General features: G+C 42.9%; 1 protein-coding gene and 1 non-coding gene across 2 annotated transcripts; both read left to right on the top strand.

Annotated features, from left to right (window-relative positions):
* Positions 1-2607: 2607 nt before the first annotated feature.
* Positions 2608-21095, top strand: LOC115145224 (U1 small nuclear ribonucleoprotein 70 kDa-like). Its single transcript, XM_029686628.2, has 10 exons — positions 2608-2799; positions 8200-8353; positions 8479-8541; positions 8742-8796; positions 8884-8948; positions 9216-9278; positions 9410-9491; positions 18053-18154; positions 18329-18431; positions 18714-21095. The coding sequence occupies exons 2-10, from the start codon at positions 8207-8209 to the stop codon at positions 19528-19530; spliced, it is 1497 nt and encodes a 498-aa protein (XP_029542488.1). The 5' UTR covers positions 2608-2799; positions 8200-8206; the 3' UTR covers positions 19531-21095.
* On the top strand, positions 7705-7783 carry LOC115145548 (small nucleolar RNA SNORD35). The gene has a single exon (XR_003865995.1). It is a non-coding gene; the product is annotated as a small nucleolar RNA SNORD35 (small nucleolar RNA).
* Positions 21096-60948: the final 39853 nt, after the last annotated feature.

Raw genomic sequence — 60948 nt, 5'->3', positions numbered from 1 at the left:
GGGATACATACACACACACACGTACTCGTACACACTCGACCCCTCTCCCCCACAAACAACCACAAGCTCAGATGTTCAACAGTTGTTCCATCTCTGAGCCCAACTCAAGAAAGGCCTTGATGTGTGAATAGAGTTGCAGTTGTTTGAGAAGGCATGCAGAATTTAGCAAAAAAAATGGCAAAAATATGTCAATTGTATTAATCAATGTCAAGTCCTAGCTGTTGGAGATCAGGTACACCCCGTTCCCCTGAAACACACACACGCTGGTCCCCTGTTGTGATCATTTTCCCAAGTATCTCTGTGCAGTCAGACCTTTGATTATTCCGTGTCACCAGGGCCACAGTAATTTATCCCCTCTCTGATTGTCTGAGTGTGACCCCCTCCCCATGGGTTACTGCAGCTAGTGTTGCCAGCACTGCCACTACCTGGGTGGGGGCACCCCACCCAAATCCCCACCGGCTAGGTAGAAGGTTGTCAAGGTTCTCATTAACAGCTTTGAGAAATTCCTTGTATATTATGCTCACCCATCAGGGGACTTTGGCTTTGTAGGCCCAACACTGCCAGGCAGGCTCAGAATCTTGAGGGGGCGGTGCTGCTTTAGTTGGTCTCTGACCGCATTTATCTTCCTGTTTTGGCTGCGTATAGGCTACTTATGGTAGACCCATAAAACAGATAAAGACTTCTCCTTAGTGTACGGGTCACTCAGGTGGGTGTCTAGTTTTATAGGGTTGGGGACCGTTCCATCATGATAGGACAATAAATAACTAAACTATATTTATAATTCATTTTAAAATGTATATCCCATATCTGCACAAAATTGAAAGCTCTCTCTCACAACCCCTGCTCAGATACACATGGGATCTGGTATTCGCATCCATTCTTTTTTCAAACCTTAACTCCACACTTTTCCAAACACAAAAACACACACCCCACCTTCCATCACAATACACATGTACATACCCACATATTGTGCCTTCTAAGTCCTCTGTTTGCTGTGTTTTTATCCCTACCATGTTGATTCTGAGTAACTTTGTTGTTCCAGTTCCTTATATTTGAAGATGTATTATTTCGATAATGATCCTTTTACTATCTTATCTATTTATACAATTTTATAAATTGAAAGTTGAATACTAATCATTTTACAACATTCCCTGTCTTGATTGTTATAGTGTACTATTTTATTGTTTTCATATATATATATTTATTTAAAAAAAAAAAATTCTTCTTCGATACCAGTAAGTACCAGATTTGATCTCATAGATCTAGTCTGCATGTCAAGTAAAGGCTTCTCTCGAAAATATGTTTTCCTTTTTAAGTTCATTAATGTCCGTTTCCATCCATGAATCAAATGGCAACCCAGACTTTTTGCAATTGTTTATTTTCTATGCATAGTCACTTTACCCGAACCTACATCTTCTCAATTACCCCGACTAACCTGCACATAACCCCTGTATATAGCCTCGTTATTGTTATTTTATTGTGCCAACAATGCCAAGAGTGTGCAAAGCTGTCATCAAGGTAAAGGGTGGCTGTTTGAAGAATCTGAAATATAAAATACATTTTGATTTGTTTAACACTTTTTTTTAATACTATATGATTCCATATGTGTTATTTATTAGCTTTGATGTCTTCACTATTATTCTACAATGTGGAAAATAGTAAAAATAAAGAAAAACCCTTGAATGAGTATGTGTTCTAAAACGTTTGACCGGTAGTGTACATGTTGGTAGAGTTAAAGTAGATAATAAACAGAGAGTAGCAACAGGAGGTAGCCATTTGATTAGCTGTTCAGGAGTCTTGTGGCTCAAGGGTAGAAGCTGTTAAGAAGCCTTTTAGACCTAGACTTGGCGCTCCGGTACCTCTTGCCGTGCGCAAGCAGAGAGAACGGTATATGATTAGGGTGGCTGGAGTCTTTTAACATTTTTCGGGCCTTCTTCTGACACCGCCAGGTATAGAGATCCTGGATGGCAGGAAGCTTGGTCCCCGTGATGTACTGGGCCGTACGCACTACCCTCTGTAGAGCCTTGCGGTCAGAGGCCGAGCAGTTGCCATACCAGGCAGTGATGCAACTAGTCAGGATGCTCTCGATGGTGCTGCTGTACAACTTTTTGAGGATCTGAGGACACATATGCCAAATCTTTTCAGTCTCCTGATACATCTCATTATTGTAATCTTTTTTGAATAATCACTGAGGGTTTTTGATATCAACGACCTGTATTTAATGGAGAGAGATGCTATGCTACTAGCCTCATACCATGAATATGCATATCCATCTCGAGAACATTCCGATTTTTCACAAAGTTTCCGGGATGTTACGTGTCCTATTTATATCAGTACATTCGTAACAACGTAAACAGTATGAAACATCTATTCAATCAAATAAACATCACGTAGCAAATAAGCCATATTTCAACACTTTCATTGACCTCCATACAGAAAGTCTTTGCTTGATCGGCGAAACAACGAAAAATCGCCATCTGCTGGAGGGAGACAGATTTTCCGCGGAGTTGGGCCTCTCTCTTCCCCATCCTCTCTGTGGAAACCAGGTCTCTCGTAAATTAGCCCGAAGCTTCGTGAAACATTAGAGGAACTGTCGCGACAGTGTTGTCGCTTTACGTCATCCCGCCATTTTAAGTTGAGGACAAATATTTTTCCTGGCAAGAAGCTAATCAAGCTGAAGCTCAAGTATATTCAACTGTGGGGAAACATCTTGCGTGGAACAATTAGAGTGCACGCTCTTATTCCACGTTGCCTGATTCGGGCTCTCTGAGTTTTAAAGGGATTGAATGAAGAGTTAAGGTGAGTGGGCCAGAAATGTGTAGTGTCCCTGAGTGGAGGCACGAGGCCTACACTGGACAGTGGTTAGCGTTTTGGTAGATAACGTTACATATTCCAGTTTAGTTAACCGAACTAGACCTATTAAAATGTATCACATTTGCACCATATTTTATTTTAGGTACAGGTCTTTCTGTAATTAACTAGCTTAAAGCTTTGGTGGATTGGCTAAGGTCCATTGTTTGACTGCGTTGTTAGCCTCAGTTAGCCCACTGAGGTGTCTCGTCGGAAGCCAGACTAATGTAATCAAATTGTATTGGTCACACACTCGCAATAACATTTGCTAACCATGTGTAACGAAATGCTTGTTCTAAAGGCGTCCTTATCCGGAACAGTTGGTGCATATATTACGGAATTTTGTGAAATTTTTGTTCGTTTTTGTCTTGAAGGTGTAATTCGAAGGACTCTCCCCGCCTCCCTGGGGGGGGGGGGGGGTTAAAATTATTTAATTTTTTAGGCTGTTCGTGCGAACATTTGTTTGTCACAATTACAAGCCGAAGTTCGGTGCCAAAGTCAACGCCCCTTCGTTGCTCATTGGTCAACAGTAGGGATTCTAAAATTAACTGTTTGTGCAATAGCGGGTTCTCATTGTGTGGTTTTCCAGCAGAAGTAGACGGTTGTCTGCTTTCACAGGTCAGTGTGGATTGTACATTTGTCACCGAGAAAATATAATAAAAAGCGAATGGAACTTCAATTGCACCACTGTTTAGCCTTACCTTACACTTAAAAAACTATCCCCCAAAACCGACCAACCCATCCCACTACTTTGACCCTAAATTATCCTACACTAGGCCTGGGAGAATGGAACTCCTTCTCTCAACGTCCTGCAGATCTTCTGTGTTAAAATCTTACACCCAAATATTTATCTGCTGCTGCAACTACCATGTATCTTTGGCTCCATCAGAGATTTCTGCTCCATCAGTATTAGAGGTTGACCGATTAATCGGAATGGCTGATTTAATTAGGGCCTATTATAACAATCGGTAATCTGCATTTTTGGACACCGATCATGGCCGATTACATTGCGGAGACTGCGTGGCAGGCTTGACTACCTGTTATGCGAGTGCAGCAAGGAGCCAAGATAAGGTGCTAGCTAGGCATTAAATGTATCTTATAAAAAAACAACCAATCTTAACATAATCACTAGTTAACTATACATGGTTGATATTACTAGTTTATCTAGCTTGTCCTGTCTGGCATATAAATTAACAGGCACCGCATTGATTATCATTGAATCACAGTCTACTTCTCCAAAAGGGTGATTTAAGAAGCGCATTTGCGAAAAAAGCACTCGTTGCACCATTGTGTACATCAATGCCATTCTTAAAATCAATACACAAGTAAAACATTTTAAACATGCATATTTAGTTAATATTTATTTGCTAACATTAATTTATTTTAACTAGGGAAATTGTCACTTCTCTTGCGTTCTGTGCAACAGAGTCAGGATATATGTGGCACTTTACTGCGTTTGCCAGTAGCTCTTCTCAATGCTTCAAACATTTGTGCTGTTTATGACTTCTGTTTATGACTTCAAGACTATCAACTCCCGAGATTCGACTGGCCATACTGAAGTGCCTATAAGAACATCCAATAGTCAAAGGTATATGAAATACAAATGGTATAGAGAGAAATGGTCCTATAATAACTACAACCTAAAACTTCTTACCTGGGAATATTGGACTCATGTTAAAAGGAACCACCAGCTTTCTCATGTTCTGAGCAAGGAACTTAAACGTTAGCATTTTTACATGGCACATAATTGCACTTTTACTTTCTTCTCCAACACTTAGCTTTTGCATTATTTAAACCAAATTGAATGTGTTTCATTATTTATTTGACACTAAATTGATTTTATTGATGTATTATATTTAGTTCAAATAAGTGTTCATTCAGTATTGTTGTAATTGTCATTATTGTGTATGTACTGTGGGGCAAAAAGTATTTAGTCAGCCACCAATTGTGCAAGTTCTCCCTCTTAAAAAGATGAGAGGCCTGTAGTTTTCATCATAGGTACACTTCAACTATGACAGACAAAATGAGAAATCCAGAAAATTACATTGTATGATTTTTTAAAATGAATTTATTTGCAAATTATGGTGGAAAATAAGTATTTGGTCACCTACAAACAAGCAAGATTTCTGGCTCTCACAGACCTGTAACTTCATTAAGAGGCTCCTCTGTCCTCCACTTGTTATCAGTATAAAAGACAACCTCAAACAGTCACACTCAACTCCACTATGGCCAAGACCAAAGAGCTGTCAAAGGACACCAGAAACGAAATTGTAGACCTGCACAAGGCTGGGAAGACTGAATCTGCAATAGGTAAGCAGCATGGTTTGAAGAAATCAACTGTGGGAGCAATTATTAGGAAATGGAAGACATACAAGACCACTGATAATCTCCCTCGATCTGGGGCTCCACGCAAGATCTCACCCCGTGGGGTCAAAATGATCACAAGAACGGTGAGCAAAATCCCAGAACCACACAGGGGGACCTAGTGAATGACCTGCAGAGAGCTGGGACCAAAGTAACAAAGCCTACCATCAGTAACACATTACGCCGCCAGGGACTCAAATCCTGCAGTGCCAGGCGTGTCCCCCTGCTTAAGGCAGTACATGTCCAGGCCCGTCTGAAGTTTGCTAGAGAGCTTTTGGATGATCCAGAAGAAGATTGGGAGTATGTCATATGGTCAGATGAAACCAAAATATAACTTTTTGGTAAAAACTCAACTCGTCGTGTTTGGAGGACAAAGAATGCTGAGTTTCATCCAAAGAACACCATACCTACTGTGAAGCATGGGGGTGGAAACATGCTTTGGGGCTGTTTTTCTGCAAAGGGACCAGGACAACTGATCCGTGTAAAGGAACGAATGAATGGGGCCATGCATCGTGAGATTTTGAGTGAAAACCTCCTTCCATCAGCAAGGGCATTGGAGATGAAACGGGTCTTTCAGCATGACAATGATCCCAAACACACCGCCCGGGCAACGAAGGAGTGGCTTCGTAAGAAGCATTTCAATGTCCTGGAGTGGCCTAGCCAGTCTCCAGATCTCAACCCCATAGAAAATCTTTGGAGGGAGTTGAAAGTCTGTGTTGCCCAGCAACAGCCCCAAAACATCACTGCTCTAGAGGAGATCATGGAGGAATGGGCCAAAATACCAGCAACAGTGTGTGAAAACCTTGTGAAGACTTACAGAGAACGTTTGACCTCTGTCATTGCCAACAAAGGGTATATAACAAAGTATTGAGATAAACCTTTGTTATTGACCAAATACTTATTTTCCACCATAATTTGCAAATAGATTCATTAAAAATCCAACAATGTGATTTTCTGGATTTTTTTCCCCCCCTCATTTTGTTGTTCATCGTTGAAGTGTACCTACTTGCACAATTGGTGTCTGACTAAATACTTTTTTTTGCCACACTTATGTATGTGTGTGTATATATAAATAAAATTGGCAGATTAATCGATATCTGCTTTTTTTGTTCTTCCAATAATAGGTATCGGCATTGAAAAATCATAATCGGTTGACCTCTAATCAGTGTAGTTGATGACCATGGCTCTAAATGCAAGAAATCCTACTCACTCGGGCTCCCTGTCGACTCTCTCACCCTCGGGCTATTCTCTGCTCTATTCGCTGCCTCAACATAGGCTGCTTTTTTCACCACTCGAACTCTGGCAATCTCAACCTGTCTCTCGGGCACTTTTGATCCCCAAGTGCATGGGCACCCTCACAGTGCTTTCTTTATCCTAACTGTACACTCCCTCTGACTATGCCCTCCTGTACATTTCTGATATTGTGCGATCTCCATTTTATTCACTGCTGCAACATGTCCAAATTGTAACTGACTTCAGTGGGCAAATGCACCCTTTCGATGGCCACTGGCATGCTGGAGAAGTGTGCTCTTCATGGATTAATCCCTGTTTCAACTGTAATGGGCAGATTGCAGACAGCATGTGTGGGTGAGCGGTTCGTCAACGTTGTGAATAGGGTGCCCCATGATAGCGGTGGGTTTATGGTACCAGCTGGCATTCGCTACGGACAACTAACACAATTGCATTTTATCGATGGCAATTTGAATGCACAGAGATACAGTGATGAGATGCTGAGTCCCATTGTCGAAACATGAAGTGATGGATGAATGGCACGACATGATAATGCACGGCCCCATGTCGCAAGGATCTGTACACAATTCCAGGAAGCTGAACATGTCGCAGTTTTTCCATGGCCTGCATACTCACCAGACATGTCACCCATTGATCATGTTCGGGATGCTCTGGATCGATGTGTACGACAGCGTGTTCCAGTTCCCGCCAATATCCAGCAACTTCGCACAGCCATTGAGGAGTGGGACAATATTCCACAGGCCACAATCAACTGCACTGCATGAGGCAAATGGTCATGCGAGATACTGACTGGTTTTCTGATCCACGCCCTTTTTTGTGTGGTATCGCTAACAGCTACATCTGTATTTCCAGTTGTGAAATCCAAAGATTACGTCCTAATGCTTTTTAAAATTTCAATTGACTGATTTCCTTAATATGAACTGTAACTGAGTAAAATCTTAAGTTGTTGCGATTTTATTTTTGTGGTGTATCAGCCTAAAGCATTCACTATTTCTGCTAGCTAGCTAGCTATCCGTGTAAATGTTTTTGGGGGAGAAATCTCGTTGGCGAGTTAACGTTAACCTGTGTCTTAGCGGCCTTCATTTTCCTTGAAAATGGGAAGATTTGAGCATTGTTTGGCAACATTGATCAGTGTTCGACACTAGCTTCGAAGCTAGTTCCACACATCAAAATAAGATGTTGCCTTACTTTGCTAGCTACATGGAAATAATTTAGCTAGCTTTGCAGAAGAAATTGAGCTGCACATGGTTATCGCAATGGTCTTCCAAGCCTTTGTGGCTCTGTCCACACTGCCTAATGACAACACTGATGCAACCAACTCCATGTCTGCATATTAAAATCAAATCAAATTTTATTTGTCAGACACACATGGTTAGCAGATGTTAATGCGAGTGTAGCGAAATGCTTGTGCTTCTAGTTCCGACAATGCAGTAATAACCAACAAGTAATCTAGCTAACAATTCCAAAACTACTACCTTATAGACACAAGTGTAAGGGGATAAAGAATATGTACATAAAGATATATGAATGAGTGATGGTACAGAGCGGCATATGCAAGATACAGTAGATGGTATTGAGTGCAGTATATACATATGAGATGAGTATGTAAACAAAGTGGCATAGTTAAAGTGGTATATATGAGATAAATAATGTAGGGTATGTAAACATTATATTAGGTAGCATTATTAGTTACTATGTAGTTTGTAAACTAAACATGTATTTTTCTCGCTCCAGGTGAAAGATGACCCAGTTTTTACCCCCCAATCTGCTGGCCCTATTTGCGCCGCGGGACCCCATACCATTTCTGACCCAGTTGGAGAAGCTTCCACATGAGAAACACCACAACCAGCCATACTGTGGCATCGCTCCCTTCATCAGGCACTTTGAGGTAAGGCAAACCTACCTAGTTCTTGTGCAATTACTCTTCATGAATGAGATGGATAGTTGGCTATTTGATTGAATGCCTTTGGCCCTCTAGCTTTTCTTAGCCTAACTTTTGGACTGTTTTGATAGGATCCCAGAGATGCCCCTCCCCCTACTAGGGCAGAAACTCGTGATGAGAGGTTGGAGAGAAAGGTGAGACAATTGGAAGAGGGCTTACTTTGTTTTAGACATTTTCTTTCACTTTTAGTCTCTAAAACCTCAATGCGTATCTGAATGAGATTGGATAACGAATCTTCAGTAGGTTGTACAAGTACATGGCTTTAATGTACATGTACAGTACCCATTTGGGATTTGCGTCTGAGTGGCCTAGCTAACCTGTTTCTGTTTTACAGAGGAGGGAGAAGATCGAGAGGAGGCAGACAGTTGTGGAGACAGAACTGAAACTCTGTAAGTTGACATGATGAGCTTGTGACATTCATAGGATTTACTGAAAGTTGATGAAGTCATGTTGTAATATTGGCTTCTGCCTTCTAGGGGATCCACACAATGACCCCAATGCTCAGGGGGATGCCTTCAAGACCCTGTTTGTGGCTCGTGTTGTAAGTGTGCATTATACAGGCTCTTCCATGGCATCTTTACCTTCCATCCTGTTTTGGCCATTGATACTTAAACCGGGTAGTGATTAATAACAAATGAAGCACACATACACCACAATATAATGAAATAAAATGCAGATGCTTTGTTATCGAATGGTATGAAAGACAGAAGTGTGTTCTAAGGACAATTCTAAGACCAGGCTGCCAGTGAAGTTTACACCTTTTGTATTTGGCACATGTGATCGATGTTAACTGTTATCATTGCTGCAGAATTATGACACAACGGAATCCAAGCTTCGCCGTGAGTTTGAAGTCTATGGACCCATCAAAAGGGTAAGTTTTGTCTCCCAAACCACTCATTAATTTTACAATACAACTTATTGGCCATTTGTTAGTGGCAGTTGGTCCTCTTGCACCCCCCCAGCTTGTTCAGCTAGATTTATTATAGTCGCTCTCTCTTCCAGATCTACATAGTCTACAACAAGCGGTCAGGGAAGCCCAGAGGCTACGCCTTCATAGAGTACGAGCACGAGAGAGACATGCACTGTGAGTATCACGAGAGACCAACCCCCTTATAACCCACCTCATCTCAAATGGGAGTCTGAATGCTGGGAGGGTACGTAGGTGGGATAGTATTTGTTGAAGGACTTGTGTAAGTGAGAAATGACGAAGGCACCAGATTGTGGCAGCTTACAAATGGTTGTAATTTCACTATAGCTTTAGAAGTTATAGCAGTTGGTGTTGCTGACTATTAGTTAACATCAGCACCTTATACTCTTGCCCAGTGTACGAGGAAGCCTCTTGACTGAGTAGCACCTTTTTTATGGTGCAAACTGACTAGGCTCAGTTTTTTAAAATGTTTTTTTTCTTTCTGTACTGCACTAGCAGCTTATGCTGTCCCTGGTGTGATTTCCCATTGACGGGCCAGGATGGGTGTTGGTTTTACATTTATCCATAGGTCTAGGCCCACTCTTAATATCTGCCAAATATAATTTTAAAAAAATGTTCACACTGCTGAGGCACACTGAGCTGTTCTGTGCTGGTCTGATTATGCTGCAAGGACATGTTGAATGGAAAGTATCCAGAGTATGGTTTGGAACAATGGTATGAAAAGAGTCAGACAAGAACTAACTGGCAAGTAGGCTTGGGCGGTATCCAGATTGTCATGCTTTCATACCGACCTTGTCATACTGGGATATTCGGTAATACTGGCACTGAACCCAAGCGGTGCTGTTTTCAAAACCCACTGATACTCTAATCTGAAGGTTAGCATTGCTAACAAGTACATGTACAATTCCATAGAATGCTAAACGCATTGTGAACATTTTGTACAGTTTCTGACCTAAACTATACAAGTAACTCAAATGCTACACAGTTTGCTGCATGCACAAAACCAATATTTGCCAACAAGGCTCTTGATCCAGGAGGGGATTATCTGCTGTTACCAAGCGAATGCTTGATTTTTGGAAGAAGCTAACCACTTAGCTAGATGGCTAACTAGCTACTAAATTAGCTAACCAAAAATAGAGGAGAACTTTTAGACTTACTGTAATTAGATCACCTGGCTCATGCGGCACAACAGTGAATGACTCCCAAGGCTCCGGTCTCTCGTAGTTGTGTGCTTGTAAACAAACACCACATGACAGGGGATGACAGTAAGCTTCATTATAATGTGTGAAATTAAGAACTCAATGTTTATCTCCTAACGTATTGTACAAGTTGACTGCAGGTATTTACTTAAGTAGCTACAAATGTTAAAATGTATCAAATTTCAAAGAAATTGTTTCAACAGTATGGAAAAACCATCCTTGTCTTTTTCCAAATACCCCGGTATACGGTATAACGCCCAAGCCTACTGGCAAGGGGGTTACAAATATGGATCCACAGTCCATACAAGTTGAAGGTATAACTCTGAACACAAGGGTCACCAAAATCCATCCATCCTTTTTATTTTCAGAACTTTGAGTTTAGAATGGCTATGTCATTAATTAGGGGAAACAAGGTGCTGAGTGAGGTTTGTGTGACGTCTGTCTTGTGTTTGTGGAGCATGATGACCTCTTGACTAACTCAAGAAAGGGTTTCTGTACTGCACTTGTCTGAGTGAGTGCAGTTAGTCCAGCCATGGCACTTCTATGTGGCGGTGCCATTCGGTGGGAAGATTTGGCCTATGTCTTGTATGTATAAACAACTTCTAAGCCTTGTTCTTCTGGTCACCTTGAATGCCTTTGCTTGCATTAGGTTAGGCCTGTAATGGTTAGTGTTAAGTCCTCTGTGGAACGGGTGGGTTCCCTGCTTGGACCACCAACGGTAAGCTACAGGCCACCAACGGACTAGTACCCCCCCCCTCCCAACTTGTCTGGTTAACTTGGGTACCCTCCTCTCTGTGCTTTTGTGTGACACTAGGCCATTTCTATCAGCTCATATCAGTGGTCCTCCACCCTGGTCCTGGCGAGCTACCATGCCTGCTGGTATTATTGTAATTTATCATTTTTAAATTATCGTATTTAAATTATCAGGCAGACTGGTGTTCCCGGTCTAAATCTGGCCTCTAAGATTTCTACTTACTGGCTACCTTCCAGGCCGGCTACATTGCAGTCACTTGCCAGATATCACATCACCTGGGTAGGTGTTTTACATATCAGCTAATCATATAAAATAAGAATCTGATGCCTGACTGCTAGTCGGTGATGAGGCAAGTATCCACACAGAGCGACTGCAATTTAGCTGGCCTGAATTGCCACTGATTAATTGCTGGAGCACTTAGGTTCATGCACCCATGGTGCGATGAACAGGCAGGGAGTAGTGTTCCCCGGGACCAGGGTCGCCCACCCTTGGTATGATGTGACTCAGGTGAGGGTTGACTTGAGGGGATGTCTATGCTGGCTCTGCAGTGTATTAATTGTTTGTTGTTCTCATTGCCACTGCAGCCGCCTATCTGTGATGGCTATTGGCCAGAGCTGGCTTGCAGATGATGATGATGATGATGATGATTATGATACATCTACACCCTACTACCACAGCTCAGTATATGGTTGGTATGATGGGTTTGTATGATGGGTAAGCTTTCTTTCCACCCTCCATCCTATTTAGGGAAGAGGAGCTACGTTCAATGGGCAAAGCACATTTTTGTTTGAAGCTGCTTAGGTTGCTTGAACAATATTGACATTGATAAGATGGCGCTGGTGCTTTGACCATTGAATGCACCCCCCAGGCCATTAGTCAGTTAATGGGTGCCCTATGAGTTTTCCTTTTGTGTTAAAGCCACCTCAGATGTATCCATTTTAGCACCTTTTTTTTATTTTTACAAATAGACCGAAGTGCTTTTACTATTTGAGTATTTTAGTTGTCTGAAACGGCATTATCAAGTTATCTCTTGCATAATCATTAAGAAAAGGGCAATATTTTGCATAACATTGCATCAAAAAGACCACACGTCCAAAACAAAATCCCCTAGCATTGTAAGTTAAGGTCCTTTCTTGTGTGCGTTGAGCTGGCTTTAATGGAATAGGGTTACGAAGGGACTCTCACTTTTACAGCAAGGCACATACTTATGCGCACATGTAGCTTTGTCCCTACTATATAACTAGGCAAGAGCAGATGCCAACAAGAGCATAGCGGTAGCTCATTCAGACATGGCAGTCATCTCACCCCCAGATCTCTTTAGCACAGCTGATAGCAAGGATCCGGTGTATACAGCTAATAGAACCAGTCTAGTGCGGAAACATGTCACCACTGTTACTAGCCTACATTTATTCTAGCCTACACCAAACACATCCAATTTTCTCTAGATACATACCTTTCTGTTTCTTATTTTTTTTTGTGTTGATATGCACCGTATGTGTGCTTGTATAGTAAGATTATATTTAGACCATGTTTTCGAGTCGTTTTTGGGGTCGAGGTAAGGCAACCCCCCTTTCAGTAAAGTTCTGTCTGATTGGTTGAGAAGGTTATGGTTTGTGGTAAGACAAACCTGGATTGGTTAGGTTAGTGAGGGGTTGTGGTAAGGCCCCCTGGTAGTATAAACGTGTGAGATGTCATTAAAGTATAGTGATAATTTGCCATGATCTAGAGAGGGTTCTGGTAAGGCCCTCAGATTGGCTATGAAAGTGAGTGGTTCTGGTAAGGCCCTCTGATTGGATATAAAGAGGAAAGAGTCCTCTGTGCCATTTCCCATTGGATCGTCTACCACAGCAGAGCAGACCAGTGTAGAGGCCAGGATGGGTCATCATGGATCTCGCCGAATTCTTCGGTCATAATAGACTGATCCCAAGACTGTCTGGGCCAAGGGAGTATATATTTGTGTGTGTTCTGAGTTTGATTCAGAAGCTGCAGCTTCTATGTGGTGGTAAATCTGGCAGGAGCCTGCCATGTTGACTTGCAACTGGAAGCCCTATGCTCTGGGAGGTTCTGAGTCCGACACTGCGCTCGTGTCCAGGCGGTGGTAAGATAGTTGGTGAAAAACAAACACAGCAGCCCATAAAACTCCCACTAAGGTATGTGAACATGGTCACATTTAACATTTGCTCGTATTGAGATGACCCCTCCCCTATATCTCCCCTCTAGACCAGTATTACAAGGTCAGAGGTTGTATGTAAGGCAACCTAATTTACTCTAGTCTCAATATACTCTGAAGCACAACATATATTGGGTAAGAAGATTGCAGCATTGCCATACAAGGTTGTGTACTCTGGCAATCAAGAGTAAATATTCAGGAACTCAAACCAATGTGTCACAGAATTTGTTAGTTTGGCATGGTGGGATCTTTGTCTATAAAATTGAATTATGTGTGAAATAGAGGTGCAAAATATTGATTGTAATTATAATCTTATCAAATGACTATATAGTGTGTGTGTGTGTGTGGTCCTCCCATTACGACTTGGGGAAACCATGCAGTTTAATAGGCTACCGATAAAATATGTGTGGTGAAAAGTGCACGGTGATAAGCTTGATTTTCCTTTACAATAAATATCAAGGGTCTTATGCTTGTGACATGATGATCGATGTTTGACTGCCGTGACAAAATATTCTCTCATCCATTATCTCGTGTAGACTAGCCTATCCGTACTGTATATGCTAGACTGTTGGCTAGAGCACACATGCCAATACCAGCGTAGGCACATTTGCTATTAAACGCAGGTTTGTGACCACTCAATTTACATTTTTATACAACAGAACTTAAGTGAAAAATTAAGTTGTGTGCACTACGTCGTCAAGCACCTTTTTTAAAATCCGCAACAAGTCAGTTTCGTGGGAAAAATTGCATTTACTTTGGATTTGAGAATATTTGCATTCAAATCTGTCGCCAATTGGATGGAAACATAGCTACTGGTAGAAAATCCCAATTCCACCTGCACTTTGGTAAGTGAGGTGGGTGTCTGATTTGACGCACGGTGACGCCTATTCACTGTTCCTTCTGGGTAAGAGGTTGATGTGAAAATGCGGAAATACATAAATATGGTGCGAATTACATGAATTACTGTCATCTGATTTTAATTTCACGTGAGCAAGCATTTTTCACAGTAGGCTCTCAAACGCACTCCACAACGAAGTACTGTCAACTGCTTGGACTACTTTGTTTACATTTTATTCATTTAGCAGACACACTTATCCAGAGCGACTTACAGGAGCCATTAGGGTTTGCTCAAGGGCACATTGACAGATTTGTCACCTAGTCTACTCGGATTTGAACCACCAACCTTTTGGTTACTAGCCCAACGCTCTTAACCGTTGGCTAACCACTAGGGACACGCAGTATTCAGTAATAAAGCAATATCGGTAATGGTCTATTTATCTGATTACCGTAGCTTTTAAATTAATGCATTTTTACAGAATCCCATGAGATTAGTTTCATGTAAAAATCTTTGCAATGCTACATGAGCCATTCATGTTGCACACTGTAATTTAAGGGTATACATATAAACTCAAAAAAAAAGAAACGTCCCTTTTTCTGGACCCTGTCTTTCAAAAGATAATTAGAAAAATCCAAATAACTTCACAGATCTTGATTGTAAAGGGTTTAAACACGGTTTCCCATTCTTGTTCAATGAACCATAAACAATTAATGAACATGCACCTGTGGAACGGTCATTAAAAGACTAACAGCTTAGATGGTAGGCAATTAAGGTCACAGTTATGAGGACTTAGGACACTAAAGAGGCCTTTCTCCTGCCTCTGGAAAACACCAAAAGAAAGATGCCCAGGGTCCCTGCTCATCTGTGTGAACGTGCCTTAGGCATGCTGCAAGGAGTCATGAGGACTACAGATGTGGCCAGGGCAATAAATTGCAATGTCCGTACTGTGAGACGCCCAAGACAGCACTACAGGGAGACAGGATGGACAGCTGATCGTCCTCGCAGTGGCAGACCACGTGTAACACCTGCACAGGACCGGTACATCCGGATGGCAACAACTGCCCAAGTTACACCAGGAACGCACAATCCCTCCATCAGTGCTCAGACTGTCCGCAATCGGCTGAGAGAGGCTGGACTGAGGGCTTGTAGGCCTGTTGTAGTAAGGCAGGTCCTCACTAGACATCACCGGCAACAACGTCGCCTATGGGCACAAACCCACCGTCGCTGGACCAGACGGGACTGGCAAAAAGTGCTCTTCACTGACGAGTCGTGGTTTTGTCTCACCAGGGGTGATGGTTGGATTCGCTTTTATCGTCGAAGGAATGAGCGTTACACTGAGGCCTGTACTCTGGAGCGGGATCGAGGTGGAGGGTCCGTCATGGTATTGGGCGGTGTGTCACAGCATCATTGCCTGCAATGACGACAAGCGCAGTCCAATCTCAACGCTGTGCTTAACAGAGAAGACATCCTCCTCCCTCATGTGGTACCCTTCCTGCAGGCTCATCCTGACATTACCCTGCAGCATGACAATGCCACCAGCCATACTGCATGTTCTGTGCGTGATTTTCTGCAAGACAGGAATGTCTGTGTTCTGCCATGGCCAGCGAAGAGCCCGGATCTCAATCCCATCGAGCACGAATGGGGCCTGTTGGATTGAAGGGTGAGGGCTAGGACCATTACCCACAGAAATGTCCGGGAACTTGCAGGTGCCTTGTTGGAAGAGTAGGGTAATATCTCACAGCAAGAACTGGCAAATCTGTTGCAGTCCATGAGGAGGAGATTCACTGCAATACATAATGCACCAGATACCAACTTTTGGTTTTGACCCCCGCCCCCTTGTTCAGGGACACATTATACCATTTTTTTTAGTCACATGTATGTCAAACTTTGCTGTGAGGATTTCTTTTTGCTGAGTTTATAATTGATTTTCAGAATTTTTGCTTGCTTGCTTCCTTAGATGTAATATTTTAGCTTAGTTGTGTGCCAAGTTAAGACCGTTGATTGGTCTAAACTCCTCAAACTCTACTCTGGACCTTGGAAGCCTGTTCCCCTTTATCAGAGACTGATTTAGACCTGGGACACCAGGTGTGCAATTATAAGGTAGAACAGAAAAGCAGCAGGCTCAGGACCGCGTAGGGTAACACGCTGACCAAACCGGACGCGCGCATGTTGATTTTTGTACCCCCACACCAGACGTGATCAGGACACGCAGATTAAAATATCAAAACAAACTATTAATCAATTATATTAATTTGTTGACAGGTCAAAAAGCATGAAACATTTATGGCAATTTAGCTAGCTAGCTTGCGTCTGTTAGCTAATTTGTCTTGGGATATATACATTGGGTTATTTTACCTGAAATGCACAAGGTCCTCTACTCCGACAATTAATCCACAGATAAAACGGTAAACCAAATTCCTGTCTCATCTCTCCTCCGTCCTCAGGGTTCTCTTTTACTTCTTTGGACTTTATATGGAGGTTGGCAACTAACTTTACGGTGCGTTACTACAACCGACAGGAGTGTGGACGTCAGTTCATCTTTCAATCATCCACGTGGGTACATGCTCCTAAAAACCAATGAGATGGGAGAGGCCGGACTTGCAGCGCGTTGAGCGTGAAATAGAATTTATATTTAAGAGCCACGCAGACGCTCGAGCAGTGTGGGTGAAATGATTGAATAACATATGTGTACATTTATTTTGCAGTGCACGTGTGACGTGAGCGGTGTGGTCAGCATGTAAGAATTGCGTACCCTTGGTCTAAACTATAACCTTAGCTTCAAGGTAAAATGAGCCATTCAACAGTGAGCGGTTGACCCTCTTCAACAGTAGTGTGGTCATTAATGGACCTAAGTAAGATTTAAATTATTGGTCTAGTGCTCCACAGAAACCACACCTGAACAGAGCAATCATTATATGCCTAACTTCAATGTTTTGTTTGAATATATTATATGGAAAACTTGATATAATAAAATATAAGGTTTGAGATTTTAATAATAAATGCTTTCAATGGAAGTTGTCAACTTCTCCCCAATTTCGTGGTATCCAATTGGTAATAGTTAGTCTTGTCTCATCGCTGCAACTCCCGTACGGAGAGGCGAAGGTCGGGAGTCATGCGTCCTCTGAAACGCAACCCAACTGCACTGCTTCTTGACACAACACACATCCAACCACCCGCACCAATGTGTCGGAGGAAACACAGTGCACCCGGCGACCTGGTCAGCGTGCACTGCTCCCGGCCAGCCACAGGAGTTGCTAGTGCGGCCAAGCCCTCCCTAACCCGGATGACGCTGGGCCAATTGTGCATCGCCCCATGGACATCCCGGACGCAGCCGGCTGCGACAGCCTGGGCTCGACCCAGGGTGTCTGGTGGCACAGCTAGCGCTGCGATGCAATGCATCGCCCCCGGTTTTGTCAACCTTATCTGCTATACCGGCTCACTTGTGATTTTAGGCTAGAATGAATTTCTTTATTCTATCCCTCTTTAGCATTTCAAAATAAAGATTTACTGAAGTAAAGTGCTTGCACAACAAAATACTTAAACTGTGGTGCATCTTCAAAAAGAAAGATGTGCAGGTAAATGCAGCATTTAGTGGTGGAAAAAGGTCTACTACTACATGGTCTGCCCAGAGAGCAGCCCCACACTACCTCACCTGCTCCTGGTCAGTATATTCATGCACTCTTTGTTAACCTTACCTTTAAAACCGCAGATCTCCAACTTACCCTTCTCTACCTTATTCTCACCCCCCTCCCCCAGCTGCCTACAAGCATGCAGACGGGAAGAAGATCGACGGAAGGAGAGTGCTGGTGGATGTGGAGAGAGGCCGCACTGTGAAGGGATGGCATCCCCGCAGGCTAGGTGAGGAACTGTACATGATCTCTGACGGTGCATAATTATCCATACTACAGTCATGCCATTTAAAATTGGTCATTTTATGAATCCTTTTTAAATATTTTGTCAGTTTTTAAATGCTTTCATTTCCTGTCTATGATTTCGGTATTACAATGAGCCTTGTTTTCTGTCCCCAACCAGGCGGTGGTCTTGGTGGGACAAGGAGAGGTGGGGCTGACGTCAACATCAAGCACTCTGGAAGAGACGACACCTCACGTTATGATGACCACCCCCCAATTGGAGGGTGAGTACCTACACTGGGCCCTTGGGGTGGTTTGGGAGGGTGACAAGGGAGGGTTGTCACCCTATTATAAATAGGACCTACCCATTAGACCTGAACGAATTGGATAATCTGAAGGTGAGCTTTATTACCATATTCCCTAGTTACATCAATTTATTTTAGATCTGTGTAGAGTGTATGGGCCAGCGGTAGATTTGGGATTGGACATTTTGTTGTTTGACTGACTTGATATTTTTGTATAGAGGTTTGACAGTTGACTTATTTTTGCTCTTCTCTTCACCTCAGGGAACGTGAGCGCGAACGTGGACCTGAGCCCAGAGGGGAACGCAGAGAGCGCAGCCGTGAGCGCGAACGGGGGGTGGAGAAAGAGCGCGGTGGCGAGAGACGGAGGTCCCGGTCCCGGGAAAGACGCAGGCGCAGCTCCCGCTCCAGGGAGAGGGGTGACAGGGGTCTGGTCCAGGCTGGGCCCGCAGAGGAGAGCGTAGGGGGTGGCAGGAGGAGAGACCGAGAGAGGGAGCGGGGGGGAGGAGGGCCAGGGGGAGACAGTCATAGCAGGGAGAGGAGCAGAGACAAAGGTGAAAGGAAGAGGAGGAGCCGCAGTCGAGAGCGCAAGCGAGACCGGGAGAGGGGCAAGGGTGGCGAAGGTGATGAGGGCTTGGTGCTAGGAGATGGTATGATAGGGGAGGGAGGAGAGAGGATCCCTGAAGAGCCTAGTGTGGGTGAGGAAGTGGGAGAGGAGCGCGGCGGGAGGGAGCGGGACAGAGACAGGGAGCGGGACCGTGACCGGAGGCGCAGCCACAGGGACAAGGACCGTGAGAGGGACCGTGAGAGGCACAGGGGCGACAGGGAGAAAGACAGGGAGCATAAGAGAGACAGGGAGCGGGGTGGCGGGGAGCGCAGGGAGGACCGGCATGGCTCTCTCCTGCTACCCTCGGCCGAGCAGAACGACGTGGGTAACGGGGAGGAGGGCGAAGCGCCGCCCCAGCCAGAGGAGAACAGCCAGGATGGGTTGATGATGGACCAAGAGTCGGTGCAATCGGGGGAGGGTTACGTTTCCAATGAGAACGGCTACAAGGTGGAGACCCAGGCAGAAGAGTATTAAGAGGGGCTTTGCCATCTTTACTAATTTCCTTTAAAAAAATAAATGTATCCAACACAAACCCACATACCCCTTCCCTGTTAGTGTGAAGGATATTGTAATGAGCTGCTGCCCTGTTAGAAACCACAACGGCGCAGTGTAGGCATAAGAAACAAACTGTCCGTTTTATGGGTTAAGTAGGGTTTTTTTTGTTCTGTATTTGAACCCCAAGGATGAGGTCCACACCACAATTATTTCAAACCCGTCCCTCGGTACCAAACTGAGAACGGTGCTCACTGTCCCTTAACATTCACGCTCTCCCCCAACCGGAACTTTAATCTCACATTCTGCTCTGTCAAGTACTTAATTGTCTGATTTACAATCCCTTCACGAGCGAGGCAGAGATGGTGTAGTTAGGGTGAAATATTTGTTTCTCTTTTTCTTAATCTCAGTTGGTGTATTTTTCTTTATTCAACCAGGGTATTTTTGTGTTTTTTTTATTGGGGTTACATTTTGGTTTTATTTAACATTTCCCCCCATATGGTTTGTATGAGTCCATGATCACACACAAGCAGTACCCTAACCTATTGTTAGATTCTTTTTTTTCCTTCATAATTTTGGAGCCTTCATGTTCCTTTTACTTTAAGTACAAACCTGAGAACCTCCTAATCAACTGTCTGGACACACATGTCTACCCTCAAGAAAATGTACAGCAACAGCTAGGTTTCCATTCAATTGGCGACAGATTTTCATGCACATATTCTTGAATCTGCTTAAAAACATTATGCGCATGTTTCCATCCTATTGACTTGTTGCAAATAAAAGGCTGTGATGTAGTGCAAATTAAAAGCTTTTTGTGGTTAAATTCTCATGTATCAAAAATGAAAAACTAGTTAATTGGGTTTCATCACATTTTCAACTCCACTGATTGCGTTATAGTGAGTGTGCTCACTTTGATATTGGCATGTGTGCTCTAACCAATAGCACAATCTGTTGGCTAGAGCGCACATATTGCCTACGTGACATATGGACAATAGTTTTTGTTTTTTTAACAACCAAGCATAGATTATCATGTCACCAGACGAAGACCCTAGATATGTATTGGTTAGTAGCATCAAGCTAATTACCGTGCACTTTCACCACCCTGTGAAGTTCACTTATTTCATCTGTAGTTTAATGAACAGCATGCTTTCCCGACTAGTTGTTGTGGGAGGACCACATGACTCCAAGTTTACTTCAATATGATGGTTATTGTATCAATATTTGCGCTTAAAAGCATTTCCACAATTTTTCTAATTTTACTTACAATATTCCACTTTGTCTAGTGTATTTTTTGTTTTGACATTTGGATAATTTATTTCAAAAATGTCTACGGCCTGTCATTACTTTTTTGTATCTGATGTCCTTTACTCACATAAAGGTTGGCTGGAATCCTGGTTATTGAAAATGTTTGTGGGAGTAAGGAAATGTGTTGCAAAGTGCATGTCCAAGAGTTGGCAAATATTGCTCATTTTTATTCTGTAAAGCAAGACTGGGGAACCCTCAATGGAATTGTTCTGATTCTCCTGAAATAAAGTTTTGTTTTTAAACATTTAGTCAGTGTCATCCTGTTCAGTACTCTAAATGACCAGGTTCATCATTGGTTGGCATCCAACCTTATGGTGCATTAGTGTGGGCCAGCAACTGGGAGAAACTAAACCAATCGTACCTTGTGTGGCCAATGCATCGTAAACATGAAAAAGTTGCTAATGTAAACATTATTTTGAGGAGTGAAATTGATGTTAATCAAAAACCAAACGATTTGAAGCAAAATTTATAGAATTGTAAACTACACTGCTCAAAAAAATAAAGTGAACACTAAAATAACACATCCTAGATCTGAATGAATGAAATGTTCTTATTAAATACTTTTTTCTTTACATAGTTGAATGTGCTGACAAAATCACACATCAATGGAAATGAAATTTATCAACCCATGGAGGTTTGGATTTGGAGTCCCACTCAAAATTAAAGTGGAAAACCACACTACAGGCTGATCCAACTTTGATGTAATGTCCTTAAAACAAGTCAAAATGAGGCTCAGTAGTGTGTGTGGCCTCCACGTGCCTGTATGACCTCCCTACAACGCCTGGGCATGCTCCTGATGAGGTGGCAGATGGTTTCCTGAGGCATCTCCTCCCAGACCTGGACTAAAGCATCCGCCAACTCCTGTGGTGCAACGTGGCGTTCGTGGATGGAGCGAGACATGATATCCCAGATGTGCTCAATTGGATTCAGGTCTGGGGAACGGGCGTGCCAGTCCATAGCATCAATGCCTTCCTCTTGCAGGAACTGCTGACACACTCCAGCCACATGAGGTCTAGCATTAGGAGGAACCCAGGGCCAACCGCACCAGCATATGGTCTCACAAGGGGTCTGAGGATCTCATCTCGGTACCTAATGGCAGTCAGGCTACCTCTGGAGGGCTGTGCGGCCACCCAAAGACATGCCACCCCACACCATGACAGACCCACCGCCAAACCGGTCATGCTGGAGGATGTTGCAGGCAGCAGAACGTTCTCCACGGCGTCTCCAGACTGTCACTTCTGTCACATGTGCTCAGTGTGAACCTGCTTTCATCTGTGAAGAGCACAGGGCGCCAGTGGGGAATTTGCCAATCTTGGTGTTCACTGGCAAATGCCAAACGTCCTGGACGGTGTTGGGCTATAAGGCTGTAAGCACAACCCCCACCCGTGGACATTGGGCCCTCATACCACCCTCATGGAGTCTGTTTCTGACCGTTTGAGCAGACACATGCATATTTGTGACCTGCTGGATGTCATTTTGCAGGGCTCTGGCAGTGCTCCTCCTGCTCCTCCTTGCACAAAGGCGGAGGTAGCGGTCCTACTGCTGGGTTGTTGCCCTCCTACGGCCTCCTCCACGTCTCCTGATGTACTGGCCTGTCTCCTGGTAGCGCCTCCATGCTCTGGACACTACGCTGACAGACACAGCAAACCTTGCCACAGCTCGCATTGATGAGCTGCACTATCTGAGCCACTTGTGTGGGTTGTAGACTCCGTCTCATGCTACCACTAGAGTGAAAGCACCGCCAGCATTCAAAAGTGACCAAAACATCAGCCAGGAAGCATAGGAACTGAGAAGTGGTCTGCTGTCCCCACCTGCAGAACCACTCCTTTATTGGGGGTGTCTTGCTAATTTCCTATAATTTCCACCTGTTGTCTATTCCATTTGCACAACAGCATGTGAAATTTATTGTCAATCAGTGTTGCTTTCTAAGTGGACAGTTTGATTTCACAGAAGTGTGAATGACTTGGAGTTACATTGTGTTGTTTAAGTGTTCCCTTTATTTTTTTGAGCAGTGTATATCAAAAGCAAAACCCCAAAACTTGCAAAGACAATTTTAAAGCGAGAGCAAAAACTTGAAATTATTGAAAAACGTATTTGAAAACCAATGCAAAAATGTTTTCAGTTCAACTTCCCCAACAACCAATCCTATTGAATCCATTTCCACTATGCTCTTGGCTGCAATTACTACCTTTTCGTTATGCTACTCATGTCTTGGCTCTCAATTTCTTTGTTTTCACTGCCAGTTTTTTTTGTGAGTTTTGGCTTTTTGTTGTTGTGAAGGACAGGGTTTAGATGGAGGTGTAGACAATGAGTCTCCATTGGTCCACTAATTTGAGGGATTGTTTACCTTAAAATAATCAATGAACATGAGTTTATTTTTTGGGCTACTTAACCAGACGGTCTGACGTCACCACTACACGCCACATCTTTCCCCCTTTGGCCGCATGTTCTGAACATGGCGAACCACTTACTAACAGTTGCGCCGAACTTTGGGCAACAGGTAATTCATATGTTTACCTAAGTAGGTACATGGTTTGTTATTAAATGTATTAGACATGCTTCTAATATCCATATATTACGTGACTGACAATTTTGAAGTACGTTAGCTTTGTTGGCTGGCTTTGGCGTCAAACTAGCCAAATGGAATGAATCGCAAGAATCGCTAGCCATAGTGAAAAGTTTGCCTGGAGTGTGAGAGTAAGATTAAACAGCCACAACCCTAAATAGCTATTCACATAACAATAACTGAAGCCTAAACACAATCTTGCCTGATACCATCCATTAAATTGTAGAACGAGATGCTTAATATACTGAAGAAAAATATAAACGCAACATGTAACAATTTTACTGATTTCACACAATCCCATACACATAGTCTGCGGTTGTGAGACCGGTTGGAAGTACTGCAAAATTCCCTAAAACGATGTTGGAAGCGGATTATGGTAGAGAAATGAACATTAAATTCTCTGGCAACAGATCTGATGGACATTCCTGCAGTCAGCATGCCAATTGCATGCTCCCTCAACTTGAGACATCTGTGGCATTGTGTGAGAAATCTACACATTTAGTGTCCTTTTATTGTCCCCAGCACAAGGTGCACCTGTGTAATGATCATGATGTTTAAACAGCTTCTTGATATGCCATACCTGTCAGGTGGATGGATTATCTTGGCATAGGAGAAATGCTCATTAACAGGGATGTAAACACATTTCTGGGACCTTTTAGTTCAGCTCATGAAACGTGGGACCAACATGTTGCGTTTTATATTTTTGTTCAGTGTATTTTGATCTGTGACTATTGAAGTACGTTACTTAACTACATTGTTTAGTCAGCGGCCTTAAGTTGTCTGACTAGCTAGCGAAATGGAATGAATCGCAAGACACTACATGGTCGCAGCCAGCCTGTGGCTAGCCATTAGCAGCCGTAGGGTTGTCGGTATGTTTTTATTAAACCAAGTCACGCCGAAATAGGCCATTAGGACTAAAATCGCATCACGAATGTCTCCAGTTAGCTAGCTGTAGGCAACGTTACATGTATCCACAATGACACGACAAGACTCTTACAGCTACTTGGTTTACGGAAAGCATACGTTCAAACTAGTCATACATATCTGTATCTGAATTACCCTTAGCAAAATGTTCTGGACTACCTGTCTATTTAAACTAGAGACATTCAAATTTGATCAGGTCGGTTAATGCTTTTCCCTTGTCTCTATATCCAACTAATGTTAACTTTGTGTTAAGCAGAGAGAGTATTCAGAGGTGGTTTCGGCTGCACACAGACCAGTCTCTGTGCTGAACCAGACTATTAATCAGGCTCAGAGTCCAGTGCCACCGCATCAGCGGCATTTTCAGGGGCATCATCATCAGCAGTGACGTGACTATCATTAATGTGATGACTGCTATTCATCGAATAATTACCTACTAACTTTAATAATTACTCAATGAAATGAATCATGTAACAATTAACTGCAAAGCTGCAAACCATCACAAGAATGGCCAGGGGATGTCCTGGTTGGTGATCGCCATTGCGATCCCCCTCTGGTGGTTTACCCTGGTAGGGTTTCTGCCAACGGAGCAGTCCACCACAAGAATGGGAATCGAATGTCAGGGTTGGGGATCGCCATTCCGAACCCGTCGTCTGGTCCTTCAGGCGGGTAGATCTGGGCGGTAACTCAGGCAGATGTTAACATTGCACACACACTCACGAAATACATAATTACATTTCTTACCCAAATGAGTGGCATTGTGGCACTAACTGATGGTTGTATGGGAAACTTGTTTATGGCTCTATCACTTCCTAAGTGTTAAAAAAAAAAATGAATAAAAGCATAAACAAAAGATAAACAAAATAAAGTTACCACACCTTAATTGTCTAATTGGATTGTATTCTATATATGTCCAAGGTCATGGCACTGTGTCTAATGTCATAACTAGGATGTTCCTAATTAGCGGTGTGATGCTTAGGGCACTATCCTAAGTTGATAAATAAATGATAAGTTTTAAAGCACCAGCTTCGGACAGTCTACAGGGATGACCTATGGACCACTGGGGAGAAACTGGTGAGTACGGTAGCTGTAGAGCCAAAGGCCTCAGGGTACATTTTAAACTTTACCAAGGCTGGTATTTTGCTCGTACCCTTAAGTGATCCTAGCAAAGAAAACTACTTGGGCAACCACATCTATGAGATGGGTCCCATTGTCTGCAGACAAAACCTCAGGCATTCCGAACCTGGGTATTTTTATTTATTTATTTTTTATTTCACCTTTATTTAACCAGGTAGACAAGTTGAGAACAAGTTCTCATTTACAATTGCGACCTGGCCAAAATAAAGCAAAGCAGTTCGACAGATACAACGACACAGAGTTACACATGGAGTAAAACAAACATACAGTCAATAATACAGTATAAACAAGTCTATATACAATGTGAGCAAATGAGGTGAGAAGGGAGGTAAAGGCAAAAAAGGCCATGGTGGCAAAGTAAATACAATATAGCAAGTAAAACACTGGAATGGTAGTTTTGCAATGGAAGAATGTGCAAAGTAGAAATAAAAATAATGGGGTAGGATTTCCCCGACTAGCAATTTTGCAAGTGTTCGCACAACACAGTTGGTGGTGGGAAATACTTCCAAACTACCTGGTGAACCTGTCAATTATCACCAGGCAGTATCTCTTGCTTTCTGTTCGCTCTGCCATGTCTATGAAAGTCATAGCAAGGTGGACAAAAGTCCTTTTGGAGTGGGGAACTTCCCTGGTTGCAGTGGAGTTCCCTTGTCTATGTTATATAACAGACATGTCACGCAATGATAAATTAACTTTTTTATGTGCTGATTCAAATTTTGGCAAAACCATTGAGCTGAACTCTTCTCCTAAATCTTCTCCTCCTCCATATCCCCCTTGACGAATGGCTCAATCCATGAGCCAATCGGCAAATATTAAAGATCATGGTTGATGGTAAACAGGGCATGACAGACAAAATATGTAGCCATAAGCCAGACCTAGGACAGAGAGCACACCCTCTCTCCCTCCACACATGGTGATTGAGAATATCAGCCTGATGCTGTTTCTCAAATTCTAAAAATAGAATGCATGTGTGTGACAACAGGAAGCAGCCAATTTGGCCGCCTCATTAGCTATACTGTTACCAATACTAGCATAATCACTCCTACCTGTGTATGCCTCAACCTTAACAATAGCCAATTTGGTAGGTTTCCACATAGTCTCAATCAACTGTTCAATGTAAGGTCTGTTTTTAATAGGTGTGCCCGTTGTATAAGTAAACCCTCCTGCTCTCCAAACCCCAATAGCATATGCTGAATCTGAGTAGACAGATTCCCCCAATTCACAAGCTGTGTTCAGAGCTAATACATCTGCCTGATGCGCTAATAAATGTTCTGGTAGGGGCTGTATAACCTCAATATCACCTTCCACATTTAGTACAGCAAATCCTACATGTTTCTTCCCTGTGCTTTGATCTATGTAAGCAGAACCAACAACGAACAGCACCATGTCAGAGTCGAGGCAGAGGTTCATCATACAAGTCTTTGTCCAGTACACATTCCTGGGCTGTCCAGATGTCCCTGTTATTGTTACTGATGATTTGCTCAGAAAAGCCCAAACAACTTGTCCAGGTTTGCCGAAACAGGAACAGTGAGCTCCAGTGTTTATTAGAAATGGTAGGTCATGTCCATTAACATTAAGAGTAACAATTGGCTCTTCTCTTCCATCATTGAATTCGTACCGGTGACACTGGAGCAGGCGAGTTAGGCACCTTCATTGTTGTTTCTGAGGGAAATAAGAACTGTTGATGTTCTGATTTCCCATTGGCCATTGCTGTCCTCTGTCATGAACTTGTCCTCCTTGTCCATAGGGCATAGGTGGCCCCTGGGGAGCATTTTCAGCTCCGGGCGACTGGTACTGTGGCTGAGGAGCATACTGTTGCCATGGTGGGTAGTACACTTCAGAATGTGCATTAGCAAAATTTCCTCTGCCAGGCCCAAGGTTTCCTCTGCCCCTGTTGTAACCCCTTCCTCTGCATATTCATATGTCCCAACTGCCCACAGGTCCAGCATTGACTGTTCCAGTCACGAGGAGCTCTGGCGGGCCCATATCCTCTTCCAAACCATATTTTTAGGTCACCATAAGGCTGAATGGGGAAAGGCACATTCCCTGCAGGCACCAGGTTCACGGGTGCCAGATGTGACTGTTTCATCTTCAACATTTTTTCTGATGGGTTCAGGGGTATCATGGAATATGCCTCTCCCTTTCCATCTCTCCCTAAATCTCTCAGTTCCTCTTCACACTCTTCTACCTCCCTCTGGTATTGTCTTACCATATCCGTGGCTTTTCTGACCTCCTCTTTTAGCTTTTTACTTTCGTCCACCTCGTCTGTGTCCATTGTCTCTTTAATCTTATTAGCACTTGCAGATCTTATATCAACTTCCTCTTCTCTCTTGTCATAATGTATACATCATTTTCCAGTCTTCTTTCTTCTCTCTTTTTTCCTTTTCTCTCTGGTCTCTGAATAGGTCACCCATTGATGGTAACTCTTTGTACTTTTCTTTTACTTCTTTAGTAGTTAGTTTGTTTTCTACAGGCGGCCATATGTCTAGGGTCTTCCAGTCTGTTCCTTTTTGTAGAGTGAGTTGGGGTGGTGAGGGAAACGCCCTCCAGGAACTGTGCCTCCTTTTTTAATCAAATTCTATTGTTCTCATGTCACTTGTTGCTGCTGTTGTGTCATCCACCTCCTTCATCAAAGTCCCCTTCCTTGAGGATAATTGTGGTTGTTTCTCCATTTTCTTCTGTCAGTGGTATGAGAGGGTAGATCTGTGTATAGTCGCCCGGGGGTCCTTTGGGTTGATTCTCATACGGTGGTACTCATGTTCTGCCTCTGTCCTGACTCATTTCTTTCCTCCCACACTCTACTGTTCTCCCCAGCTTTTAGTTTGGTCACGGTGGCCTTGTTCATGAAGATCTGTCCTTCCAGCATCATCATTCCTATCACAGTTTCTGATACAAGGGTACTTTTCTTCATCCCCTTCTTTTTGTCCATTTTTCTTGTCTGAATTATCTCCTTGACTAAATCCAACCTAGTCTTGTTGAATGAACCATCCATTGGGTATCTATTTTCTCCTGCCATCTCTGTCCAGATATGCCATTTTTTAAAAGTGAATGTAAATTCCACAGCGGGAAACTTATTTAGCATATATTCAACAGGTGTGACAGGCTTCATTGATCACTGCATTACCTCCCAATATGTAATGGATGATTATCACTGAACCACCTCTTCAAAACCAAAATAACCAGTATTGGGTAATTGTCGCTGAATTACCTCTTCAAAATAAAAAATAGATGCTTTTTATCGCTGAACCACCTCTCCAAAATAAAATAACTAGTATTCAGTAATGGTCACCTAAATTACCACCCAAAATAAAATAGATGATTATTACTGAATCACCTCTTAAAAAAATAAAATAACTAGTATTCGGTAATGGTCACTGCATTACCACCTGAAATAAAAATGTTAATCATCAATCATTCATTTCATTCATCATATATTTTCCAAGCCGATTAATTAAAGGCACAGTCAACTTAGTGTATGTAAACTTCTGACCCACTGGAATTGTGATACAGTCAATTATAAGTGAAATTATCTGTCTGTAAACAATTGTTGGAAAAATGAGTTCTGTCATGCACAAAGTAGATGTCCTAACCAACTTGCCAAAACTATAGTTTGTTGACAAGAAATTTGTGGAGTGGTTGAAAAATGAGTTTTAATGTCTCCAACCTGAGTGTATGTAAACTTCTGACTTCAACTGTAACTCCACCAGTCCTATTCATGATCTAACTAAGAAAGATTATACCGTTCTTAATACATTTTTTACAACTTAAAAAAAATCAACTATTATAATTAAATTTAACCATAATATTTGTTGTAATATTTGTTCTGTCTTTGCTGGTGGATTAAACTGAAATTGCAACCAGTTTTCTATGGCTTGTTTTAAAAATAGCGATATTCTGGAGATTATTTAATTTTCAAATAACCGAATGTGAGAGGTTGTCATCTGAATAAAGGGAGAAATGCCATTTTTGAACACTGGGTGAGCCATTCTTACTAACCTGCTGGAAAACCAGTTTGGATTTAAGTACAACTTTTTGTACGACTGAAGCCTTTAGTTAGTGGTTCAATGCTTCAATATTTAATTGGGGCTCAGGTGAATATCACTCCCTCAATGTCCAATGCAGGCTTTTTTGCAATTCTTACAAACAAGGAAATATGTCAAATTAAATAATTTGCTTCAAAACATCACACAGTTCAACCATTGGCGACTCGTCATTCAGGGCAGGTGGGGCATGTATATATATTTTGTTGTCTGTTTTGCATGTTATTATTTTGGCTTCAATATGTGTCACATATCAGTTTGCAAGAGATGTAAAATAAATAAATCATTAATAAAGCTGCATACAAACATGGTCACTTTTTTGCTTTCTTGAGTAAGGCAGCTCCAAAATGCAGGTGTTTCCGCCTAGCTCAGTGGCAGCCAGTGGAAAATATGGAGTGTAGGGGTCGGTAATGTTCTCTAGTTGTGCAGTGATCCCCCAAAATCTATGGTTAGAGATTGAAAATTCAAGCCCCTTGGGTGCTGACATAGACTTACATTAGAAGTGCCCGTCCAAGAAGGCTCAAGGTCATTGGCCACAAATAAAAGTATGTCAAATCACGTTATATCTACAGTAGCTTTGATTGGACTCATCATACTTACAAATCTTAGCTAGCAAGCTAGCAGTCATCATCATGAATCAAGTCGGAAATCTACTGGCAAATCCTTTTCAATCCTTGTCATATGAAGAGGAATTCTAGATAAAACGTATTGGTGCTTATCGGCCATTGGACATAAATATTACACAAGTTGGAAATCACAAATTCAACAATGGGTCCTAAGGCTCCACTGCAGCCCCGGGTTTGATCCCAGGCTGTGTCACAGCCAGATGTAACCGGGAGACCCATGAGGTCTAGTGTCTTCTGTGTTAAGGGAAGGTTTGGCCTTCCCTGTAATACCTACCTGTTTCAAGCAGACCACCATAGTTCCTGTGCCCAAGAAAGCGAAGGTAACCTGCCTAAATGATTACCGCGCTGTAGCACTCATGTCTGTAGCCATGAAGTGCTTTGTTCCCTCCTGTACTCCCTGTTCACCCACGACTGCGTGGCCAAGATCGACTCCAAAACCATCATTAAGTTTGCTGATGACACAACAGTGGTTGGCAATCGCTGACAATGATGAGTCAGACTATAGGGAGGTCAGAGACCTGGCAGTGTGGTGCCAGGAGACAACTTCTCCCTCAACGTGAGCAAGACAAAGGAGCTGATCATGGCCTACTGGAAAAGGAGGGCCTTTCTCATCGACAGGGACTGCAGTGGAGAGGGAGAGTTTCAAGTTCATTGGTGTCCATATCACCAACAAACTGCCTTATTAACTCCCTTATCTTACCTAATTTGCACTCACTGTATATAGACTTTATGTTTTATTTTGTTCTACTGTATTATTGACTATGTTTTGTTTATTCCATGTGTAACTCTGTGTTGTTGTATGTGTCGAATTGCTATGTATGTGTTGTATGTGTCGAATTACTATGCTTTATCTTGGCCAGGTCGCAGTTGCAAATGAGAACTTGTTCTCAAATAGCCTACCTGGTTAAATAAAGGTGAGAAGAAAATATGTATATATATATCATGGTCCAAACACACCAAGATAGTCATGAAGAAGGCACAACAACACCTTTTCCCCTCAGGAGACTGAAAATATTTGGCATAGATCCCCAGATCCTCAAAAGGTTCTACAGCTGCACCATTGAGAGCATTCTGACCAGTTGCATCACTGCCTGGTATGGCGACTGCTCGGCATCCGACCGTAAGCCTCTACAGAGGGTAATGCTTACGGCCCAGTATATCACTGGGGCTAAGCTTCCTTCCATCCAGGACCTATTTACTAAGCGGTGTCAGAAGAAGGCCCCAAAAATTGTCAAAGACTCACTCAAGTCATAGACTTTTCTCTCTGCTACCGCAGAGCAAGCGGTACCGGAGGGCCAAGTCTAGGTCCAAAAGGCTCCTTAACAGGTTGTTCCCCCAAGCCATAAGACTGCTGAACAATTAATCAAATGTTATTTTATTTATCGCAAAGTTGTTCTACACTTGGTGCATATTATCAAAATGTGATGGTAGGTAATTCATATGTGTTACTATTTAGCTGAAGTTGTTGAACACATCAGGAACATGTTAGCTGCCAGACAGCTAAAATCAGTTTGTTTGCTAGCTATCGAATTAGTATTACACAGCATACAATTACATTGTACACGATTCTGTGCTTCTAAATTTGTGGCAACAGTTTGGGGAAGGCCCTTTCCCGTTTCAGCATGACAATGCCCCAGTGCACAAATCGAGGTCCATGCATAAATGGTTTGTCGAGATCAGTGTGGAAGAACTTGACTGGCCTGCACGAAGCCCTGAACTCAACTCCATAGAACACCTTTGGGATGAATTTGAATGCCGACTGCGAGCCTGGCCTAAGCACCCAACATCAGTGCCCGACCTCGCTAATGCTCTTGTGGCTGAATGAAAGCAAGATCGTATGTGTATGTGACTCACACAAAATGTATGGTCACATTTGTGTTTATGTCTTGTTTCTTTGTATTGGGGAAGAATGCTTTTACTGAAATGTCAGTCCTCCAAGGTCTTGCATGGAGGAGATGCTGAGCTCCCTCAGGGACGAATGCTGAATTCCATACCTGGACAATGTCCTTTGACTAGCTTGTGGACAGAATCCGTAAAGTCAACAAGGCTCTCCGACATCATGGAGTGAAACTCCGTCCAGAGAAGTGCGAACTCTTCCTCCTGGAGACCTGGTACATGGGGCGCCTCGTGTCGGCCGAAGGGGCGATGGACCCTAAGGACCTGAAAGTTGTGCTGTCCCTGAAAACCAAGACACCACAGACAGTGGGTGGCGTCAGGAGGATCCTTGGTTTCCTCAGCTACTACAGATCATATGTCCAGGACTTTTGTCGAATAGCCAAACCACTACGAGCTGCTCCAAGTAAAATCTGGAATGCCAAAGTCCAGCCGCGCAGAGAAAAGACCAAAGGCCCCCAGCTGTCATCCAGGACCCCCGTGGATTAGACAGGCGAACACCAGAGCACACTTGAACGACTCGTTGACATGCTTGTGAACACACCTGTATTAGCATACCCTAACTTTGACTTACCATTCGTACTGCAAACCGATGCTTCAGAGAAGGGCCTTGGAGCTGTCCTTTATCAGCAGCATGATGGGAAGTTGAGAGTCATCGGGTATGGATCAAGAACATTGACACCAGCTGAGAGGAACTACAATTTGCAAAGCGGAAAGCTTGAGTTCCTTGCTCTAAAATGGTCAGTGTGTGAAACGTTTAGAGGCTACGTATCACCATTTATACAGATAACAACTCCCTAACCTACGTCATGAGCACCGCAAAGCTTAATCCAGTCGGCCACCACTGGGTTGGAGAACTGTCAGATTTCCGGTTCAACATTAAGTACAGGCCTGGAAAGATAAATATAGATGTGGATACATTGTCTCGTATCCCCATGGACATCAACCAATATGTGACAGAATGCACTGAGGAGCTGTCACAGGACATTGTGCGTGCAACTTGGGAAGGGAGCCAAGCGGCCCAGAGGAAGGACGTGGCCTGGATCGCTGCCCTCCACATCTCCTCTGTAGACTCCAGTCAACAGCCCAGTGCACTTCTGTCAATGACAGGTCATGATGAGCTGTTGAAAGCACAGCGTGAAGACCCAGCCTTTGGAGAGATTGTAAAACTTAAGGAGACTGCAACAGTAGTTACTGATGAAATGAGAAAAGTGGTGAATGGGGTCACAAGCAAGACGAGTTGAGCAAACTGCACCTGGACAATGGGCTCCTATATAGACGGACCAACAAAAGACTACAGCTCATCCTTCCTGTAAAGTACAGACCGGTAGCCCTTAAACATCTCCATGATGACATGGGACACGTTGGTACCAAAATAGTACTCCACCTTGCGAAAGAGAGGTTCTACTGGCCAATTATGAAGAAGGAAATCGAGAACTATGTCACAAGGAAATGTCTGTGCATAAAGCAGAAGAAACCCGTCATGCATGTGCGAGCACCTATGGGTAGCATCACATCTGTATTGATTACTTACATCTGAAGACCAGCAGAGGAGGTTAAGAGTACATCCTGGTCGTGGTTGATAATTTTACAAGATTTGTTCAAGCTTACCTGACAAAGAACAAGTCTGGACGGACTGCAGCAGAGTGTATCTTTAATGACTTCGTACCCTGATTGGAATACCCCTTGAAACTGCATCATGATCAGGGTCGGAAGTTTGAGAATGAGCTTGAATGAGTTTCATACACTCCAGCAGCTGTCGGGGGTTGGCCATTCCTGAACATCACCATACCATCCCCAAGTTAACCCAGCTGAGAGATTTAATCGCACCTTGCTACAGATGTTGCGATCGCTGGCAGACAAAGAGAAGGAGAGATGGAAGGACCATCTTCCACAAATTGTACACGCATACAACTGCACCCGACATGAGTCCACTGGTTACTCACCCTACTATCTGCTCTACGGTCATCATCCACGTCTTCCAGTGAACTTGTTGTTTGGCTTGCTGGGAGAGAGAGACACAATCACACACAAGAGATATGCAGAAGATTGGGCGGGAAGAATAACTGAAGCATATCAGATCGTAAACGAGAAAAGCAAGTAGTCAAGTGCTAGAGGCAAATCCTACTATGACCAGAAGATGAAAGGGGTAGTTCTGCAACCTGGAGACCGAGTTTTGGTTAGGAACCTCAGTGAGCGGGGAGGGCCCAGGAAGCTAAGATCATATTGGGAGAAAGTGATCTACATAGTGAAGGAACAGTTTGCAGACAATCCGGTATTTATAGTTCATCCCGAGGTTGGAGACAGGGGTAAAACCAGAACACTGCACCAAAACGTGTGGTGGAGGTTCAACTTACTGGTTGAACCTCCACCACTACGTCCAACTAAACCAGCAACGGAGAAGCGATCTATGCAGAGAAACAGACAATCAAAAGTCAGTGATGTGGAAGAACACACTCACAACGGGGACACATCTGACTCTGATGATGAATGGACAGAAGACTATTGGTTAAGGAGACCTGTGACTAGGCCAGAACAAAGATCTCCAATCCAGGTACCTGCAAGACCTCCCATGATACAAAGAGATACAATCCGAGTACCTGTAAGGGAAGAGGAAAGACAACCTGCAAATGGGTACCTACCTGATACAGTTCCAGTACCTGTAATGGAAGAACAAAGACAACCTGAGAATGAACACTTAGATGATCGATATGAACCAGAACCTGAGAATGAGGAGCATCAAACATGAGCAGGAAGAGAGACCCCCCCCCCCCCCCCCTGTACACTGAGAGTACGCAGTACACTAGAGATAGAAGGCCAAAGCCAATGTTCACATATGAGACACTCGGTCAACCTTCAATGCAATCACACCCTCCAGTTAACACACTCGGTGTAACATACGGTGGTGCGCCTTACTTACCAGTATGGGAAACACCTTACTGCATTCCTCCACCCTATTCACTTGCACCTTACATGCGGTCCACTTACGTATACATACACTACATCTGTTGATTGACGAAAAAGGAGTCAATTTTATTTGTGTCAGGTAGTGTGTGATGCACACAAAAGGTGTGTTCACATTTGTGTTTCTATATTGTTCTTTGTATTGGGGAAGAATGCTTTTACTGAAATGTCAGCACTCCAAGGTTTCGCCATTGCACTGCGTTTATACTACTGTTGGCCAGTAGGGGGCAGTGAAACGTGTTCGCTTCGCACTGGGACGAAATGTGATCCTGCACCTGTGTATTCTCCTAATTGAGAGAACCTTTGAAAGAGAAGCCACGTTCTCCTGTTTTATTCTTTTTCCTGTGTTACAGGAACTATTATCTGCAGCACCAGTCCCAAAACTGGGACCTGTAACATGTATATTTGTCTGTGTTGTGTCAAGATGATGTGAGAGCAAGCTGCTGCAGAGATATGGTGAAGTGAGACCTTGGTAAATTTCAAATTTCAATTTTTTGCTTTACTGTTTTGCTGGATAATATCTGATATACACGTAGCTAGCTAGCTAGCCAGCTGTCGTTCTGATTCAATGGACATGCATGAAATCACATAAAGCCTATGTGCAGTTATAGCCACAACATCAAGTAACTAGGCCTACAGTCATGCATCTGCAGGTCAGACAGAATACTAATTTCACAATAGTAAGTTAATGTTAGCTGTAGTATCTGATACCACCGGTATTATGATTAATGTATATCATTTATGTATTTCTCAGCCTCCAGTATTTATGCTGCAGTAGTTTATGTGTCGGGGGGCTAGGGTCAGTTTGTTATATCTGGAGTACTTCTCCTGTCCTATTCGGTGTCCTGTGTGAATCTAAGTGTGCGTTCTCTAATTCTCTCCTTCTCTCTTTCTTTCTCTCTCTCGGAGGACCTGAGCCCTAGGACCATGCCCCAGGACTACCTGACATGATGACTCCTTGCTGTCCCCAGTCCACCTGGCCATGCTGCTGCTCCAGTTTCAACTGGCCTGGGCCCTAGGACCATGTCCCAGGACTACCTGACATGATGACTCCTTGCTGTCCCCAGTCCACCTGGCCATGCTGCTGCTCCAGTTTCAACTGTTCTGCCTTACTATTATTCGACCATGCTGGTCATTTATGAACATTTGAACATCTTGGCCATGTTCTGTTATAATCTCCACCCGGCACAGCCAGAAGAGGACTGGCCACCCCACATATGCTCTCTCTAATTCTCTCTTTCTTTCTCTCTCTCTCTCGGAGGACCTGAGCCCTAGGACCGTGCCCCAGGACTACCTGACATGATGACTCCTTGCTGTCCCCAGTCCACCTGACTGTGCTGCTGCTCCAGTTTCAACTGTTCTGCCTTATTATTATTCGACCATGCTGGTCATTTATGAACATTTGAACATCTTGGCCATGTTCTGTTATAATCTCTACCCGGCACAGCCAGAAGAGGACTGGCCACCCCACATAGCCTGGTTCCTCTCTAGGTTTCTTCCTAGGTTTTGGCCTTTCTAGGGAGTTTTCCTAGCCACCGTGCTTTTACACCTGCATTGCTTGCTGTTTGGGGTTTTAGGCTGGGTTTCTGTACAGCACTTTGAGATATCAGCTGATGTATGAAGGGCTATATAAATACATTTGATTCGATTCGATTTGATTTGATTTGATTTCTCGTATGTCTAGCTAGCTAAGCCAATAGTTGTTTTTCTAACATGGTTACAGTTTTCCCTAAGAAGTCTACAGTCTGAGTCTACAGATATGTATTAGGGCAAGGTTATATGCATCTGCAGATAAAACAGAATAGAAGGTTTTCTGAAGAGTCATTTTACCTAATGCTAGTATTTCAAACCAACCAGTGTGAGGGTTTTGTATCATTTACAGTTTTGTATCATTTTAACATTTGTAATGTCATATAGAGTGCTTTCAGAAAGTATTGCCACCCCCTGACTTGTTCCACATTTTGTTGTGTTACAGTCTGAATTTAAAATGGATTACATTGAGATTTTGTGTCACTGGCCTACACACAATGTCCCATAATGTCAAAGTGGAGAAGTGTTGAGTCAATAAGTATTCAAGCCAATTGTTAATAGCAAGCCTGAATAAGCTCAGGAGTAAAAATGTGCTTAACAAGTCACATAATAAGTTGCATTGACTCACTATTTGTGCAATAATACTGTTTAACGTGATTTTTAAATTGTCTGTAAGGTCCCTCAGTCGAGCAGGGGATTTCAAACACAGATTCAACCACAAAGACCAGGGAGGTTTTCCAATGCCTCACAAAGAAGGGCATGCATTGGAAGATGGGTATAAAAAAGCAGACATTGAATATCCCTTTGAGCATGGTGAAGATATTAATTACACTTTAGATGGTGTATCAATACACGCAGTCACTGGTGACTTTACAACAGTTACAGAGTTTAATGTCTGAAAAAGAAAACTGAGTAAACTGAGGATGGATCAAGAGCATTTTAGTTACTGCACAATACTAACCTAATTGACAGAGCGAAAAGAAGGAAGCTTGAACAGAACAAAAATATTCAAAACATGCATCCAGTTTCCAAAAATGTGGAAAGGAAATGAACTTTGTACTGAATACAAAGCATTATTCTTGGGGCAAATCCAACAACACATCACTGAGTACCACACTTCAAGAATGGTGGTGGCTGCATCATGTTATACTTGTCATTGGCAAGGACAAGTGAGTTTCTTTGGGGGATAAAAGAAACAGAATAGAGCTAAGCACAGGCAAAACATGGTTCAGCCTGCTTTCCAACAGACACTGGGAGACAAATTCACATTTCAGCAGGACAATAACCTCAAACACAAGGCCAAATATACACTGGAGTTGGTAAACAAGACATTGAATGTTCCTGAGTGGCCTAGTTGCAGTTTGCATTTGGCTTGAAAATCTATGGCAAGAATTGAAAATGGCTGTCTAGCAATGATCAACAACCAACTTGACAGAGCTTGAATAATTTAAAAAATAATCATGTGCAAATATTTTACAAGCCAGGTGTGCAAAGCTTTTAAAGACTTACCCCAAAAGACTCACTTATCTAATCAAGATACCATGTTTTCTTTTTATTTTCTTGTTTTATAAATGTTACAATTTTTCTTCCACTTTGACAGAGTATTTTGTGTAGATCGTTGACAAAAAATGACAAATCAATTTTAATCCCACTTTGTAACACAAACAAAATGTGGAAAAAAGTCAAGGGGTGTGAATACTTAGCACAAAGTATTTAAAAACCCACCAGGTCTGTTATGCACTTGATTTAACGAGTGCTATTAGCATTTAGCGTAGCGCATTTGCATTTCCAGATGGCTAGATGGGACGCATGCGTGTCGGGTCGACTTAAGAGGTTAATGTACAGACATTCATCTACTGGTTTAGATTCCAAACGTGGGGAAAAGGAGGCGTCCCCAGCTCACTCGCTGCCAACCCCCCTTACAGCCGAGGAGCCTGAGAGGTCTCTGGATGTCACGATCACTGTCATCGGGGAAAGGACCGGACGAAGGTGCAGCATGGTGAGCGTACATTTCTTTTATTGATAAATGTCGCCAACAAAACAAAGAACAAGAAAACGACCTTGAAGCTTACTTAGGCTATAATGCTTACTAACAAAGACAACTACCCACAAATACAAAAGGAAAAAAGGCTGCCTAAGTATGATTCCCAATCAGAGACAACGATAGACGGCTGTTCCTGATTGAGAACCATACCCGGCCAAAACATAGAAACAAAAAACATAGAGTTTCCCACCCGAGTCACACCCTGACCAACCAAACATAGAGAATTTTATTTTTATTTTACTAGGCAAGTCAGTTAGGAACAAATTATTATTTTTGTAGGTGGTATGGGCGAGAGCGTGTACAAGCAGGCGAGGTGTACAAGCAGGCCGAGGTGGGGATTTGTGTGGCAGTGCTGAGGCACTGTTCCTTGAACAGGCCAAGGTGGGGACTTGTGTGGTTGTGGCTGAGGAGCAGTTTCTGCTTCGGTGGTGGCAGGCTGAGCCACAGGTGCATTCAGCCAAGGGTTCTTGGTCAGCCAAGCATGTCTTGGAGGTGAGTTGTGTGTGGTCTTGCACCAGAGGGTTCTAACACCTTCCGTAAGTGTCTAGCATGCCACCGGGAGGCATCAGTGAGGCAGAAGGTGGCTGGGCCAAGTTGGCTGCTGACGCCATTTTGTTGTTGCGGTGGGGCCTGTTAACTCTGACCCAGTCTGAAACAGCGATGTTGGGGGCCCGAGCCCGTCCTGATTGGTCTAGTTGCTGTTTCATCCGCAGTTGCTGTCTGGTGACCGAGGCTTTGACATGAGGAGCAGGAACGGGGATCAGAGGATGAGTGGAGCGGTGCCTGTCGAGGGGCAGCTCTAGCTCGCGGCCCAGCATGACGGATGCTGGTGAGACACCCGTTGTGGAATGTTGCGTTGCTCTGTAGTGTAGCAGCGTGAGGAAGAGGGCCTTGTTTAAAGTACACCCCTCGGCTAGGTGTGCGTTGAGTTCATTCTTTAAAGACTGATTGAAGCGCTCCACCCCTCTGTTGGCCTGGAGGTTGTTGTACTCCATTCGGGCGTGATGGATGCCTTTGCTTTCCTGGTAGGTGGACAGTTCGTATGAGATGAGATGGGGCCCCTTGTGTGTAGTGATGGTATTTGCTAAATCACAGAGGGAGAAGAGGGACTCTAAGAAGTCGATGATAACCTGCAAGGGGACGGAGCCCACCGCAATGACCACTGGTTATTTTGAGCGTAGACTGCAGGACACCACCAAGAACCGTTGGTGGTGGGGAACCCCATGGATCTCACTGCAGATATCCAACTGCAGGTGCTCCCAGGGCTCAGCAGGCCAGGTGAGGGGTTGCAGGGACAGAGGAGCCTGGTGACCACTTTTAGGTCTCTAATTGGGAATCTTCCATTTTGTTGTGAAAAAAAATAAAAATCAATGGTATTGCATCACTTCTCAGCTGCCGTTGAAATGGATTCCCCATCAGTTTAGCCGTAAAATCACTCTAATCTTTGGTCACTGCACTATTCTTGATAACCGCAAGCCACTCGCAGAATCGGGGTGAATCTCTGATAGGTAGAACAGTGAATGATAACTGTTTATGATAAAAACATAATGTTGTTAATATAGAAATGACTAAATGCCGTGGCAGAGCCAGGATGAAATGACCCTTTAATATAGTTGGTTCACAGTTGGTTTTGGTATTTTAACCTGCATGTCATGAACGCATCTGGTGGGGATAGACAAAATCAACATGTGCACAATGATCATCTGGTTATTAGCGTAGAGAGCGCCACATTATCCCATGGGATCTGTCAAGGATGGGCACAGCAGAAATATCACCTAAATATTTTAGTTCCTGCACATCAGGAATGTCAGGAATATACCTGTATATATTCAAACAAGATAGGCCTTTTGGCGTGTTTTGGGAGTCGAGCAAAAGTCGACTATGACTCTAAACACAGGAGTCAGAGTCGACTCAAAAAATCCTGGAGTCGTTCACTTCTACATCACAAAAGACTGTGTTTAAATTGTAGATAGAAGCAGGCCATTGGCAACCTTCAACACGATGGGTACAGTGGGGCAAAAAAGTATTTAGTCAGCCACCAATTGTGCAAGTTCTCCCACTTAAAAAGATGAGAGAGGCCTGTACTTTTCATCATAGGTACACTTCAACTATGACAGACAAAATGAGAAAAAAAATCCAGAAAATCACATTATAGGATTTTTTATGAATTTATTTGCAAATTATGGTGGAAAATAAGTATTTGGTCAATAATAAAAGTTTATCTCAATACTTTGTTATATACTCTTTGTTGGCAATGACAGAGGTCAAACGTTTTCTGTAAGTCTTCACAAGGTATGTACAGGAGTTCTGATTGATTCAAACTTGGCAAATTTGCCTGAGCAGATAGTGTTGAAATATACTTTAAATTATAAAATGTGCAAGAATCGAAAGTGTCAACAATTGTTTTACTGTTGTATACAAAAATCAGCTCCTCCCTCAAAAGGGATCAATCAACTTCACATTTGTCAGTTCGACCCACCACATACTTAAATTGACTGGGTCTAAGCCATTCCATATACAGTGCATTCAGAAAGTATTTAGACCCCTTACCTTTGAGTCCAGGTGCATCCTGTTCCCATTGATCATCCTTGAGATGTTTTTACAACTTGATTGGAGTCCACCTGTGGTAAATTCAATTAATTGAATATGATTTGGAAAGGAACACACCTGTCTATATGAGGTCCCACAGTTGACAGTGCATGTCAGAGCAAAAACCAAGCCATGAGGTCGAAGGAATTGTCTGTAGCGATCTGAGACAGGATTGTGTTGCGGGACATATCCAGGAAAGGGTACCAAAACATTGAAGGTCCCCAAGAAAAAAGTGGCCTCCATCAGTCTTAAATGGAAGAAGTTTGGAACCACCAAGACTCTTCCTAGAGCTGGCCTCCAGGCAATACTGAGCAATCATGGGTGAAAGACCTTGGTCAGGGAGGTGACCAAGAACCCAAAGGTCACTCTGATAGAGATCCAGAGTTCCTCTGTGGAGATGGGAGAATCTCTGCAGATCTCCACCAATCAGGCCTTTATGGTAGAGTGGCCAGACGGAAGCCACTCCTCAGTAAAAGGCACATGACAGCCCACTTGGAGTTTGCCAAAAGGGCGTAAAGGACTCTCAGACCATGAGAAATTAGATTCTCTGGTCTGACGGAACCAATATTGAACTCTTTGGCCTGAATGCCAAGCGTCACGTCTGGAGGAAACCTTGCACCATCACTACGGTGAAGCATGGTGGTGGCAGCATAATGCTGTGGGGATGTTTTTCAGTGGCAGGGACTGGGAGACTAGTCAGCATTGAGGGAAAGATGAACGGAGCAAAATACAGAGAGATCTTTGATGAAAACCTGATTCAGAGTGCTCAGGACCTCAGACTAAGGCGAAGGTTCACCTTCCAACAGTACACCGACCCTAAGCACACAGCCAAGACAACACAGGAGTGGCTTTGGGACAAGTCTCTAATGTCCTTGAGTGGTCCAGCCAGAGCCCACACTTGAACCCGATCGAACATATCTGGAGAGACCTGAAAATAACTGTGGAGCGATGCTACCCATCCAACCCTACAGAGCTTCAGAGGATCTGCAGAGAAGAATGGGAAAAACTCCACAAAAACATGTGTGCCAAGCTTGTAGCGTGATACCCAAGAAGACTCTAGGCTGTCATCGCTGCCAAAGGTGCTTCAAGAAAGTACTGAGTAAAGGGTCTGAATACTTATGTAAATGTGATATTTGGGAATGTGCAAAAATGTCTAAAAACCTGTTTTTGCTTAGTCATTATGGGGTATTATATATAGATTGATGAGGGGGAAAAAAAACTTTTTATCAATTTTAGAATAAGGCTGTAATGTAACAAAATGTGGAAAAAGTAAAGGAGTCTGAATACTTTCTAAATGCGCTATAACAGTACCTGTCTTGACTGGAGTAGCCTAGCTAGCCAGCTATAGCTAGATAGGCTAATTGAGGCCACATTTTGCCTTTCTTCCCAACTCCCCTGTTGTTTGCTCGTTGTAGCCTACTCCTTCTCATTTATTTTAGCTTTTAATTCCATAATCTTGCATTGCGTTTAGTGAACTCTCACAATGAGCCTCTTTGATTGGCCAACAAACAAAAAGCTACACACATGAAGGCTACCAAATGGCTGCAGGTCTTTTTTATGGGGTGCAGTGCATATGTCCTAAAAACTACAAAACTACATTGAAAAGACAATTTTTTATTAAATTAATAATTTGAAATGTCATGGTATATACTATGTAATAATGTCACATGGATATTGTGATGTAATTCAGAAAAAATACTTTTCAGTGTTAAAATAGGCTTTAGAATTTGTTCTTAACTGTCTTGCCTAGTTAAATAAAGGTAAAACAAAAAATAAAAAATAACTTCTCTTAAGTTGTCTTGGCATGTGAAACTCGTTGCAACAAAATGGATGCCAGCTCTGAGAGTCCCTTGCATTAGTCTATGAATTTTGCGCATAAATTAATACTCACACTATTTGAATATTCAAATAACAGTGCACATCTCTAGTTTCAAGTAGTCTATAATAAATTATTGGTTCCCCACTCCACAGGGGTTCTGAAACCATCCGCTCCATTTCACCAGATTTTTTGTCAATAAACCACTAAAAGGGAATCTGGCAAAATTTAAATCTTCCCTATGTGTGTATGCAGGATAAGGCATACACCACAGACAAGCTCAAAGCCCTGTATGCTGAGTTGAGCTTCAGCCGGTCCAAGGTCCAATGTGACATTCCCAAACTGCGAGAGGAGCTCCAGACTGCAACAGGGTCTCCCAGGGATGAGGATATGGGCGGCGACGGCCCCAATGCTGCTCAGGTATACGGTAAGACGTGCACACACAAACACCCCCACACCACACAGTTCAACCTCTTCACACTCACATGTGCACACCTGTATGCACACTTACCGGCATGTACTGCTGGCATACTGGCATGTCTTCTCTCTGTGCATACACTGAAGACATAGTGAAGTTGACAAGCAACACTGATTTCCCGAAGAAGGAGAGGGGTCAGGTCAAAGGTGAGAGGTCATCTGCATACAGGGGTGAGGTAACTCTCAATCAATCCCAATTTGATAATACTTTGCTATAACTAAAAACAAAACACTGATCTTGTGCCTTATTTCTTCACTTTTTATCCATATGTGTCATCTCTTTGTCAAAGTCTGAATGAGGGTTTCTCTGTCCAGGAGAGAAGGAAGCTGTTTGAGTCCATGGACTAGAAGAAGATCTAATCTATTTTTTTTTGCTCATTCTTCAGTGTGTGTGTGTTTGGTGTTTGCCAATCATGTGCTACAGTGCTAGTCTTAGAGCAAACATTCCACTCCTTGCCACTTCTTGTCATTGCCAATCTTCATCTTTGGCACATGACATGGACGACAGGGCATGAAAGGCATGACATATTTCTACAAAAGAAATCAATCAGATCAAGTGTTAACCGGGTATAGCCGACACCACGGTGTAAAAGGTGGAACTGGTACCCAGGATACTACAGTGCTTGGCTTGCCTGTGTTCTGTAGAGTGTACCATTGGGAGATTTTTAGAGCAGTGATGTGGTGAGGTTACTATTTATTTATGTATTAATTATTACACAGACCAAAATATTTTTTATTTGAATGTCAAAGTGTGTCTAAATAAATGTAATCTCAGAACTATTTTTCTGTTACCATCCTTTCTCCCAGTGGCCATGTTAACACCTGACCACAAGGTGTCCCTCTCGCAGCAGCGTTCATTGGCATTCTCTCACTCATTGTCCTTATGGTGTTTATTTTTCTCAATGCAATGGCAAAATGAAGCCTCGCATCCCTTCCCTACCATTTATTTGGGATCCACTATTAAGCTATAGTTCTGTAAACTACCTGAAAACATGCAACAGTGGTGTCATTCAGTGGTATGATCATCCCATTGAAAGATTGTGTAGGCATAAATTATTATGAATCTATTTTACAGTGTAGTGAAGGGTAGCCTAAATGTAATTTACTCACCTTCATTTTACGTGAGCGTTTATCCACCTTTTACAGAAAATTGAATTGAAAGTATAGGGAGCATAACTTTTTTCACTGCAACCTGGGATCAGCAATTCTTTTTACCACTACACCACTGTTTCTACGCCAGCATCTAGCTATCAGAGTGGATCTGAAATGGCCTTTGTTAAAACTTTACAGCGACGCTATGGACATTGAAACGTCACTGTCCCATCACATGAATTTGGCAGACTATTTGACTCACAATGGGTGATGTTGGTTCATGGTGATTCTCAGATGTATGCGGAGAAAAGAGGAAATTGGTCCCGGTGAGGAAGTGTGTCATTCACAGCACTTTTTAATAACTGCAGCAATTATCTGCAGTAAATAATTCCAGATTGCTCTTATTCTTGAAGAATATAGGTTATGCTCACTGGTTTGAGACCACAATAATGTGCTGCTCACAACTTTATCGCGATTAAAGAAAAAACATTTTTAGAGATTAAATATTTTTTTTAATGTATAGGTCCATTATTTCAACACACTTCTGGTTGTATTCGTTTAAATTCATACTGGAGTATATTTTATATAACCTTTATTCCAACAGGGAGTCCCACTGGCACAAAGGACCGTTGTCTTTGATAAGGGAGCCCTGCATTTTACAATTTCACACATTTGACAAAATATAAGAGAATACAAAAATACACACTTAAGAAAAACAATCACATTCCTCAATGAAGATGTTCTTGATCCATATTTTGAACTGCACCATTGTAACTGAGAGGCACCATTGTAACTAGTTGCAAGGAATTTGTTGATGCATACATGGGGTGAAAAGGCTGTTAGACAAGGTAACTCTTTATCTACAATATAGCAGGGGGTGTAAAGCCATAACACATACACTACCGTTCAAAAGTTTGGGAGACTAGGTGTAATGTGAGTAACATCACATCACTTTAAAGCATATGCCATCCTTCGATCTAACAAGTCACCTATATAAAGCACATGTTTATATCATATTCGACATAGTGGGTTATGCCACATTTGACATTGGTGATTATGCCACAGTTATGCATGACATATGGTTATAGATACTCTGTAACACATTTATGTAGTGCTTATGTAGGCTTTATGAAGCCAGTGACTTATGACAAAATGTGTAGAATAGAATTATAAAACAAAATATTTCTCTCTCTGCCCCATGGCAAATGTTTTGAAATGCAGGAAATAAACACTGAGTGTACAAAACTTTAGGAACACCTGCTCCTTCCAACATAGACTGACCAGGTGAAAGCTATGATGTCAATTATAATTCATTAATTATAACTTGTCTCAAACATTTATGAATGTGTGGACACTTTTAGGCCACAGTTAGACCTCTCACTCAAGCCCTTGTCATTTTCTTTTTGGTTTTATGTTGCACTTACTCCAAATGCTACATGACGTTTCCATTTGTATATAGACAAATACTGCAAAAATTACAGTAAATAGAAAATACACTTAAAATCAACGGTCTAATGTTTGGATTAAGTCATGTGTCAGATGAACCTTCGGTCCGATTATTTCCCCATAATCTCTAAAGTGTTCCTTTTCAATTGCTACCATGGTTATTCATATGCTTCTCATATTTCTCCAGTTAGGATTTTTTTTTTTTTTGTCCCTATCAAGAAAGGCCGATTCCCACGAATGCAAAGGGTTCAAATATAAAATATATAAAAACAAAAAACAAATGTCAGTATCCTACTAGGGTTGCCAGATTTCAGATTTTGCAAAACCAGACAATATTGTGCACACACAAGGCTGTGGGGACTTTGGAGAGAGAGCTACCAGAACACCGAGTTTGGGTTATTTAAGGAACTGTATGGATTCTTAGAGAACAGTTTTTCAAGTGTTTGTACAGGGTCCGGTCAAAAGACTGAAATATTGTATATCTGACTTGCAGACAGCCATGCCGAAATTAGTGTCATCTTACTGGGGACTGTAATTTTTCATTGGGTGACCTGGAAACACCTTTCTAAGAACAATAATGTTGAGAGGTCAATTTTAATTTCCAATTTAAACACACCAGTCAATCAGCCTCATTTGTTTGATCTTGAAAAGAAGAAAGGGGTCATAGTTACTCCTGTGATTTCATCAATAAACATCAGAGGGAAAGTTGAAATACTGAAGGGGAGAGAGATAAATATATATTCAGTCAGCTAGACAAAGACCTGCACAAGTAACGTTGTCGTTTTTTCCCCTCTTTTTTTTCTGTATCCATAATGGGCCACCAAAAATCCAACTTCGTCAATTATTTACACTACTTACAAGTTCCCCGAAGTTGGTCTGTATAACACTCTATAACAGCACCCCTCTTGGGCACAGGTCAAAAGTAGTGAACTATATAGGGCATAATGTGCCATTTTGGATGCAGCTATTGAGTCATGCTGTAACAATTATAGGAATGGAGACATGCAATGCAAATATACTGCAAAGGGCACACTGGTCAGAGAAACCCTAGACAGCTCTTCACTCTATTGCCTGCATAGCCACTCCAGTCTTCTATAATTAAAGTCATGAATGTCTAAACACACCCCTTCCATTCCCTCTTGCCTGATTTAATGCATTGTAATGAACTGTAATGATCCGCGTAGAGAGGAGTAGGGTTGGGGAAGAGAGAACCTGAGTTGACTTACTACTCACTTGAATCAAAGTGCAGTTGAGCTTAACATTGAAATGCTTTACCAAATGTGTAAATACATGTAGGAAAGGTTTTCCAGACACAGATTAAACCTGATCCTGGATTCAAAAGCAAACTCAATGGAAATTCTCAATTTAAAGTGTTTTTCAGTCCAGGACTAGGCTTATAACCTGTGTCTGAGAAATGGGCCCATTTGGCAAGAGTACATTTAGAATTTACATTAAACTTTTTGCAGATGTGGAGTCTGGACTGAAGAGGGGCGGGGAAACTCATTAATAGTAAGCTCATCATGAATATTGTATACATTCAGTAATACCCATGAATAAGCCGTCTCATTTATAAGCACTATTACTAATGCAGTGGTACTGGTGTCATGGCAGCTCTGTTTACCTGATGGCTGGCTGGGTTGATCCACGCATGGGCCAGTGAGGGAAAGTAGAATTAAGGCCTTTGGAGTCACTTTCACTAAGGGCACCTTCACATGTGTCCTGAATGCATGCTGATTTCCTTTCTCTGCGCTATATGCACGTTCCTTTTGAAAGCGCTGTATGCACTTTCAGTACCCTGATACAATGTGAGCCTGTACACCCCCGGAGGTGGTCTGCCAGATATGATCACAATCAGATCACGCTTGTGTTATCTGGTTCTTTAAACTGGATATAGGTCTTTAATACCAAGTGTAAATTGAGTCTATCCCTGTTTTATCCTGATCCTGGAGCATTTGGTACCCTGATCAGTGCTTAATGAGTAAAACGCAACTGATCCTAGTCCCTGCCCAAATGGTGGGTCCAAGATCCAGGACCACAGTACCAGAAGTAGTGTGACACTGTTGCGGTTGAGCTGTGTGTGTGTGTGTGCATGCGCATCATTCATAAATTAATACTAAAGCATTACTTAATTGACTATGCTCATGAACTCTGTGACAATGGAGGCTCCTCAGAGGAGGAAGGGGAGGACCAGCCTCAGTGAATTTCAGAAAAATATAAATAGTTAAACATTAAAAGTGACCCTTTTTAGAATCAACTATACAAAATTATTTCACACGTCACCAACATTTTTATTAAAACACACTGTCTACAGTAGCCTCAACAGCACTCTGTAGAGTAGAGACTGAAAATGAAGAGAGAGAAAATGAAGAGAGAGAGAAGTGCACACAGGGAGAGAGATCAGTATAATTACACTTCTATTCCTGCTGCATGAATAAGACATCATTACTCAGATAATAGGCTCTGAGTGTCCCCAGCAGTTTCTCACATCAGATTATCACATGCTCCCAGTCTGGAGGTATGTGTGTGTGTGTGTGTGTGTGGGGGGGGGGGGGGGGGGGCATGTGTGCATGTTCACGAATACTTCCTTCCAGGCAGATGGGAAACTATTATGTGACTGGTGATTGAATTAAGCCCTGTGGGATTCTGACAACCATGATCAGAGTCCAGCCGTTACCTCCTACTGTCCCCACTCTACCTTCTCCCCCTCCACCTGAAAAGGAGAGGCTCTTCTCTCCCTCTCTTTGATCTGAGTCTCATTAAATGAAATGGAAGCTCATGGAGAGAGAAGGAGGACAAAGAGAGTGGGAAGGAGATAATAATGCCATGACAATAGGAGGTAATATTTACCACGTCAACACCATGCCCTGAAAATTAGAACAGGATAGAGAGAGAGAAGGGAGTGGGGTGTGGGGGAAGTGATATTACAATGCCTACCTGTGGAGTTAAATGTCAAGCAGTGGGAGTCAGAGAGGATGGCAATGGTGGGAGTGGGGGGGGTAGATGAAGTGAGCCAGGAGGAGAGGCAGAATTCAGGTCAGCTACAGACTCAGGTGGAACCATTTTAAAATAGCTGAGAGCAATAGCATAGCTATATCGTGACTGCACATACAGGGCCGATTTCCCAGACACAGGTTAAGCCTTGTCCTGGACTTAAAGCAAGTTCAATGGATAATTTCCATAGTGTATAGTGGTGTGTCTAGTCAGAGGGATTCACTACTTTTGGATTACTAGTGCTAATGTAAAGGACGTGAAGCTGCCTGCTTAGTGAGTACCACTTCATCTCACAACGAGAATCGAACCCAGGACTTCTGTGTTGTGTTGGAAGAATGACACTTCGTTCTTTATAAAAGAACTCTGGTTTAATAGCCATCCCTCGAACATGCTCACGTTCCTCAGCTAGCATAACAACAACGTTTAGCCAAAGTACAGTGGCCCTTCTGGATAACAATACGGTGAGTCAAAAGACCCACTCAACAAACCCACAGGAGCTATTTCAATCCAAATCAAATACATTTTCTGAGGTTGCATACACATATTAATAGATGTTATTGCAGGTGTAGTGAAATGCTTGTGTTCCTAGCTCGAACAGTGCAGTTATATCTAACAACATAAAACAATACACACAAATCTAAAAGTAAAATAATATATTTAAGAAATATAGAAAAATTAGGACGAGCAACGTTGGAGTTCGGAGTATAAGTAAGTAGACAAATATACAGTACCAGTCAAAAGTTTGGACACCTACTCATTCAAGGGTTTTTCTTTATTTTTACTATTTTCTACATTGTAGAATAATAGTGAAGACAAAATTTTTTTAAAATAACAGATATGGAATCATGCAGTAACTAAAAAAGTGTTAAACAAATCAAAATATATTTTATATTTGAGATTCTTCAAAGTAGCCACCCTTTGCCTTGATGACAGATTTGCACACTCCAACAGCTTCACCTGGAATGCTTTTTCCAACAGTTCCCACATATGCTGAGCACTTGTTGGCTGTTTTTCCTTCACTCGGCGGTCCACCTCATCACAAACTATCTCAGTTGGGTTGAGGTCAGGTGATTGTGGAGGCCAAGTCATCTGATGCAGCACTCCATCACTCTCCTTGGTCAAATAGCCCATACACAGCCTGGACATGTGTTTTGGGTCATTGTCCTGTTGAAAAACAAATGATAGTCCCACTAAGTGCAAACAAGATGGGATATCACTGCAGAATGCTGTGGTAGCCATGCCTTGAAGTCTAAATAAATCACAGACAGTGTCACCAGTAAAGCACCCCCACACCATCACACCTCGTCTTCCATGCTTCACAGTGGGAACCACACAATGCTGAGATCATCTGTTCACCTACTCTGCGTCTCACAAAAACACGGCGGTTGGAACAGAAAATCTCAAATTTGGACTCATCAGACCAAAGAAAGGTTTCCAACGGTCTAATGTCCATTGCTCTTGTTTCTTGGCCAAAACAAGTCTCTTCTTCTTATTGGTGTCCTTTAGTAGTGGTTTCTTTGCAGCAATTTGACCATGAAGGGCTGATTCTGATTGTCTCCTCTGAACAGTTGATGTTGGTATGCCAGATATGATCACAATCAGATCACATGCGCTTGTGTTATCTGGTTCTCTAAACTGGATGCAGATCTTTAATACCAAGTGTAAATGAAGTCTATCCCTGTATGATCAGAATCCTGGAGCAAATCCTAGTCTCTGCCCAAGTGGTGGGTCCAAGATCCAGGACCACAGTACCAGGAGTAGTGTAACACTGTTGCAGTGGAGTTGTTTGTGTGTGTGCATGCGCATCATTCATAAATGAATACTAAAGCGTTACTAAATTGACTATGCTCTGTGACAGTGGAGGCTCCTCAGAGGAGGAAGGGGAGGACCAGCCTCTGTGAATTTCAGAAAAAAAAAATATTTTTAAATATGCAGCCAACAAAGTGTAGCCTTAAAAAAAAGAAAAGTCATTGCTCAGTTCAGTTCCTAATCAAGGTAAGAAATCCAATAAATTCAAATGGTAAAAAATTAAAATAACAATAAATCTTACCAGTTCAGTTGATCGGTTCAGAAAAATAATCCAAAGGAAATCCACAAAGCCAAAAACCCCAAAAGGTAAAGTAGGCCTTAGAAATAGTCATCCAAAACATTGTCCTTCAAACAGAGTGGGATAATCCACCGAAAGGAAGACTTTTTTAAATGCTCAAAATAAAACTGAGACAATACTCACAAGTACATTATGATAGAAACTTGACGTTCAAACTAACAAAAGTTTCCTAATCACCCCCCTCTCCCTACAGGAAGTGACAATGAGTGTGTCTAGGGAGTGACTAAGGCGGCACTTACATCCTAACACATCAAGATACTATGGAACCTTGCGGGTAATATATGCCTGCCCTATTCAAAACGAGGCTTAGAGGGGCTGAAATACAGTTTCAAGTTTTGAACATAATACACATCACTGTTGTCAGGCGAGTTACTGTCACGCCCTGACCTTAGAGAGCCGTTTTATTTCTCTATTTGGTTAGGTCAGGGTGTGATGTGGGGCGGGCATTCTATGTTTTGTTTTCTATGTTTCTTTATTTCTATGTTTTGGCCGGGTATGGTTCTCAATCAGGGACAGCTGTCGATCATTGTCTCTGATTGGGAATCATACTTAGGTAGCCCTTTTTCCCTCCTTTCAGTGTGGGTAGTTAACTTTGTTTGTGGCACTTAGCACTGTAAGCGTCATGGTTGTTTCCGGCGGCGGTTGTTGTTTTGTTGCCGACATTTTAAAATAAAATGTATGCTCACCACGCTGCACTTTGGTCTACTTCCAACGACACCCGTGACAGTTACAGAGTAGTTGAATGGGCTTAGCCTCTTAATAAGTGAATAAAGATTTTTGATTAAGTATAACTCTGACTTGTGTGATAAGTTTGTCTCTCCTCATTTGATAATACAGAATGACCCACCACACCTGACACAGGCAAAAAAGGTTGTCCAGTCTTTTCCAACACCTCGGTCCATCAAAGACATGGAAAGGTTTCTAGGTGTGACAGGATGGTATAATCGCTTCATCCCTCATTAGGCAGACTGCTCTGCTCTCCTCAATGCTCTGAAGAAGAATGATTGGACATCAGAATAAGGGTTCAAGGTCACTCCCTCCTTCGGTCTTGAGATAAGGTCTGAGACAGGATGTGTGGTGTAGTGTCTGGGACCATTGTATGTCATCTCTGATGTTGCATGCACACCAAGTGAATGGAGTTAGAGCTCTGCAACAACGAGGCTGGTCAACCCAACACGCGACACAAAGAAAACCAAGATAGTTTACATGGCAAAGACATGACAAACAAATGTGTGGAATCAATCAATCACATTTATTTATAAAGCCCCTTTTACATCAGCTGATGTCACAAAGTGTTGTACAGAAACACAGCCTAAAACCCCAAACAGCAAGCAATGCAGATGTAGAAGCACAGTGGCTACGAAAAACTCCCTAGGAAGAAACCTAGAGAGAAACCAGGCTCTGAGGGATGGCCAGTCCTCTTCTGTCTGTGCTGGGTGAAGATTATAGAAGAACATGGCCAAGATATTCATACATTCATAGATGACCAGCAGGGTCAAATAATAATAATCACAGTGGTTATAGAGAGTGCAACATGTCAGTCGGCTTTTCATAGCTGATCATTCAGAGTTAGAGACAGAAGGTGCGGCAGAGAGAGAGTCCAAGACAGCAGGTCCGGGACAAGGTAGCACGTCCAGTGAACAGGTCAAAGTTCCATAACCGCAGGCAGAACAGTTGAAACTGGAGCAGCAGCATGACGAGGTGGACTGGGGACAGCAAGGAGTCACCAGGCCAGGTAGTCCTGAAGCATGGTCATAGGGCTCAGGTCCTCTGAGAGAGAAGAGAGAAGAGAGAAAAGAGAGAGCGAGAGAGAGAGAGAGAGATAGAATTAGAGGGAGAATACTTAAATTCACACAGGACACCGGATGAGACAGGGGAAATACTCCAGATAACAGACTGACCCTAAGCCCCCCGACAAACCATTGCAGAATAAATACTGGAGGTTGAGACAGGAGAGGTTGGGGGACGATACCACCGGACAGGGCCAAACGGGCATGATATAATGCCACCCACTTTGCCAAAGTTAGAGGCAGAGAATCCCAGTGGAGAGAGGGGAACCGGCCAGGCAGAGAGAGCAAGGGCGGTTCGTTGCTCCAGTGCCTTTCCATTCACCTTCACACCCCTGGGCCAGTCTACACTCAATCATAGGACCTACTGAAGAGATGAGTCTTCAATAAAGACTTAAAGGTCGAGACACAGACTCGATCTCGACCATTCCATACAAATGGAGCTGATAAGAGAAAGCCCTGCCTCCAGCTGTTTGCTTAGAATTTCTAGGGACAGTAAGGAGGCCTGCGTCTTGTGACCGTAGTGTACGTTTAGGTATGTACGGCAGGACCAAATCGGAATGATATGAGCAAGCCCATGTAATGCTTTGTAGGTTAGCAGTAAAACCTTGAAATCAGCCCTAGCCTTAACAGGAAGCCAGTATAGAGAGACTAGCACCGGAGTAATATGATATTTTTTTTTGGTTCTAGTAAAGATTCTAGCAGCCGTGTTTAGCACTAACTGAAGTTTATTTAGTGCTTTATCCGGGGAGCCGGAAAGTAGAGCATTGCAGTAGTCTAATCTAGAAGTGACAAAAGCATGGACTCATTTTTCTGCATCATTTTTGGACAGAAAGTGTCTGAATTTTGCCATTTTTACGAAGATGGAAAAAAGCTGTCCTTGAAATATTCTTAATATGTTCGTCAAAAGATCAGATCAGAGTAACACCGAGGTCCTTCACAGTTTTATTTGAGGTGACTGTACAACCATCAAGATTAATTGTCAGATCCAACAGAAGATCTCTTTGTTTCTTGGGACCAAGAACTAGCATCTCTGTTTGTCCGAGTTTAAAAGTAAAACATTTGCCGCCATCCATTTCCTTATGTCTGAAACACAGGCTTCCAGGGAGGGCACTTCTTCATTGAAATGTAGAGCTATGTACTGTCCTCATAGCAGTGAAAGTTAACATTATGTTCCCGAATGACATCACCAAGAGGTAAAATATATAGTGAAAACAATACTGGTCCTAAAACGGAACCTTGAGGAACACCGCAATTTGAAGTTGATTTGTCAAAAGACAAACCATCCAGAGACAAACTGATATCTTTCCGACGTATAAGATCTAAACCAGGCCAGAACTTGTCCATGTAGACCAATTTGGGTATCTAATCTCTCCAAAAGAATGTGGTGATCTATGGTATCAAAATCAGCACTAAGGTCTAGGAGCACAAGGACAGATGCACACCATTAAAACGGCATTTACCACCTTCATGAGTGCATTGTTAGTCTTCAGGAAGGCAGTGAGATGCTGCGCAACAGCTTTTAATAAAATATTTGAGAGGAATGGGAGATTCGATATATTACCTTCACTTTTAGTGAGTTTGGTACACATCCGGTGGATGGGGAGCCATTTATTATGTTAAACATAGGAGGGCCAAGCACAGGAAGTAGCTCTTTCAGTAGTTTATTTGGAATTGTGTCCTGTATGCAGCTGGAAGGTTTATAGAGGCAATGACTATTTTCGTAAAGGTGTCAAGAGATACAGAATTAAAAAACTTGTGTCTCCATTGATCCTAGGTCCTGGCAGTTCTGTGCAGACTCTTTGGAGAAATATGCAGATTCAAAGAGGAGTCTGTAATTTGCTTTCTCGTGATCATGATCATTTCGTTGAAGAAGTTCATGAATTCATCACTGCTGAAGTGAAAGTCATCCTCTGTTGGGGAATGTTGCTTTTTAGAAAGCTTTGCGACAGTATCAAAAATAAAATGTTGGATTGTTCTTCTTCTCCACAATTAAGCTGGAAAAATAGGATGATCGTGTAGGAGTGAGGGCTCTTCGATACTGTATTTCCAAAGCTAGTTGGAAGACTTCCAGTTTGGTGTAGCGCCATTTCCGTTCCAATTTTCTGGAAGCTTGCCGGGGAGCTAGTTTCTTATGACAAATGTTTTGTTTTTATGGGTGCAACTGCATCTAGGGTATTACACAATGTTAAATTAAGTTCCTGAGTTAGGTGGTTAACGTATATTTGTACTCTGACGTCCTTGGGTAGGTGGAGGGAGTCTGGAAGGGCATCAAGGAATCTTTGGGTTGTCCGAGAATTTATAGCACGGTTTTGATGATCCTTGGATGGGGTCTAAGCAGATTAATTGTTGCGATTGCAAATGTAATGAAATGATGGTCCTATAGTCCAGGATTATGAGGTAAAACATTAAGATCCACAATATATATATAACCTTTATTTAACCAGGCAAGTCAGTTAAGAACAAATTCTTATTTTCAATGACGGCCTAGGAACAGGGTGTTAACTGCCTGTTCAGGGGCAGAACGACAGATTTATACCTTGTCAGCTCAGGGGTTTGAACTTGCAACCTTCCGGTCACTAGTCCAATGCTCTAACCACTAGGCTACCCTGCCGCCCACAACATTTATTCCATGGGACAAAACTAGGTCCAGAGTATGACTGTGACAGTGAGTAGGTCCAGAAACATGTTGGACATAACCCGCTGATGATGGTGCCGAAAGCCTTTTGGAGTGGGTATGTGGACTTTTCCATGTGAATATTAAAGTTACCAAAAACTTGAATATTATCTGCCATGACTACAATGTCCGGTAGGAATTCAGGGAACTCAGTGAGGAACGCTGAATACGGCCCAGGAGAACTGTAAACAGTAGCTATAAAAAGTGATTGAGTAGGCTGCATAGATTTCATGACTAGAAGCTGAAAATATGAAAAAGCTGTATTTTTTTTGTAAATTGAAATTTGCTATCGTAAATGTTAGCAAACACCTCCACCTTTGCGGGATGCACAGGGGATATGGTCACTAGTGTAACCGGGAGGAGGCCTCATTTAACACAGTAAATTCATCAGTCTTAAGCCATGTTTCAGTCAGGCCGATCACATCAAGATTATGATCAGGGATTAGTTCATTGACTATAACTGCCTTGGAAGTGTGGGATCTAACATTAAGGAGCCCTATTTTGAGATGTGAGATATCACAATCCCTTTCAATAATGACAGAAATGTACAAGGTTTTTATTCCAGTAAGAGTGATAAGTCGAACACTGACATGTTTAGTTTTTCCCAAACTAGATCAAGGCACAGACACAGTCTCAATGGCAATAGCTGAGCTGACTACACTGACTGTGCTAGTGCCAGGCTTGGTCCTGCTTGTGGGTGAGTCTTTTTTTTGGGGGGGGGGGGGGGCAGAAAACCGTTTTCAACCAGCAATTGAGTTGTGAGACTCTGCTGTAGAGCTCATCACTCCCCCTAACTGGGAGGGGACCAGAGACAATTACTCAATCTTCTAGCTATTTTATATGCTGAAGCTATGTTGCGCTTTGTGACTTTTGACTGTTTCATCCTTACATCATTGGTGCCGATGTGGATATCCCTATACTCTGTACACTCGCCAGTTTTAGGCTTTTTATTTAATTTTTATTTAACCTTTATTTAACTAGGCAAGTCAGCACCCTCTTCAGATTATCCTTTGGAAGGAGAGCCTCACCCTAAGCTTGTGTACTTTATTGTCCAGGGACTAAACATTAGCAAGTAATATATTCAGAAGCAGTGGATGGTGGGCACGCCTCCTGAGTCGGACTAAAAGTCCATTACCGAATACCTCTTCTCCGCCGGCGTTGTCTTTGAGCAGCCTCTGGGATATGTTAAATTGCCTTGGGGGTTACGAGCAAAGGATCCAATGTAGTAAAGTCGCACTTCTGGTCGAAATGCTGGTGAGTAAATGTCGCTCTAATATCCAATAATTATGCGAGAAATAACACAAAAAATATGTATACTGCAAAGTTGCTTAGGAGTCAGAAACAGAGCGCCATCTCACCATCTCATCGCCATCTCATCGGCGCCATCTCACACACATAACGACCCAGTCAAACACCTTGATGATTGGCGTCGGAGCTCTGTGCTTCTTGTTGAACCTCTGCTTCTTGTCATGCTGATGCTTCCTCACTGAAGATCCGAAACCATCATGCAGCTGAGACAGGACTGCCCCCCAGCCACTTTTCATCTCTTGTAGAAACCGCATGTAGTTGGCGGTCATAACTGTGAACTGATGTGGGGGCGTGCACTTCGAGGATGGCATCCACAGTCAACTGCAGTGAGAGATGCCAGTGGATGACACCTGGAACCCCAAAGTCAACAGCTGACACTGAGAACTCACACCTATCAGAGTGAGGTGTGAGGTGATGGCGGTTGAAGTTGGTGAACACCAGCTATAGGCGATCATCGTCAGTGGCAACATCTGGCCAATGCACCACAATGTCATCCAGGTAGATCACAACACCAGGGCAGTTGGCGAGGATGGTGGTCATAATCTTCTGAAAGCAAATTGGTGCTGAGCTCAGGCCAAAAGCCATGCGCTTATAGCGATACATTCCAGTGTGAGCGATGAAGGATGATAAGTTCCTGCTCTCCGGATGGAGAGGAATCTGCATTTAGCCCTGTTGAAGGTCGAGCTTGAAGAAGACAGGGGAGCCAGGGCAGTGTGTTGTCAGCTCCTCTGTTGTGGGAAGTGGATATTTGTCAGGCACCACTGATTTGTTGGTTGCTTGCATGTCAAAGCAGGTTCTGATGCCCCCTAATTTCTTCCGAAGGATCACCAGGTTTGACATGCAGGGAAAGGCATTGATTGCCATTGGATATCCTCCTCGATGTCTTTACGGAGGGCCAGGGGCATCTGACGCAGCGGTTGAATTACAGGAGGACCGTTGGGGTCCAAGAGCGGTTTGCGTCTGAATGCAGTCAGGCATCCCAATCCACTGAACAGCTCTGGATACTGTTAATGCCATGGGGAGGACACATTAAGTATCTTTGCCCCACTGTTGTCCTGTAGAGAGAATCCAAGACTGACAAAAAGGTCCAGGGCCATGATGTTTGCGCTCTGACATGTGACGTGAAATGGGAAGGAGTCCAAGGCCTTGGACCATAACATACTGGGAGGTGGAGGAGGCTGACAACATCTATCTTGCCCTGACCATAGCCACAAAATGTGGTGGAAGGAGGCTGCAGCAGTAAGTGCTGAAAGTACTGGTTGTAATGTTGTTCAATTTAGCATAGACACCTTGGCACGGGTGTCAAGGAGGGTTCGGGAACGCAGCTCTCTTCCAGGTGGAGGGGGCACATAGTAAAGTTCACTAAGTGGGGCCACACTGTATGGCTCACTGCCTTGTGGCTGTTGTAGGCACGTGGTTGTGCTGATGCATCAGCAGCTGTGGAGCGGCACCACTTTGCAAAATGGTTCAACATTTGACAGCGTCTGCATGTCTGGCCTTTAGCTGGACAATCTGGAGACCTTGTAGCGTGATGGGTAGATCCACAATTTCCACAGTGCCTCTGCTGGTGCCCTTGGTGGGGCCGTGCAAGCTGTATTGCAGCGGTTGAGTCTGTCACAAACGTCATAGCTAGTATATAGCTGCTGCACTGACTGGTTCCTAATGCTAGCACTTGTTGTGGGGTAGGCTTGTGTTTCAGCTATTTTAGCAGCAGATTCAGTGGCTGATTCAATTTGTAGAGCAAGTGTGAGTGAATTAGCACGCGTTAAATGTGCTTCTTCAAGTAACAGTCTTTTCTGTACCTTGGGGTTGGACGTTTTTTTCAATCAGCTGATCTTTCATCAGTTCATCTTGTAATGCTCCGAAATTACATTACTGTGCTAGAGCTTTCAAATCTGGTTACTTGACTCACCAGCTAGCTGTCTCACAAGCTCGCTGACAACGTTTGAACAGAAGCTGTCTCAGTAGAACGTTTTCAGATTTAAAACAATTTCCGTTAAGAGCTGCTATTGTTTCTTCGTATGAGGCCGCAGGTCCCAAAGTGCTGAAAATGCGGCGCCCCTCTTCTCCGAGGCAGTGTAGGAGGCTAGCACGTTTCCTGGTGCCGGCAACAGTATCCAGTCCTATGGCCAGAATGTACGTTTCAAACTAGCCTTTCCCTAGCTCCCAGGGAATGACAGATCCGCCTGGGTCCAGAAGAGGAAGAGAGATGGTGGGTAAGAAGAGTGTGGGATCAGCCATCCTCATTGCCAATGTTGTGTTGGAAGAAGAAGACTTTGTTATTTATAAATGACCTGGGTTTATTCGTTTTCACTCTAACATGCTCACATTCCTCAGGTAGCATAACAGCAACGTTTAGCCAAAGTACGGTGGCCCTTCTGGATAACAATATGGGGAGTCAACGGACCCATGCAACTCACAGGAGCTATATGACGAACATAACACACTGCCTTTGTTAGCACATGTGAACGCCCTCCTGGAGCGTCTTACCAGTCTGTGTCACGCAAAAGGCTGAGGAGGCTGAGGATTACGTTTCACACATGTGCACCATTAGTATTACCAGCTACCACCAGTACTGGGTCTAGGCAATTGGCATCCAGTGTGTTAGATCTTACGCAGAAGATATATCTGGGTACTCACTACTCTTGATGCCATGTGGCTGGGCCGTGATATTCAACAAGCTCTACCTCACTCATTCTTAATTATGGGTCTATGGGCTCTGGACAAAAGTACTGCACTATATATGGAAAAGGGTGCCATTTGGGATGGAACACGTGTTCCCCCTCCTCCATCTCCTTTACCTGATCCAGACTGCGTCTGTCCTCCGGGCCTCTCTCAACTGTTTAATTACTTTGTCCCTAATAAATTATGCATCTCAAATTCTCAGCTGAACACTTAATCTCTCCGCCACTGTTCTTCCCACTCCCGTCTTTTTCTGAGAAGGAACACAGCACCTTGTTAAAAACCCGACACTCATCCTCCTCTTCCTAGGATTGAAAGTGAAATATCAACAGTGAAGAGGTGACTCCGGGATGCTGGCCTTCTAGGCAGAGCTGCAAAGAAAAAGCCATATCTCACAGGCTAATAAAAATAAATGATTAAGATGGGCAAAAGAACACAGACACTGGACAAAAGAACTCTGCCTAGAAGGCCAGCATCCCGGAGTCGCCTCTTCACTGTTGATGTTGAGACTGGTGTTTTGCGGGTACTATTTAATGAAGCTGCCAGTTGAGGACTTGTGAGACGTCTATTTCTCAAACTGGACACTCTAATGTACTTCAGTTTCTTGGCAATTTCTCGCATCGAATAGCCTTCATTTTTCAGAACAAGAATAGACTGATGAGTTTCAGAAGAAAGTTATTTGTTTCTGGCCATTTTGAGCCTGTAATCAAACCCACAAGTGCTGATGCTCCAGATACTCAACTAGTCTAAAGAAGGCTAGTTTTATTGATTCTTCAATCAGGACAACCGTTTTCAGCTGTGCTAACATAATTGCAAAAGGGTTTTCTAATGATCAATTAGCCTTTTAAAATTATAAACTTGAATTAGCTAACACAACGTGCCATTGGAACACAGTAGTGATGGTTGCTGATAATGGGCCTCTCTACGCCTATGTAGATATTCCATAAAAAATCTGCCGTTTCCAGCTACAATTGTCATTTACAACATTAACAATGTCTACACTGTATTTCTGATCAATTTGGTGTTATTTTTTTGGACAAAAAATATGCTTTTCTTTCAAAAACAAGGACATTTCTAAGTGACCCCAAACTTTTGAACGGTAGTGTACATTTAACCAGTTATTAGAAAAGAGAATAATGCTTGGTTTGGCCTTTGTGATCTGCGCCTTTACTGCCAGAGCGAAGCATCATATAAAGATGAAAATACAACTATAGGCAGTGAGCACAATATGCTATATCAAAATCACCAAAACAGCAGAACCACAGCCAGCCGATTACTACGTGTATGGCAGAAAGCGCAGTTTAAGAGTTCTCAATTGCCCAGTGAAGGTCATTCGACCATACATGACTGACAAATAGGCCCATGCGTGAAAACTAACTATGTGTAGAAGGAGCTAATGCCG

This window comes from Oncorhynchus nerka, linkage group LG17 (genome assembly GCF_034236695.1).
Source record: "Oncorhynchus nerka isolate Pitt River linkage group LG17, Oner_Uvic_2.0, whole genome shotgun sequence".
Classification (NCBI taxonomy): Eukaryota; Metazoa; Chordata; class Actinopteri; order Salmoniformes; family Salmonidae; genus Oncorhynchus; species Oncorhynchus nerka.
Note: the sequence above shows the minus strand (reverse complement) of the source record. Positions and strands in the feature narration are given on the sequence as shown.

What these genes read in the sequence shown, in the direction of transcription:
- LOC115145224 (XM_029686628.2), top strand. Translation starts at nt 8,207, where the DNA reads ATGACCCAGTTTTTACCCCCCAATCTGCTGGCCCTATTTGCGCCGCGG. An exon ending in CCTTCATCAGGCACTTTGAG is followed by an intron (nt 8,354 to 8,478) that starts GTAAGGCAAACC and finishes CTGTTTTGATAG; the next exon opens with GATCCCAGAGATGCCCCTCC. An exon ending in TCTATGGACCCATCAAAAGG is followed by an intron (nt 9,279 to 9,409) that starts GTAAGTTTTGTC and finishes TCTCTCTTCCAG; the next exon opens with ATCTACATAGTCTACAACAA.